Genomic DNA, 72,089 nt, shown 5'->3' on the forward strand with positions numbered 1-72,089 from the left:
TTAAAATACTAGAGGCCCAGTGCATGATTCGTGCACCAGTGGGGTCTCTCTACCTGGCCTGCGGAATCGGGCCCAAACCGGCTCTCCAACATTCCCCGAGGGGGACTGGGTTGTGAGAGAGCACAGGCCTGAGTAAGGGACCCCACCGGTGCACGATAGGGATGGAGAGGGATGGGGGAGGTTGGCCAGCCAAAAAGGGATTGTGGGAGGGCTCTAGGGCATGTCTGGCCCATCTTGCTCAGTCCCAATCAGCCAAACCCCAACAGCAAGCTAACCTACCAGTCAGAGCATCTGCCCCCTGGTAGTCAGTGCACATCAGAGCGAGGGGTTGAGCAGCTTTAGCATATCATTAGCATATTACGTTTTGATTGATTGAACAGCCAACTGGATGACTGGACACTTAGCATACTAGGCTTTTATTATAGAGGATAAGAAGAAAGCATTCTGGATAGTGTTATGTCCACATGTTTGAAACTTAAATGATAGGGATAAATTCCTAGAAAACAGTAACTTACCAAAACAGACTCAAGAAGAAATGGAAAATCTGAATGGTTGTATAATCATTATTATAATTGAAATAGCAATTAAAAGAGTTCTCAAATGCTAAACACCAGCTCAGAAAGTTCCATATGTGAATTCAATGGAACATTCAAGGAACATATTCTAATGTTAAACTTTTCCTAAGACTGGAAAAAGAGGGTAATATCCCAACTAATTGAATAAGTCCTATGGAACCTTGCTCATAGAATTAGGCAAAAGACAATATGAACAAAGAAAATTATAGGCCATTCTCACTATGGGAAAACCCCAAACAAAATATTAGCAGGCCAACTTGAATACTATATAAAAAAAATGCAAGAATTGTTGAACACTAGAAAAATCTATTAATATAATTTACCCCATTGTTGTACAATAACAATATATTTGGTCTTTGTCCCATATTCTTGGCACAGAGCTCATAAAATCCTTGGAATTTCCTGAGGGATAGGAATGTGTTTATTATTCACAGTGAGCCCCTTCCTACTCTACCTGCAGGATGGGAGCGGCCTCCAGAAAGACCACATAGGAGTGTGCTTCAAACTCTCAGCCCCCCTGCCACTCCTCTGAGCAGGAGAGGGATGGGGGAGGGAGGGGGACTGGAGATTGTTCAATCACCAATAGTCCATGAATTAATCAATCATGACTACGTAATAAAACTCTGATAAAACATTCTTGAACAGTGAGTTCAGGATGTTTCCAGTGGGTGAGCACATCAGTGTACTGGGGAGGCATTGGCAGGCCTGGCGAGTGCATGGGGGCTCCATGCTTGCTCTCTTCTGCCCCATTCCCTGGCCTTATGCACCTCTGCCATCTGGCTGTCCCTCAGTTGTGTCCTTTACAGTAAAAATGTGCTCGGTAGAGCTTTTTTGAGTTCTGTGTGTCATCCTATAGAATTATGGGACCTGGCGGGGGAAGAGGGAGGGGTGAACCAAGAAGAAGATGGCAGGAAGAGGGTCAGCAAGCCCTCCAATGTACCTGTTTGCAGTGCCCACACTGACATTTTTTTACCTCCATTGGTCCAAGTGGTTCAGAATTTAAGTGGAAAAGAAACATTTTTTTAATTGTTCTTTTAATACACCAACACATATGATTTCTAAAATGAGGAGTTCTTCTGAATCAAAATAAACAGATTAGCCAACATTGAAACCAGAACCCCGTGGCTTGCAAATTTCACACCTGCAAACGTATGGGTACATGGCCCCCCTCCTGCTCTGATTCTCTCTGAGCTGGCACTGAAAACCTCCTTGGAAACCCTTTCATTGACCCACTGGTCTCTAAGCCGGCCACATGCCTTCCTAGATTCCTGTCCAATGAGGACGCTGTGACCAGGTCACATGGGCCTGTTTTAGAGCAAAGATTTTTGCACTTTCCTCTCTGCTTCCGCTTCCCTCTTGCTCTATCAGTAGGAATCTTCCTTTCTTTTTCTTTTTTCTTCTTTTTTAAAATATATTTTATTGATTTTTTACAGAGAGGAGGAGAGAGGGATAGAGAGCTAGAAACGTCGATGAGAGAGAAACATCTACCAGCTGCCTCTTGCACACCCCCTACTGGGGATGTGCCCGCAACCAACATACATGCCCTTGACCGGAATCGAACCTGGGACTTTTCAGTCCGCAGACCGACGCTCTACCACTGAGCCAAACCGGTTTCGGCAGGAATCTTCCTTTCTTAGGGGACTTGAGAAACTGCCCCAGAACTGAAGCCATGCTTGGTGAGTTTCCAGCCTCCCTTTTTACTTGTACTCTTAAATTCTCCTTGGCCAAGAGCTCCTTCTAAACATCAACACGTCATGACTCTGATGTGGCGCATGTACCTTCCAGGTGACCTTCATGTGGAACAAACTCTGAGCACTGCAGGCTCCTTTCGGGAACGTGGCCCTGAGCAAGCTCTTCTCTTCCTACCCCCTTCAGCAGGTGCTCACTTGGCGGCCCGCCTCTGCCACGGGGTCTTCCATCTAAAGAAGAGAAGCTCCACTGATCATATTTCTGCCAAGGCTCTGTCCCGGCATGCTTTTCCACCCCGCAAACCTCTAGCGTGCACACACACACACACACACACACACACACGCGCGCACACACACACTTTATACCACGACTAGCACCCACTGTCATCACCTCTCTCCACACTCACAGAAACAAGATGCTTTTATGCTAAGGGATGGTTAACATTTTCTTTTGTCACAAAACCATTATCCCTATAGGCTGGCCCTTCGGCATTAGAGCCAGCTAGTTTTCAGTAAGAATCTCGCATCAGGCATTGCACACAGACAAGGAGGCAGAGGGCTTGCTCAGAAACAGTTCTTGTTGGATCAGCCTTTATGCGATCCTCCCCAGGAGCTGATATTTCAGGAACAAAATATTACTGGTACAGAGAAGCATGTGAAGTTCTTCCAAACGCAAGAGCGTGTGTCACCAACGGCAGGGTCAAGTTTCAAGGCCGTCCAGTAAAGCAGCTGTTCAGTGATTTACGAGAAAATGTCTCCAGAGCATAACAGAGGCTTCTGACTACAAAGGAAGTTTCCCTCCCGGTCCCTGGCATTCCAGTTCCGTGTGTTAGGCCCTCAGAGCACCTCTCCAGCAGAAGGTGGGGTTTGCAGCTTCACCTCCATCTCAGGGTCTTGCCTCTCGTCTCAGGGGTGAGATTCACGATGTGTGTTCAGAGGCCAGTCCATTGGTGCAGTTTCAGTGTCAACATCACAGGCCAGGGCCCCGCTTCCCACACCCACAAGTGACTCACTGCGCAAATCAGACAAGCTCTCGCTTTCATTAGAGGAATTATCTTAACGCTGCCAGCAGGCACCGTGTGATTTGCAAGGCGGCCAGGACCATCTCAAAGCAATGCGCGCAGGGGCAGGGCTGGGCACATGTCAGAGAGGGAGAGCAGATGGACAGTTTCCCATCCTTTCTCCCTGGGTGACCACACACAGAGGCTTTCTCGGGGGTCCTAGCTCCTGAGCTTCCCGCCAAGTCCTGGTGGAGGCCAGTGAAGGCCACAAGAGAGGGAAGGTGCCCCCAAGGCGGGCGGTGCCTAGTCCTGCCCCCGCTCCGCAGCCCAGAGTGGCCTGTGGGGTCCCCCATGCAACCCATCGGGTCAAAGAGCTCTAAATACTTCTCCCAACAGCGCCTCCCCATTCAGTCTCATCCAGACTGCTGGCCCACCAGCCCACGTAGGAGGCGTGTCAGAAACGTCCCGGGCCCTTTGCAGTGGGGTATTTACATGCAAAACAGCTCTGGCTCCATCCTCAGGGAGGCCTGGCCTGCACAAAGGGCACCGCAGCCTTGTGAGGGGCAGTGACTCGGGGGATTGCCGGATCTGCACGGGAGAAGCACGGGGGGCTGTGGAGAAAGGGCCCGGCTGAAGCCAAAGCAAGGAGGACTGAGCAGAGAGAAAACAGAAAGACTCACGGACACGGACAACAGCATGGCAGTTGCCAGCAGGGAGGGGGGTAAAGGGAGATGGATGAGGGTCCAGGCGGGGATACCTGGTGATGGAAGGGGACTTGCCTTGGGGTGGTGAGCACACAATACAGCATACAGATGAAGCATGGAGTGCACCTGAAACCTGTATAATGTTATGAACCAATGTCACCCCACAGATTCAATAAAAAAAATAAATAAATAAATAAAAGCACAGGAGGTGTTCCCTGCACCTGCTTCCTCACTATTGTGAGCATGCACCTAATTCCCCACCGTCTGCCCCTCCTGCCTGCGGCGTGGGCGGCCTCCGGAGGGGGAGTCTCAGCGATGCGCTCCCTCCGGGGCCTGACTGGTGGTCAGGAGGCGGCTCTTAGCTTTGGGTGTTCGGAGAGGACACTTGGCTCCCAGCTGCACATCTACTCATGGAGCCTCCAGGCTAAACGCCTGCTTCTCTAAAGGAAAGGAAATTGTGCCCGGGCAATGAGAACAGGGAGACAGGAGTGGGTGGCCCAATGATCAGGATATGCCAGTCGCATGCCCGCTGTGTGATGGGCCACAGCAGGAGGACCGAGCCATGGGAGAGGGGCTCGGGCTGGGGCTCTGGAGGTCGCACAGCAGCGAAGGTGGGTGTCCCCGTGTCGGTGACTCGGCCCTGCTCTGCCCGGGAGAGATTAGGGGTACCCCGTGCTCTGGGTGACGTGGTTTGCTTTGGGGGAAATGTAAACAGATTCCAGGGCCTGTGACAGGTCCCTATCTGAGAAGGTGCCTGGCTGGCCCAGGAGGACGACCTCTCCCTTCTTTAAGAAAATATCACCTTCAAGGCTGTCTAGAACTGTTTACCACATGGAGCCTCTGGGTGGCACTGATAAGGAGGCCATCCACTTCCCATGATGCTCTGCTCAGTCTCGGCAAAGTCCTCCCCACCGGTGAGCTGCCACCCCACCCGGGCAGGAGCAGCCGCGCAGTCTGGCGCCAGCAATGACCATCCAGGGCTGAGCGCTCCCTGTGAGGCACTGCCATGGGGCTTCTTCCAGAGCTCCGGTCTCAGATGTGCGTCAGCTTCCCGCCCGCACTCTGTGGGTGTGTGTCCCCGGGAGGGCCGCCCCTTGGTGCCCGCTCTCTCCCTTTGGCTCCTGGACCCCTGGCCTGGCTCAGGGAGCAGGCGGCCCTGGGCACAGAGCAGGGAGGCTCAGGCCCAGGGGTGAGTCAGGGCTGGCTGTTCCCCTGGGCCAGGGATTGGGTAGGGATCGACCCCAAAAAGAAACACTGCGCAGGGGCTTTGGGAAAAGGCTTTCCTCCCTGAGAAAAGGCACCTTGACATGACTGAGCCGCTGAACGCATCCGCCCAGCCTCCCTCTTCTGGACTTGCTGCTCGGGAAGAGGACACATGCCTCCTGTTTAAGCCCCACTGAGTACGGGGGCAATTGCAACTAAAAGCGCCCCCCTGGGTCCTCTGTGGAAAGAGCCTGAGCGTACTCTCAGTTTCTGACTGGGTGGCACAGGCTCTGCGCGCCCCTAGAAGCAGAGGAAAGCAGCACGCACGGGTGGTTGTGTGCCGCGAGGTGACGGCGGGTGAATCTGTGGACCGGGCAGAGCAGCTGTGACAGCTTCAGGAGGTGGTGATCATTACGTTGTTGGTACCGATGAAGCTCAAAACAGCACACAAAGACCCCATGTCAGTGTCCAACGTGAGGATGGAGAGGAGGCAAAACACATGGACCACTCTGGGCTGAATCAGGGCCACCCACCGGCTAGGCACCAAGAGGCAGGCACTGGCAACGAGGAGGATGATGGCCAAGACTGGTAGCGGCGAGCAGACAAGCCACAGTTTAACCGTGTCGTCAGCACCCCGCACCCTCCACGGGTGCACTTGGGTGGCTCGCCTGGGACAGCAGCTCCCAGCCCCTAGTCTCCCAGGTGGGTTCGGTTTCCCTGACACGGTGGGAGTGGCAATAACCCCTCCCCCCGCACACACCAACGATGCCCATTGCGAGCCCCTGGCACTTGTGACCACACCACCTTACGTGGCAAAAGGGACTTTGCTGCTGAGATGGAGATAGGCGTCTGGAGTGGGGGAGCTTGTCCTGGGCCACCCGGGAGGCCGATGTCCTTCTGAGAGGATAGGAGGGGCCCTGAGCCCGGGGTGGGAGGTGCACCGATGAAGGCAGGAGGGGTCATCGCCCAGGGAATGCAGGCGTCTGCAGAAGCTGAGAAAGGCGAGGACCCGGAGTCTCTCTCTCCCAGACCTGCAGAGGGCCCCGCCCCGCCGGCAGCCTGCCTGTGGGCTCCGGGCCTCCAGCCTGTGAGAGCATGCACGTGTGCTGTTTGAAGCCAGTGTCTGCAGGAGTCAGTCGCACCTGCAATGAGAAATGAATATGTGGGGCCGATCAGGTGAGGTATGCCCCCCGCCTCCCTGTGCGTGTTTAGATGTTCCTGCTGCGAGTGACAGAGCTTCGACTCCAAGTGGCTTGAACAGTTCAGAAATCTACGATCTTACATGGACAGTCACAGAGTCAACATGATGTGGGCTGGTTATTCCAACAGCTCCGAGACAGACTCAGAAAGGCAGGCTTCGCCCCCGAATCCCGGCTCCGGCATTCTCAGCAGGAAGGTTTGGTTCCCTCACGCTCAAACTCAGCTGTTGTGGTTCTAATCAGGACATCTTTACACACTTGTGTCCGAAGGTTGGGAGCTACAAGCACTCCTTCATGTGTCACTTTCAAGTTCCAGACAGATTTCCCCAGAAAACCACAGTGGCCTTTGCCTGTGGTGCCATCAGCAAGAACCGGATGACTCACTATGTTTCATCCAGTCTGAGGGGGGAGGGGAGCCTGATGGACCTCCTGGGATATGGGAGGGATGGTCCTGCCAGAGGACTGGCGGCCTGCTCCCCAGGCTGTGTCAGCAGGAAGAAGAGGCATGGTCGACGGGGTGTCTAGCAAACACATATTCCTACACTCCCTCCACCCAGGCCTTGAACAGGCAATGACATCAGGAGACCCTTCCCCAGCAGAGGGGGTCTGCCTTCCGGTGACGTGTGCCAATGTCTGCACCCCTCACTCTTTTTGCTCAAAATCTTCTGCCCTAGAAGTACATTCATTCATTTAATATTGTCCTTTGCTTAGAATAACCCCTACGTAAATACTTATCAAATCAAGGGTCAGTGATTGTTTTTTGTGTGCCTCCAATGGTTTTATTGTTTGATTCTCAACAGCTGGGAAGATACTTAGAATCTATTGGAGATTTTGTTAGCATAGATATTTACAGTATATTGAATACAAATACTAACTCTTAATAGCATTTTCTCTGGGCCTGCCATTATACTGAGGGCCTTATGTAATTCTTTTAACCTTAACTATATGAAGAGCTGCTGCTTTTAATGCCCATTTTATACATAAACCAGTGCTAATCCATAAACTCCTCCTTGGAAAAGGTTAAGCAAATGGCAAGGAGTGGCTCTCTAATGATATTTGAAAAGAAGGTAAAAACAGTTTAGGGAAAATGGCCTAATACCTGATATAAACTACTAGTGGCCCGGTGCACAAAATTCATGCACCGGGGAGGAGCACGGGGGAGTGTCCCTCAGCCTGGCCTGCACACTCTCCAATCTGGGACTCCTTGGGGGATGTCTGACTGATCGGACCTAAACCGGCAGTCAGACATCCCTCTTGCAATTTGGGACTGCTGGCTCCTAACTACTCACTTGCCTGCCTGCCGGCCAACTGCCTCCCCCCACCCCCCCAAGCCTGTTTGCTCCCAACAGCCCCTTCTCCCCCCGCTGGCCTGATCACCTCTAACTGCCCTCCCCTCCCCTGATTGCCCCTAACCACCTCTGCCTCAGCCCCGCCACCATGGCTTTGTCCAGAAGGACGTCCGGAAGGCCTCCGGGAAGGTCTCCTAGTCTAATTAGCATATTACCTTTTTATTAGTATATATAGGAGAATTTTACACTATATTTCAAATAAATTCTTTTTGATGTAAAATTTAACAACTGAAGTAGCATTCTCACCTACACAGAGGGTGGGATGCAAATGAAAAGTTCCTCTTGGTGCCAATGGGAAAGGTACAAGAGAAAAATGACAAACCTAAGTTGTGGTCTAGCATTCATGACCATAGAAAAGCCATAGCTCTCAGAGAGTTAATTTGGAATGAAGATCTGTTCACTAGAGACCAATATCTTAAAGGCTTCTACACATTTGTAGATTTATTTTGACCTTTCTCTGAACTAGCATCTTCTTTTTAAAATGGGTATGGGGTATTGTGCTATAACCATTCCAGACAAAAAAAAAAAAGTCTATATTCTGTTTTAACCACTGGGCTTTGTATCCACTATTTATGTACCTTATTGTTATTGGGTTTAGATATAATAGAACCAAAGGACCTCATCAGTTCTTACTTACAGATAGAGACAGTGATAAACTGCATGTCAATTTCACTGTGGTTCCCGCCAGGAGAGAGAAAGATGCCTGTGCGTGCTGCCACGGTGATGCTCATGCTGGCTGGCACTGCCGTGGAGATTGAGGTGCTTTTTAAGTAATCGACAATAGGACTTTCTATACCCAGGGAACAAAAACTCCCTCGTTAGAACCCTGTTAGATCTGACAAAGGCTTCAATGAAGTTAGGTAGCTATTTCAAAATGGGACTGCAAGTGCATGCTCCGACTGCAAATGGCAATTTTCAAATTCCGGAAAATATACCAACTGTGCACAGGGCAGGAACAGCTGGCATGATCCTGGACATTCAGAAATAGGTTCTTTCTTTTAAAAATTATTCTCATTATTCAGAGGGGAAGGAAGAGGGAGAGAGAGCTAGAAACACCAATGATGAGAGAGAACCGTTGATCGGCTGCCTTCTGCAAGCCCTCCACCGGGGATCGAGCCCACAACCTGGGCATGTGCCCTGACCGGGAATTGAACCATGACCTCCTGGTTCATAAGTCGATGCTTAATCACTGAGCCACACCTGTCCGGCCAGTTTCTTTCCTTTTTGACATAAAACGTCTGCACGTTTCCACAGGACTTTCTGCCCGAAATTGCCCCCATCTGAAATGTGCATTTTCCATTTGTTTTGGACCCTGTAAGATTCCACAAATCTTTAACGTCTCAGGACAGAACATTTGTATTTGTTTGGCAGAGATGTCCTCGCTGTTTGCGTCCAATTATTAAGTTAGTTAGATTGAGAATAATGATATTATTCCTCTTTCATGCTTATCACTTGACATTTTCTTCCTTGACATTTTTTACAGATAGAAACTTGGTTCATGAGCTGAAATCCTGTTTAATACTATCCAATATCAAAGGCAGGATTTGGTACACCAGTTTCCTTGGAGGAAAGAACGTGGGTTGCTAATTCAATTACATATAGGACTGAATTGGATAGCCCCAGACTATTTGCCAATGATGTTTTTGTAGCCACAAATAACCTGGTGACTCAGCATTTTATTTTGGAGTCAGGTCAGAATAAGGTCTGCTTTGAGCCTTATTAGTCCTTCGTATGCGCATTTCTGCAGGTGCTCACCCTGTACACGTCCATTCAGAGCTGACCAACACCATGTCTAGTTGTCAATCATGAAGGTGCCCTTCAACCCCCCAAATCTTATAGCTGAGGCATCTAAATAAAGGAGGACAACACCATACCCTAACCAGTTTGGCTCAGTGGATAGAGCGTTGGCCTGCGGACTGAAAGGTCCCGGGTTAGATTCCGGTCAAGGGCATGTACCTTGGTTGCGGGCACATTCCCTGTGGGAGGTGTGCAGGAGGCAGCTGATTGATGTTTCTAATTCTCTATCCCTCTCCCTTTCTCTCTATAAAAAAAATCGGTAAAATATATTTTTTTTAAAAAAAGGAGGACAACCTCAGAAAAAAAATAATCTAAAGCTTTTTTTTTTTTTTTTTTTTTTAATCTATTGTTAGGATATTTGGTATTCAATTCTTTTTTGAAATCTTGCTTCTCAAATGTAATAAAAGGAGAAATAAAAAATGGCTGATAAACCATGAAAAGATGCTTGGCTTCAAAATGATAAATGAAATAGAAAAGAAAACAAAATATTATTTTTCTTCTATAAAATTGAGAACTAAGTGAAAATTGATAATATCCAATGTTGGCAAGGATGGAATAGCAGGCACTCTCAGGAACTGTTAGGCCTTAAAATACTAGTGCAATTTTTCCAGAAGGAAAAAAAGGAACCAATGTTTTGCACATTCTTTGACCTTGAAATTCTACTTTTAAGAAATTATCTTAAGAACATAACTATGAATGTACATAAAGATATGCCTTCAAAGATAATGGCTGCATTGTTTTCATAGCAAATAGTTTTAAAAATTGAGTGTTCAAAAATAGAGATTGGTTAAAAAAAAAAACACCATCCCCTCATGATAATATCATATGTAATCATTAAACATAGTGCTATAGTATTTTGTGGCAAGAATGTATTTATGGTACAATAAGCAACAGAGTCACTGCCGTGCTGGCAAGATTATTTCTAAAAATAGGGGTCTAAGCTGATTTAATTTTTTTGTTTCTTTGTTCTTTTTATGGTGACTGCATGTACCACTTTATTAAAAATTATAAAATAGGTAATAAAAATGTACAAAATATACTGTAACACTTCTTAAATTGTATAAACTTCAAAATGCTACTAAAGCAAACAGATATTAGCAATCACCTTATAATACCTGTGAGAGTAAATTTATTAAAATTGATATTTTGCTAGTTTTTTTTATCAGTTTGAAGTCCCAATAGTGCAGGCTCTGGTATTTGTGGAGGAACTGTAACCACAGGGCACTCTCCTGCCCCTGCTGGACACTTTAGGCAGTGCACGCGGTGGCTGTGCACCATCTCCCTGGACAGCTGGGATCTGCCCGTGGGAAGCACGTGGAATGACAAGGAGACGGGACAGATGCGGGTCAAATGCACAGTCCCAGGGGGAGAGAGCCAGCACTCATTGGTACCGGAGTGACCTCCTGCCTCCGCCCCTTATTGGCTGTGTAGCATTGGCCAGCTCACTTAACGCCATCAAAACAAGAACAACGCCACATCTGCCCCTTCCACGAGGGAGGAGATGTAGGCGAGAAAGGCAGAACTCGCATTATCTGGAGTAATGTAAACCTTGCTGTAATACCATCACTCCCACCAGTGGCTCCATCCTGTGGCTGCTACATCGGAAGCTCCTGCTCAGTTCTTTGCGGCCAAACCTGAGGAGGGACATCCAAGACCAAGGTCATCCCCCACTCCCCACATGCCTCAATGCTCCCCAGGAGATGGACAGTGCAATCCAAGGGGAGGGACTGAACTTGGAAATGCCCTTGCATTCCTTGTGCGTGTGCATGTGTGTGCAAGTGCGTGCGTGTGTGTGTGTGTGTGTGTGTGTGTGTGTGTGTGTGTGTGTGTTTGCCTTCATGGAATCCTTTGGGGCACAGCTCCCCATTCAGACAGCAGGCCCTGGGGAGAGATCAGTTCCATGCTTGTGCCTAGAGCCCGCAGGGCTGTGCCTCTGGGATCCTGTTTGAACTGCATGATCCCTTTTTCCTCCTTAAACTTGTTTCAATGCCACCCAGTGTTGCAGTCCCAGGTAGATGGTAAATGTTGCTGAAGCCCAGATGCGTGCCCACACCCAGAGCAGGGCCTGCCGTCCCGGGAACGGTCGGTGAGCACCTGTGTGGGCAATCATTCACCTCGGGAAGGATGGTCGCTCAGGAAACATGAGGGGACGTGCACTTCACCAGGAGGGCCTGGCCTCGGTGGGGAGCCAGCCTCCCACACTGGCTTCAGGGTCCTGAGCAGCACGGGAAGCCAGTGTGCTTCCCCAGAACACACACAAGCCCCTTTCCTCCGATCCCAGAAGGAGATAGAATTAGGAAAGGGATCATCACTGAGGACAGAACCGAAGGCAAACCTGTTGGTGGACATCACCCAGAAGCTGCACGGGCCCCGCTCAGGGACGCGAATCGGCAGGGAGCTCTGGGCAGGGCCGGTGAAGGTGAAAGGACCACGCCGGTGCCTGCTCTCTCCACCCCCGACCAACGGCAGAGAGAGGCCCTGCTTTTGGCAGAGTTGCCATCACATTGCAAATGGCCGCTCTGAGCACGTGTCCAGGCCGGTGCCAGCATCGCGTGCAGCTGCAGGTCCAAACCCACCAGGACTCCGTGTCCCGGCGGGCGGGCCGCTGAGCACACGGGGACGTGGGCCAGGAGCACGCTAGGGACGAGGGCGCAGGCGAGAGCCAGAGGAACCTGCTGGGCTCTCACGGAGCGTCCCAGGAAGGAAAGCCACTTTGGCCCCTGGTGAGCTCCTCGGCAGTCAGTGGTTTGTCTGGAAATGACAGTGGGAACAGGACGTGAGACGGAGTAGCGTGGTTGGGGGCAGGGCGGTAGCTCCTCAAAGGTTGGGCATCAAGTTATATGACTCAGCGAGGCCGTGGTAGGTGCACAGGCTGTCCCCAGAAATGTGTGCACACTTTAACACTGATAGCCCAATTTTTAAAATGAAATGTATTTGAATAAACACTACCTTTAGAATGATTCAATGTGTGTGCATACATTTTGAGGGGGACACCCTATACATCCAAGAGAAATAAGAACATACATCTGACACAAAAACTTGCCCATAGCGGCGTTATTGTTAATGATTAAAGAGTATCAACTGGTTTATCACAAAGGTTCATGAACTGATGACTGGGTAAACATACAATGGAGTACAAGCAATGAAAAGGAATGCTGTACAATTGGTGTGTCCTGCAACTTGGATGAATCTTGGAGACATTGCGCTAAGTGAAAGAAGCCAGTAGCAAAATACTGCTTATTTTATGACTTCACTTGTATGAAATGTGCAGAATAGGCAAAGCCAGAGAGACCCAAAGTAGCTGAGTGGTTGCCTAGGGCTGAGAAAAGTGGGTGGAAATAGGGTGTGACTACTAACAGGCACAGGGTTTCATTGTGGGGAGTGGAAATGTGTTGGAATTAATTAGTGGCGATGGTTGCACAATTACATGACTATCCTAAAAACCATTGAGTCGCACACTTTAAATGGATGAATGGTATGGCATATCAGTGATAGCTCAATAAAAAAAATGTTATTTAAAAAGAGGACTCTTGGCACATATTAGAACATGCCCAGACTTTGGCTCATTGTTCATAGGCTAAAAGGTACCAATAACGAACCCACCGTATTTCTGGCCGCCTGGATCCCCTGGGGGCAAAGCACACGTGGGTGTCCAATTTATCCCTGTGTGTTTGAGGTGCTCTTGTAGCCACAAGAGAGACTCACTGACGTTTCTAACCAGGTTTCAGATAGTTGACTAATACGTGCTTGCCTTTTTGAAGATAAGATTGTGGACGAGGCTTCCTGAATAAACTACAGAATTATTTTTGAGAGAAATTAATCTAACACATAGGCTTTTACTCTAAGCTCAAAGTAAACGTAAGCTTTTCCCATCCAAGGACTGCAATAAGATTTATTTACATTTGAAGCTCAGACATTTCAAAATGTTGACAAAACTCTAGCTAAATCACAGTGAGGTTGCTTCCATTTCTAACCTTCCCAAGAATAAAGGTAGTCTGACCGGTTTGGGTTTGATTTACTTGGCATTTGTTTGTTTGTTTAATTTTTCACAAGCCTTTTGAGAGTTTACAAATGATACCACACATGCAGTCAACACACACGGGGGTGGGGTAGGGGAGTCAAAAGGTTGTGGAAGAACACGAGGGATTATAAATATTTCTGTGGTTGTTTTTCAGAAAATACAGTCTGTCACTAGGATAACTTTTAAAGCTTAACTTAGTCATTTTCACTTTTGTTCTTGTTAATCCTCACTCGAGGATATTTTTTTCATTGATTTTTAAATTTTTTTTAGAGAAAGTGGATAGGAGAAGGAGGAGGAAGGGGAGGAGGAGGAGGAGGGGGAGGAGGAGGAGGAGGAGGAGGAGGAGAAGAAGAGAGAGAGAGAGAGAGAGAGAGAGAGAGAGAGAGAGAGAGAGAGAGAGAGAAAGAAAGACACATTGATTGGTTGCCTCCAGCTTGCCGGGCCAACCCGATACACGCCCTTGACTGGGAATTGAACCTGAGACTCTTTGGTCCCCAGGACTATGCTCTTCCCACTGAGCACACCAGCGAGGCATTTTCACTTTTGCATGAATGTATGCCAGATCCTTTCTGAGAAGAGATTCTTCTAAGAGAGTGAGAACCTGAGCACAAAGCCTAAAGGAGTTGGGAAGGGGGCAGAGGTAAGAGAAGGAAATGGGTGCTCACAGTAAAGCTCACCGATGGGCTTTACCTCCCACCCGCCTGCAGTGCTACCCACGAACATGCAAGTGCCTTACCCCCAACACCGTTTTAATTGCTCCTCTTTATTGATATGAGTAGTGGGTATTCTATTAAAAAACATTCTGAATTTCTTCCATTTTTCATCCAGTCACTTCTCTCTTACCTTCCTCTCCCAAAACATGGCTTCAAGGCAAGTTAACATGTTTCTAACATCAAAACCTGAACTGTGGAAGACATAGCAGTGCATGGTTCCATCTCACTGGCCTACTCAAAGCTAGTCACCTCACTCCATCAGCTATGCAGTGACAACACCTCAATTTAAAAAAAAAAAATGTTTTTATTGATTTTAGAGGCAGGAAGGGAGAAGGAGAGAGAGAGAAAAAACAGCAATGAGAGAGAGAATCATCCACCAGCTGCCTCCTGCACGCCTCAGATTGGGTACTGCCCCTACAACCTGGGCATGTGCCCTAATGGGAATTGAACTGGTGACCTCCTGGTTCATGGCTGACGCTCACCCCACTGAGACACACTGACTGGGCAACAGCACCTCAGCTTGTATGTCGTGGCTGGCCACACCTTTGAGCTCCAAAACCACATAATAAAAAACCAGCACCACCGTCAACACAGCCAAAGCCAAACTCAACTTCCACTCAGAAGTGCTCCTCCTTTGCGTTCCCCGTGGTGCTAAGTAGACAGTCCTCTAACGGTGCTCAAGAGAGAGCTGCAGATCCATCCTGCTCCCTCCCAGTTTTTACCCTCAGGCCTCGCTTGCGCCTGTCCACTGCTGTCAGCTTCCTCAGCCACCACCATCTCATGACAGGCCCTCCAAAACAATCCTTCAGGGTGGACCCCTTTTCAATGTACCCTCCCCACTGTGTCCAATGGCTTTTCTGAAACACAAACCAGGATTCGATGGGCCTCTGTTGTGGTACCCCATGACCTGGAAGGAAAAACCAAGCTGGTTAGCAAGGCCCCAGCCCACCTTTCCAGCCTCGGGGCTCAGCTCCCTCCAAGATGCTCTGCTTCTCCGAAGGAGCCAGGCACCTCCTGCCTTGAGCTGATTCTGCCGGGAGGAGGCCTTCCTGCGGAGGCCGAGTTCTCAGACACGGTGGGTAAGGACCTGGCAGCCTCATGCATGCCAGCTTCTCCTCACATACAGCACGAGGGCATGAGTCCAGGTCCCTGTTCAGTACCTCTTTGCAGAGCACAAATGGCCGAGCAGGAAACACCAGCGACCGTTCCCCTTCCTCTTTCTCCTTGGCCAACTCTGCATCTGAGATGCTGTGACCACTGAGAGTAAGACGATTCTGTCCTCACCGTCGGAGCCTTTTTGATACTTTATTTTAGTTTTCAATCCAACATCTATGTTAACATTTTCTTCAAACTTTTTTTTTTAATGCTGTAGCTCCCAATCACTCTCTGCTGGTTTTTAATTCAATTCTGGAAAATGTAATTCAACTCTGGTGGGATGGAAAAGGCAGAGAAGGCGATGGAAGCCAGGTGAGCTGGCGTGCAGGTCCCGGGTTGCTGGGATGAGGGGTGTGGAAGAAGTCCTGCATCTCTTGGAGACTCCGTTTCCTCACCTACAAGATGAAGCTAACCTTTGACTCGCAGGGTCCTGGTGAGGATTAGATGGAATAGCCCAAATAAAAGAATCAAGTATAATCCCTAACCCATAATGGGCCTTTAGCAAACTTTATTCTCCCCCCTTTCATTTATATCTTCTATATCTCTCAATATAGGCACACCCACAGGCAATATTTTTTATACAGACACACACACACCCATCTATAAGCACGCACTGTCAAGACCTTCCAAAATGAAACGGAAACATAGACAACATGTTGTGGGACTGCTGTGCGTGTTTGTTTGGGCCCCTGGAGCAGAGCCAACGTAATTAAATCTCATACAAATGTCGTTCTAGAAAAGACCCCAGCCATGGGCCATTGCAATCCTTCTATTTCTGCAAGGAGAGGAGACAGGTTTATTTGCAGGATCTCATGCTTAATCACTGGTATTAAATGAGTTAGGACCAGAACTAATCAAAGAAGCAAATAGCTGATTACCGCTGTTTTGTAAAAGAAAGGGGTAATTGATGTTCACACAGGTTAAAGCAGCCAAAAAGGCCTCTAACTAAAGGGCCCCACTCCTCTCTCTCTCCCTTTATAATTTGTTTTCAATGGTCCTCAGTCTGTGATGGCTCACAATTCATTTCTTTCAGAAGCCTTTTTGTGCAACTCCCAATTAAAAAGCCAATCACGTTGTTCATAAATTGGGCTAAACAGCCCCTTTCGGAGGAAGAAACAAATAAATCACAGTGTGTTTCAGCTATAGGATCTGACTTTGTATGAGTATATAGGCAGTTAATTCGATTATAATTCTGGGAAGTTCATGAAGCCACATGGATTTAGTCATGATGGTTGATTTTCAGGGGAAGGAAGGGCTAGGACATGCCTTAGATAACATGGAGCAACGGTTGTTCTATTTGTTCACAATGATAGCTTATGATTTTCTTCACATACACTTTGTCCTCATGTGCTCACTTCACTCTATTCGGCAGAGCTAGAGTGACTGTGGACTTAAAGCCCTGCCTGCAACTGACCTAGTTGCATTTTACCATCTGGCTAGAAATATTGGTATAATTAGCATATATCTTTCTTTTGGCCTTTCAAAGGGGTAGTCCAATCACTAAATTTAAATTCCAGTGGTGAACCACAGAGGGTTGAATCCTTTGACTAATTATAAAATCCTTTTATTTATTTATTTTTTTTGTTTACTCTGAAAGTTGGACGATCACAGCATCGGTTTGGCATCGGACCCAAACGTAAGAGACTATTGGTATGATTCTGACCACACTGTGCCACCCACCCCATTAGAGGCTCTTGAACAGTTTTCTCAGTAATGATATATAATTTAAAGGAAAGTACTTAATTTCTATTCATCAGAGATCCATGTTTCCTATAAGTAAAACTTTTACTTTTCTGTAAAGTAGGAAGACAGAATCTCTTTCTCTCTCTTCCACTCCCCCCCCCCCCCCCACACACACACACCCCTCTCTCTCTGTAGTGAGGAAGCCATATATATGGAAAATGTTGGAACTTTTCTATTCTTATGGGAACATTTTGTTAAGGAAGGTGTCAGAAGATATGGAAAGGGTAGAAAGATGCCCCAATGACTGGTGAGACATTCCTGGGTGAGTCTGGAAGAGATTAGCATTTATGCTGGTAGACCACGTAAAGAAGATCAACCTTATGAACGCTGGTGGGCACCACCAATTCGTTGAGGACCATGAAACAAAAAGGCAGAAGGAGGGGAAATTTGCTCTCTTAGCTTGAACTGGGACTTCCATCTTCTCCTACCCTCAAGATGAGGATGTGGTGACAGTGCAGTCTGCTGGTTCTGGCGCCCACAGCCTGGTCAGGCTTCAAGATCCCCACAGAAAGCCACACCCATGATGTTTGATCAAGGAAACATCTTCAAGACAGTGATGGCCCATGAGCATCAGAGTGTGTTGTATCCGAATCAGATGGTGATGTCTAATAAAGGTCTGAAGCCTACAGTGCTACAAAGAGGACTCCTGACCCTTTATTTGGATCAAGAACAAGGAGTCTGCTCGTCCCGGTCCCTTTTCAAGTACAGGAGCTGGTCCTCACAGGATAATTCACCTACATTCCTGGGGAAGACGTTGAAAGCCGACTACAATGCAAGTCTCTGAAAGTCAGTCTCCCATTGCTAGAGACACTGCAGGGTGGCTAACCCACTAACCATAGCCAACCCCCTTCTCCGTGAGAATCAGGTATATGAATCCCAGTGTTGTTTTTCTAGTAAGAACATTCTGTTCATGAGGATGTTGTCCAAAGTAAATATATATGATCTAATAAGGCCCATATGAGAAACTCATCTCAGACTCAATGCTATCCTTTCCCTCTAATGCCATGCTCATTCCAGAGGCAATGTTTACCCCACATAACAATTTTGGTTCTACTTTAGTCCTAGAAGCCACAGTCTTGGCATTGAACTATTATCTACAAGGTCCAGCAATTCTCCACATATGCATACTGGGGAAGTGAACAAAGTTCTCATTCTAAGGCGTGAAAGATCTCTTTCTCCTTGTTACCTTCTGAGACTTTCCACTCTTTCCAAACTCTCTGTTTCTCAATAGGTTTAAGTATTTGCAAATTAAGGCCCCAGTGGAATTTTTTTAAAATTCTGTTGAGTGCTACTCTGCTTCCCCTGATGCAAAGAAGCAGTCTCCTGCTCTAAAAGGGGAAAAATACAGGCAGAAATTGTAAATTAGTACTTCAAAATTTATTTGGCCACACACTTTACAAAAGAAGCTCTTCAATCCCAAATGGAGATGTTTGGTAGTTAATATCCGTTTCTCCTGATAGATGGTCAAATAAGCTACACTTATTTGACCAACACTATTCAAGGATTCTTCTGTTCCTCACTTTTTGCCAAATTTTCATTCTTCAAGGCACACCCACCTCCACTCCCATTATTCTCAGCAGATGACTACATGAAATCTCTCGTCTGTCAGGAAAAGATATTTTTACTTATTCTAGTCAAGGCTGACCCCTCCAATTGTGCTTGTGATCTCATCACTTTCTCTGGCGTTTCTAACCATTAATCATTTTGCACACTTGTGCATTTCAATTGCTGCTGTCATGTGGACTCCTACTAAAACATTTTTTTTAAAACTCCACAAATTTTTGTTCTCCTCTCCCTTTCCCCCTCCCCATAGATTTCTTCTAAGAGGGGAATATATATATATATATATATATATATATATATATATATATACACACACACACATATATATATATATATATATATATATATATATATATATATAGTCTGTGGCCTCTACTTTCTCACTATTTTCTCAGCTACTTACAAACTCGTGATTACAGAGAAATCGCTGTATCCAACAACTATCTCTCAGCCCTCTCTCTCTTGAAAGTCTGCTTGTTTAATGAGACTCACTCATTACCCTGTCTCTTCCTGGCTTCCCCTCCCATCTCAGTCATGCTAGAACTAGGAGAACCAGTTAGAGTATCATCCTGATGATCTCGATCAGAGTCAGGAAACAAAATGCAGCCCATTGCCTGTTTTTATAAAGTTTTATTGGAACACCCATTCATTTGCATATTGTCTATGGCTGTTTTCATAAAAAGAGCCATACATAAACAATACAACGATTGAAGTTTCTTTTGAGAACCAAATTTTTTAAACTTGAACTATATAGGTAGGTACATTGTTATTAATTTAGAGTACTCCTAAGCTGGCCTTTGCTAATAACTCAAGGGGCCAAAGAGCCCCATGTGGCTCATGAGCTGCAGTTTGCAGACCACTGTATTAGGAGCTATCACTGATGAAAATTAATGACTAATTGGAAGAGGTGCAGTAGGAAACACAATTTTGAGAATGACACCTAAATTCCACTTGTGGTGTATTAACTGAGGGAGGGAACATGAAGCCAGGAAGTTTGGGTGAGGAGGTGATACAGAAAGGGAGAATACGATCATGATTTTACTTAGAGCCATTTTACATTTGAGGGTACTCCATTATTTCCCAAAAGAAGAGAACATATAGCACTTCAATGCCCAAGAGAAAAATTGGGGCTGAAGAGAAAATTTGGGAATGTTTATATTCCAGAAAAAGAAAAGATACGGAACAGAAAATGTTCACAATTAGGAAGTTCCAAGGCATCCATTTCTCCTCAATTGTGAGGTTCTGCACAACATTTTTCTCATTAAACTTCTTACTTCTTGCATGATTTAGCATATACAATTGACTCTCCTTATTCACAGATTCCTTATTTGCAAATTCACCTACTTGCTAAAATGTATTTGTAATCCCAAAATCAACATGCATTGTGCTTCCAGTCATTTGCTAACATGTTCACATGTGGGAAATTTTGAGTTGCCTGATCCACTTGTTCCCAGCTGAGGTTGAACAAGGTGACTCTGCCTTCTTAGTTCTCGTACCGAAAGACAAATGTCCTTTTAGTGGCTCAATTCATGTTGTGTTTTCTGCATTTTTGTTGGTGACTTTACTGTTTAAAACACTTCATAGTTCAGCGGGACCGGTTTGGCTCAGTGGATAGAGCATCGGCCTGCGGACTGAAAGGTCCCGGGTTCGATTCCGGTCAAGGGCATGTACCTTGGTTGCGGGCACATCCCCAGTAGGGGGTGTGCAGGAGGCAGCTGATCGATGATTCTCTCTCATCGATGTTTCTAACTCTCTGTCCCTCTCAATTCCTCTCTGTGTAAAATCAATAAAATATATTAAAAAAAAAAAAAAGTTAAGTCTTAAAAATAAATAAATAAAAAAATAAAACACTTCATAGTTCAGAAGGGTTATGCATTTAGTTCCTATGCACAAGGCTATAACATGCCTTATGGGAAAAATACATGTATCAGATACGCTTCATTCAGGCTGTTAGCCATGGTTCAATGTTAATGATCAACTACATGTTAAGTAAGGTCTCCTTAAACAGAAACGCACATAAAACAAGGTTATATATTGCTCAGTGAACGAAAATGTTGTGAAGGGCTTTCAGGAACCTAAGCCTGTATTTCTCCTAGAAGCAGTGCTCCAAGATTCACTGTTTATAGGGAATTTGTAGAATATAACTATCGTAAATAATGGGAACTGACAACCAGGTTATAAACTTCTTGAAAACTCCTTTATTCATTTTTTTTTTAATTCATTTAAGCTGAAAAGAAATCATAACAGTTCAACCATTTGTGGTGAATCAAAATTCCTTATTCATCTTCATAGTAATATAGTACTCTGCCATTCACGGACATTTCCTTAAAGTATCTATTATTACTAAGGAATAGACCTTATTCACAAATGTGACTTTTCCAAAAGACAAGATCTAATAAACACGTTTGGGTTGAAAAAGAAGTTCAAAGATGATGTGGGTCAAAGGCTAGAGCCTCCAGGCAAGGTCTGCTTCTATGAATAATACATTTAGAAATACTTTAGAACAAAAGACAACCACAAATGTAAACAAAAGTGCCTAATAATTTTTAACCAAAAGGATCATTAAGCTGATGTAACAAGTTTTGTTACTGAACGTTTCATAACAATGTCATTCAATATGCCTCAAGCAACATGAATATTTAATGAAAGCTAAGTGGGAGGGCAGTTGTAATTGGTATGAAATTTACAATTAAAGTTTTTTAACTTTCATAAAAGTATAAATTGGTAATTTCCCAAACTGGAAGCTGAATAACTTAATTTTAATACAATTTGAAATTAAAGAACAATTGTTTACACGACATCAAATAAGGATGTTCCCAAGTCAGATATCAAACTGCAAATTCAAAATAAACAGAGGAAATGTAAAGTTATAAAATACCAACATTTAAGAAAAATAAAATGCCAACATTTATTAATGTTGCTTAGAGCAAGGCTATTCATAGTATGGCCCGGGAACTGTTTTGCAACCAATCCAAAAGGAAAGATGAAGCTCGTGCTAAAAGAAAACCAGTTCTAGCTGTGGTTGCCAACCCGTGGTCCGGGCCACTGGTGGTCGGTGAGGTCCGAAAGGTTGGCAACTGCTGAATTCTAGCTCTAACCAGCTGCCTTACAGCAAGGATTCCTTGATGAAGGAAGCTCGGTGTTTAGACTCTGGCACAGGCACCTTCTCTCATCACAACCGACATCAGGTCCTGCTGGGTTTCTTTAAGTGCCATTACAATTTTACTCCTCAGAGTTAGGTTAATTTTGTGGGGGGTGAGGGGGAGTTAAATGGCAATTGTAACTGTCACCTATTCTACTATCTTTAATCTCCTCTCTCTAGGGATCGAATCCAAGAGGAAAATTAAATTCTATAGATTCATCACAGTTTCACACTCTCTTCAGACATTAGTTCACCTCACAGGGGCTCTTTAGATTTCTGCTTCAGTCAGATACATCATCTGCTTTTGACAGACATTTGTTTTCCATCTTGGGAGGGGGAAAAAAATAAGAATTGAGTCATTTGTTAATAACTTCTCTCTAAAGATTGCTTTACTTTATTTTTCATTTCAATCAGTGAAAATATTTAAATTCACCCTTATGAAAAAAATTGAATACTGTTTATGTGCAACCACTGGTTGCTTTTACTTATTTATTTTTTTTACAATAGAAATTGTTAGGAAAAAAAGTCTGGAAATTTACAACTCTGTGTATTCTATAAACTAAGAGGAAGTATATAAAGTATTTTAATATTCCTAAGAGTAAAAGAAAACTAGTATAAAATATATTTTAAGAACTGGCTTAAAATTCAAAATTCTAACATTTCTTGATTTTTTTTTTTTTTTTTTTTTTTTAGTATGGCACAATTTCTCTAGAAATTTAAATATATAATATGGTCTTTTATAAAAGTAATCATTTTCTCTTTTTCCAATGGCTTACTAAGCTTTACCTGCATTACCTTAATACTGAAGGCAAATAAATGGACAATCAATAATTTAAAAAAAACTCACCAGTTTTCCATATGTTAAGAGCCCAGTTCAGCTTTCACAATGACTAGTTTATTGACCCAACAAACTGCTCCTTAAAGAATTTATATGTATATTCATATGTCATAAGACAAGAGCTCCTTTGGCACCTGAGTTAAGCACAACAGAGTGAAGAATGCCTAGACAAAGTTATCTAAAGACTATATTTTATCTTTTTATACATATATACATATACCTGTACATATATACACACACAAATAGAAATAACTTTCCTTCAAGAAATGCTGGGAATATAAAGACTAAAATGACCTTAACATGACAGTATAATAGACTTTTGAATCGTCACCCAAGATTGCCCAGGAGTGAGCTTGCCCGCTGGGACTGCACAGTCCCCATCCCTGAGCACACGTCCTGCTGTCCCCAGGGACTTCCTGGCACTGGTCCCACCAGCAGACCGCGAGGACCCCTCTGCAGGGGGCCTTCTATGAGCCGCGGCGACACAAGGCACTGACACAGGAACTTCAGAAGCGCTAACGGCATCGGGTTTGATGACCACACCTACCGTGCTGACTCCGGCATTGTGTTCAGAGTCCTACTGGTGCTGTGACTTTTTAAACGCACAGTTAGAACTCTGAATGCCTGGCTTGTATCTCAAGACTGAGAAGGCATCTAGAGTTCTGTAAGTCACCTAAGTCTGTCAGCATTTTCTTCTGAATTAATTAACAAAGGTGTCTGGCCGACTAAAAATGGAGCGCACTCAGTTTTCCCTATGTATCTTCTTCTCTAGAAATTCTGGAAGATGAAAATCCTCTACCCTTGTAAACCGTATTTTCCATTTGTCGGATCCGATCACATTTGAAGACAGAGAGTTAAATGCCATGCTCCTCTTCCCTCTGCTCTGACTTGTATATAACATCCCTGTTCTGGTTTGTAACCCCCCCTGCTCTGGGTAAAGGACCTATCTCAGAGCAGACTACGTATAATGGGAATCATATGTAATTTCAAAACAGCAATCAAAAACATCTTCAAATATAAAATAGCTCTTCATTTTTTTCAGTTTACATCAACCATAATATAACTCAAATCACTCTTTTTTTCCTGATATATAAAACATTTTGATAAATCCATTTGAACTTAAATTATTCCAATGCACACTTTTATTTTTGGTTATATATTTAAGTCTTTTCTTCTCTGCATAGTGGTATTTCAGGATAGGAAATGAAATTATGCTAGTAATGCCATTTTAAAACAATTTCCTAAATTCTCCTATGCAAAAGTGCATCTACAATATAAACAGGCCACATATAAAGCTTCAAACTAGTCACACACTGGCGTGGATTTCAAATTCCAAGTTCTGTCCACATGAGTCAGAGAAGAGTGCTAGCAGAGCACATCTGGAACCAGTTCGTGGGGGCTGGGCAACGAGTCGTCAAAGCGGAATCTTTTGGAAACCACACTGCTGTCCTCGGGGATGTTCTCTTTGTCTTCTCGATCCTCACAGGTGCCATTGCAGGAGGATTTCAAAGTCTTGTCTTCAGGGGACCTGGTCGTGTGATCCTGACCTTGAGGGGGACTGGACATTTCTTCGGGGAGGAGCAAGTTTCCGAAGTCCCATTGCTGTAGCCAAGAATGAGTGAGGCAGATCTCTGCTGTTGGTCTTTTCCTTTGAGAGAAAACACCAACGAAAAACTGAGAACTAAATAGCAGTTTGGAAATGTCTGCAGTTCAGTGTATCATCAAGTTACATGTTATAAATATGAAAATAGCACGTACTCATAGTACAGAAGAGAGTAAGAATTGGAAACCTGAGTACCTAGCAATTTCTTTAATTCTGACATGTGCCAAAAATTCAATTTATCATGGAGCTTACAGATAAAACTATCTAGTCAAAAGCTTGAGAATGGATGTTCTCCTCACAAATAAAATTTAGTAAAATTTTAAAGTCTCGGGTTTATAGACCCTTTGAAGGAAAATATGATTTATAGTATCTATTGTTATTTTGTTATTAAAAGCAGTCACTGCTAAGTCTTAAAAACAAAAGCTACTCTTCAATGATGCTTACATAACATTTTGAGTTTTTAAACGTTGCTTTCTATTATAAAAGTAATGTAAGTCAAATATCACAATCTTTCAAAAGTAAGAAAAATACCTATCCATCCCAGAACTCCAACCTTCACACAATCACATTACCATTAAAACCTGTTTCCTTAGTCTTTGTCTTCATGTTTTTTCCTAACTATAAAAAAATTAATGTGCTCACTATAGAAATTTTAGAATCTAGGATAAAAAAAACATTGAAGCAAATAAAAACTGTCTATAAACAGAAACAAACAGTAGTGTACTATTTCAACTGTCACGTCCAAAATACAGCCAGTGAGAACTTGTTTGGGCCAATAAAATAATTAACAAACCTAGGAGGGTTTTTTCTTAAACAGACAGGAGACTGAGTCCTCCTGAGATGAAATAATTACCAGAGATAAACGTCCTGACAGGTAATACCACCAGGATCGCAGCCCAGGGCACTAGACCACAGCCTCTGCAGTAAGGACAGCCAGGCCCTTTTAAAGTAAACACTGCTGGTCCTGGCAAACAAAAGGGAGGGCGCCTTTCTTTTCCTGCCTTGAAGCTGCCAATGAGTGAGGACAGAGTCCTGAGCCATAGTTTCAAATCCCTTCTTCGGTAGGCGGTCAAAGAGCATCGATGATCCTTCAAGATCTGACCATTAGGCATTTACACTTGTTACATAACTGTGATCATTTCACTACAAATCAATCAGTCATGTGTATTGTAAACCTTCTATTATATTTCTAATTATTTTAGGGAATTTCAAGAATTAATGGCAGATTGAGAGAAAAAGAGCCCAAATCTTCCTTTCACTCCAAAATTTCCTGTTTTGTATTTCATATTTTCCATGTTTGAAATTATGAATTTGTTATTTAATGATCTCTCATACCACCCCTTTCCCCATTTTACCCGAGAGCATACTTGTAATAGTGTTATACTATTTTAGAATGTATGCTTCTTAATAAACACAAATTATTTATTTTATAAATATAGTAAAAGATTAATGTTCTTACTTACTCTGGATTTTTTACTAAAAGACTCTGGATAAAGTCTGTGGCCAGCTGTGAAACTGATGAGAAAGTTTCCTCTGAATAATCTACATTAACTTGAGATATATTGAGGTATGTTTCTTGATTATCTTCTCCCACAAATGGGGATGTATGAGTTATTAACATATAGGCTATTATGCCAATATTCCTGAAAAACAAAAAAGGGAGAAGAGGAATTTTAAATATGTTAATCTTAAAACATTTATATAAAATAAAATTGATACTCAACATATATATATATTCCTGTTTTCAACTTTACAGTTAAACTACAGACTTAAGTTGTTTTTCTAAGTTCCTATATTATTAAAACTAAAATAATAATCTCAAAATCTGCCTTACAGAAAAAGAATACGGGGGAAGTGCACGTGTCATGTATTTATAAATATATTAAATATGTATCATTATTCCTCCAGTCTTCCTTCACACAAACACATGCTACCAAGTACCGAAGCCACTCCAGACAGCATTTTCCCAATGGTGTCCAAGGACACAGTAACGATCCGTGAGGCATAAGCAGGGCTTTTGTGCAAACAGAGTCTGCAGGTTTGGCAAAGCATGAGGTTGGGCGGGTCGATTAATAAGTTAATGGCAAGTCTTGTGCTCAGGAGCCACAAAAAGAGAATATAGACAGTCTGCTTCACCTCTCTTTCAGCCACGGGACCCTTTTCCTCGGCAAACCCATCACAGCTCCACGAACCCAAATCTCCCCTGAACTCTTCCACGTGGCCTCAGTCAGAGCCACAGGGTGTGGCACAGCACTGTGGCTGGTCTGTTCCTTCACTGCATCTAGTCTTCCTCCAGGAAAGGGTTTTCCTGTTTATTTCTGTACCGCTGGTTCAGAGCTGAAGTGCTACTTAAAAGAACGGATAAACACTTTCCTGTAGCATAATAATGACACTTGAGTAAAACCTTTTAAATAAAGCCTTATTGTTTACCTTTAGAATAAAAAAACCCTAGAATATACACTACCCAACTTTTAATAAAGGCACTTAGGTAACTAACAAAATCTTACCACATATCTGTAGCTGTGGTAATAGGATCATAATTCAGGATTTCTGGAGCTGAAAGGAAAAATACAATTTAAAATTCAATACTGACAAATTTAAAATCATGAAAATTACTTTACATTAAGTTAAACTGGGTTTAATTTTAAAAAGCTATTAATAAGATCAATAGAAATTTAACATCACATTAATTATCCAACTTATCTAATGTTAAGCAAATTATGTAACAACATGATTCAAAAGCCCCCAATAACATTCTTTGGTATAACTGGTAGCTACACACACACACACACACACACACACACACACACACATATATATATAAAATCATTTAGATTAATCCCAGAAAAAAATAATTATGAAGCATATAGTGTTAGAAGCTAGAATCTTCTTAAAATCTTATTCTACTCGTGGGAATCAGTCTGGGTTTTCACTAGACTGATTTAAGTTTCCTGCTCAGGGCAACAGCATCCATGCATCGTACAACGACATGAGGAGCAAACTGCTTCCTGGACGCACTCTAGGTTTCCAAATCGGTGAAATATCCCCAATTTCCTACGCAATTAATTCCCCACTGTCTCTTCCCTGCCCATGCTTTTTAAAATGCAAAATAGATTATCTATGCTTTCTAAACATTACCATAAATTTCAAATGAGTAGAGTACAAACTCAGACTTATGCTTGAATAGTAATTGTTTGGTTTCAGCGTGGTTTCCTAAGTTCTCCAAGAAAGATGGTTTCCAAAGCCCAGCAGTTTTGGTGATAAAGCCTCTGAGATCTGCCTATCGTCAGCTGTCACTGCAGCACCTACAACCACTTCCTATGCTTTGGTAGCTGTGTTACTTAGAATTACAATAACGCCCTCTGGGCACTAGCCTCTGTTAACATCCAGAAGTTAGTCACCTAGGGAACCCAGCTGCCTGCTGAGAGCAACTCCTGCTCTGCATAGTGCAATGCCTGCATGGGATAGCGATACACGCGGAAATGGAAGAGTATAGAAAGATTACTACTATAAACTTAAAATTTTACATTACATGCTGCCTCATATAAACTTAAAAATCTTCATAGTCTAATCTGTTGATCTAGCACAGCGTTTTTCAACCGCTGTTCCGCGGCACATGTTGCCTGGTGTGCCGTAGGTGCAGACAAGACAAGAATTTTATAATTTTTCACTATTTTGTTTACTTAATATTTCATAATAAAGTAATTATAAAATACTTTCTTTGTGTTTATTTGATTCCTATTCAAGAGAATTACTTTATATATAGTCAATGTAGGCACAGAGTTAAATTTTTTAACATTTTCTAATGGTGGTGTGCCTCGTGATTTTTTTCATGAAACAAGTGTGCCTTTGCCCAAAAAAGGTTGAAAAACACTGATCTAGCACATTATTAGATTATTTAATCATATTTTTTTTTTGTCACACTTCTTTAAAATCCTTTTACAAACTGAAGCAAAATCAACAAACAACGAGGAGTCCTGCTACTGATTCCTGGAACTGAAGATCTCTGTATTGTCAACAGCATCAGAGCTGGGACAGGACAGAAGGAGAAGTAAGGGCTATCCAACTGCCGGCCTGAAGGGCAGTGACGGCCCACTTGATCTGTTTTCCTTTTTCCCTGCTCCCTAACTTTCCTTTTACCCAAACATTAAGCTTTTGAATTTATCTGCCTAATATGCTGTGGATTGTTGTGAATGTTTCAATAATCTAACATTCATTAAATTCATTCAAGTGTGTCACACCGAATTTCACTGTACTAAAATACCTGAGCCAAATATACCCTGAAGTTACATGCTCTAAAATAGGGGTGTCGAAGTCAATCAGAGAAGGGGCCAAAATCTAAAATCCAGCCTAAATCGCGGGCCGAATGGTTTACTGAACAGTCATAAACTGACAATGTCATAAACTGACAGCGGAGTGCAGTGATGACAGCGCAGTGCGGGCCACATTGCAAGGCCTGGCGGGCTGGATTTGGCCCGCGGGCCTTGTGTTTGACACATGTGCTCTAAAATATATTATATAGAGGCGTCATTGAGTTAATAAATTTCAAAATGGTGTAGAAAATAATAGAAAATTCTTACCTAAGTATTCAGGTGTCCCCATGATTTCCCGGAGTTCACACGCATTTCCTAGTTTTCGAGACATTCCAAAATCTACAATTTTTATGTCCCCAAGAGGGTATATGCTGCTCAATAATATATTCTGTGGCTAACAAAGCACAACAAAAATATGATCAGTGATATACAGCAATAAAACACGACTAGTCTCCGATCAGAGGTCAATTAAGTGGGACGTACTGCTTATATATTTCACTGAGTCATTCATGAAACATTTACTAAACTACTATTTAGAAGGAGCTATAGATTCAATGATAAATAAAGTAAAAAATACACTCAGGATTCTTGGTTTGGGGAAAAAGATAGATGCATAGACTAATTAACTGATTATGATATAGAATACACAGTAATAAAGACTACTTAATTCTGCCCATAATAAAGCCCAGGAAGACTCTGCAGTAGAAATGATGCTTAAGCTGAATCCTAAAGAACACACAGGACATGCCAGTTAGAAATGTGCCCTGGGGAATCGGATGAACGAAGGCTTGAGGGAATAACATGCATACATTTCCAGAAATAGAAAATGGTTGCGTACAGTATTATGGTCCTGAGTCTGACTATAGGTGAGACAATAAGCTGGATAGGAAAGTCTACGGAAGGGAAATTACATAGAAAGAACACAATGTCAAAAAATAAGATGCTGATGATTCTGATGTTGAGGTCCTCCAGTAGCTGTGGTGGAAGGATAAGGAGAAAGGCTAGTACCATGAGAGGCTGAAGTGGTGTCAGGGGCCTGAATGATCTGAGGGGAAGGAGGAGCAGAGGAGCAAAAGACTGAAAGCCTCAAGAGAAAGGCAAGTGTGAGGGACAAAGGAGTGAGGGTGAGGAGGAAGCTGCCTTCAGGGATGGGTCAGAAGTGAGGGTTTTAGAGGGAGGTGGTTCACAAGACAGGAAGATCAGGATGTCAGAGGAAGGTGGCGTGGGGTGACTTATGGGTGAGACCACGGAGAACGGCTGGTTTAAGAGCCCAGTGACCACTGTGAGCTGCTCACACATGCAGGCCTCTCCTCTGCCAACACAAGCTTAAGCGCACGCAGAACAAGGGAAATGGGAGCACACCAGTGCTGCCCGGACCGCAGATCTGACTGCTGCTTCCTGCCAGCCCAGCCTGCTACCGTGTAAACCCAGAGCAGAGAAGGAACAAGGAACGAGGGTAGTGGTGCTTACAATTACATCTTACGTTACCTTTAAATCAAGGTGCACAATGTTATTCTGATGCAGATAACAAACTCCTTCAAGTATTTGTTTGATGAGTCTGATAATGTCACTTTCTGAGACCATTTCTGCCAGCTCAGGTAAACACAAGTTGAAAATTTCTCCACCTGCAGCACTGATATAAAATTCAAATAATAGAAACTTGAAAAATTATTGTTCTAAATATGACTCTCTTAAATACTATATCCCTGTAAAGTAAAAGGCACACAGCCATCTACATTTTAGTCTCTATATATACACATTTAGAGTAGAAGAGCGTGGGAGGGATCTTTAAGAAATAAAGTAGATGACTAGAGTATTTCAAATTATGGATACTAATATTTGAATATTTAACAAATTAAATTGCATTAGAACTCAAGAATAACTGCCTTCACTGAAATAAAAATAATAGCTGACACTAGGAGCTCAGTTCTGCTGCCCCTCCATTTTACTCATTTTTATTTAACTACAAATATCACCTATTTTGATCTTTATGACAACCTTGTGAGGTAGGTGGCTATTATTTCCATTTTACAGATGAAGAGACAAGTACAACGAGGATAAAGCATCCTGTACGTGGTCACACAGTAAATTGAGGGACCAGAATCTCAATCTGTATAAAATGGGTGAGAATCAATATTCTTCACCAACATCCTGCTTGGCAGCTTCACAAAGAATACTTAAAGCCAGAACCCAATTCTTTTATTTATATTTATTTGTTTGTTTATTTATTTTTAAAGAATTGAACAGCCAAAGAATGTTGACAAAGGAATAGTGAAAAATCCCCACATCTGGAAATCACATAATTAAAATCCTAAATCTGTTATTTACAGCAATATAATTTAGGGCCAGTCACTTATTTGAGCTCCCCATCAGTAAAACAGAGATATCACTTAACACAACAGATTTTATTTTTTTGAGGACTACCTCTAAATACTAAGATAAAAAGGTCTCAGTCAGAACATCATGCAAAAAAAAAATCTAGATGGTCAGTCATCAAATTTAAAAGGTATGTTTGGGAATATCTCAAGTAATGCATATCCTATCTAATAAAGATGGAATATGCAAATTGACGTGACAAAGATGGAGGTGGCCATGCCGGGCCACTTGTATCATCGCCATGGCGACGACGCAGGTGTTCCACCCCACCCCGGCCACTCTGGGCCTCTGGACAGCGCGTGAAGGCAGAAGGCAGTAGCCAGAGAGAAGGCCCGGGTTCCAGGTGCCAGCATCCAGGGGAAGGAAAGCCTATTCTTGCACGAATCTTCATGCACCTCTAGTTCAGGGGTCCTCAAACTTTTTAAAGTGGGGGCCAGATCACGGTTCCTCAGAGAGCTGGAGGGCCGGACTATATGAACTACTAATTCCTACTGAAACACCTCGGCTGCGCTCACTGCCCAAAAAACCTGGCAGGCAGGATCAGACTCCTCTGCGGGCCGCATGTGGCCCTCGGGCCGTAGTTTGAAGACCCCTGCTCTAGTTCTATGTAATAAAGCAGGAACTCACTCACTCTAGGAACCACTATTATTTTTATTTCTTTGCCTCACTGCTATATCCAGAGCACTGAGAAGTGTCTGACATGTAGAAATGTTTGTTGAATGAATGAATGCATGGATGGATGGATGGAGGATGGGTGGATGAATGGATGGATGGATGGATGGAGGGTGAGTGGATGGGTAGGTGGATGAAGGGTGAGTGGATGGGTGGGTAGGTGGATGAAGGGTGAGTGGATGGGTTAGTGGGTGGATGGATGGACGATGGAATAGGCAGTCATGCTTCAGAGCAGCTGAAACTGAAATTCAGACATCTCAGTGACTGCCAAGAAGAATAGCTTGTCAATGTATTAGGAGCCATAAGAAAAAAATCAATGCTTGTCACAAATTTGAGTCTCACATTGAAAGTCAGAGGATTGACCCTTAATGCTGCTGATGTAACTCACAATCGAGCCTTCTACACTGAGTGTGCCAGCAGCCAGGTGCCCGCGGGCAGAGGCCGCAGGGCTGCGCTGCTTTGCATTTTGTTGGAGAGTCCAAAGAACCCCGTGGGGCAGCTGGTAAGGAGCACATGTGAAGCTCGGATCATGTATACCCCATACATACCTCAATCCCCACCCCTCTGCATCTCTCAGAATGTTGATGAGAAATTAATATCTATCTTAGCTTTACATTGGTAAAGACAATCTGATTATGAAACATTTAGTTTGTTTTAAAATGTATAGTAGTGAACTCTACCCTATGTATTCCTGCAAAGACTGCACATAATACTAATGTGATGGTTAGCACATATGCCCGTTTTTCATACTGTAACATGACTGAAAATTATCGATCCGATTTCAGTGGGTTGCTGCAAGTATTAAGTTAGATAAGTTGTAAACTACTGAATATAACAAGGATCAAAACAGATTATCAGTGTCTGACACATGATAAATATGTGTCAGAATATTAAATAAATATTAAATATGTGAAGAATATTAAATAAATATTCTTCATTATTCTAATGAGTAACAAATACCAGTTCCACATCTAGCCAACATCCAGCCTTTCTAGATGTGAGGCTTCTTGTTGACTATGAAGGCAATTTTCAAAAGTCTTTGCTAAATTAAAATTCAGTTTTAGAAACACTATATCATACATATGAAAGTATATATAATATATTCTTAAGTGAACAAAGAAGGTTACAATGTAGTATGCCCAATCGATTACAATTTGTTTCTAAAGGTAAATACGCATAGACTGAAAATTAAGAATAATTTTTAAATATAGGAATATGCCATAAAAGTAAACATAGTTTACATGATATCCATTTTCTATATCTTCTAAATTTAACACAGTAGGTTATTACTTTTATAACCAGGGAAACTATCCTTCCATTTTTTTGTTTGCTTATTTCAGTAACAAGATCAAACAAATATTATGATGTCAGCCTATCAGACTGTCTCTTCCTTTCAGTTTGGCAAGCTGACCAATGTCTGTGGTAGGACTACCATTTTCCCCACAAAAGAGATACACAGGTGGAGCCACAGAAATAGAAAGTGAGCCAGAGTTAAGGAGAAAGAAAAAAAACAGATAACTTAAGAAGATTACAGAAGTTAGCAGAAACTGGATGAATACTTTGACATGTAAAGGACTATCAATACACCCACAAATTTTAAATGGTTCGGTTAATGTGGCAAGATGTCAACAATTGGTGAATCAAGCTGAAGAGTAGTGTTAATTCTTTCAACTTCTTTGTAGATTTGAAGTTTAAGTCCTAATATGTCAAAACTTTTGATGCATTTTATTGTTGCTATTTAGATTAGCAGTCGCCAACTGGTGGTCTGTGAAGTCCCAAAGGTTGGCTATGCTGATTTAGATGATTGAAAAAAGAAGATTTTACGAAAGCTAATGATGTTCCTTTGTGTATTCATCCTCCAAGCCTGAAATTCCATAACTGTTTTTGAAAAAATGTCAGCTACTTTTCACATAGTCAAACATGCAGATGCAATGTAAGTAGATAACTTTTTAAAGGTCAGCTGAAGAATCTGACATACGGATGTAATCACAAAGATGCATGAACAATGAAATCATACTGCTAGTATCCTAGGCTCTTCTGCTATTTAATTAGTTTTAGTGTCTGTGGGGCTGTTCCTTTAGCCTTGTGAAAGTAGATGAATATAAACTATCTATGTTCCTGTAATAGCTTATCAGCAGGAATGCTAACAAGATCTTGTCATATCTTTATCATTCTTGTCTTGATACTTCAAGTCACCCTATCCCACCAATGAAGGAGGTACTATAAATTTACTTAAATTTACTAGAGTATATACTTACTATTCCAATACCAAAATGATTTCACTTGTGTTTTCATAGACTTCATGGAGATTGATCACGTGGGGACAGGACCTGGCCAATTCAAGCACGGCAATCTCGTGCAGAATCTCTGCGCGGCAATCCTGGCCTCTCCTGCGCTTCTTTAGGAACTTTGCAGCATACTCCTGGCCGGTTGATTTTGATATACACTGTCTAACCACAGCGAACTTTCCCCTGGGGAGGAAAGGACAAGCAATTTTAACCTTTCTATGAAGAACAATATTAGTACAGCACAAACACTGCTATACCTCCAACTCGGAATCAGCCTTTTCAAAAAATCATGCCATGAAATTTATCTTTTTTCTCTTAAAGGGCTGCATGTACTTTATAAAATGTCTAGCATTACCACATAAAAAGAAAAAGGACAAAAGTCGCAGTAGGATGACAGAATTACACTTGTTCTTCCCTGGTCAAACATGGTCATTGTATACCACTCCACGCCACACTCGCCACATAAATTACGTTTAATACACACAACCCTATAGTGACTGCTGCTCTGCTTTGCAGGCTCCAGAGAGGCTATGTATCTTAATCTATTCCCAAAAACCAGGCCCTTCATAGCTTTAACTCTAATCAAAAAGGCTTTCCCTCAAATACAATCAAGACGAACACAAAAATTGGTACTTGACATTTAATTTTACTAGTGCAATCACTTTGCCTTTCAACACCACTTTTAACAAGCTTTGAAGCTTCCTATCACAATTTGTCAGTTGTATTACCAGTAAATCTCTTAGTATTGCTCAGTAGTCTATGAAGCCTGTAACAGGTATCAAAGGTATATATGTCCTTTGGAGAGAACTAAAGGCAGTTCCCTTTCTACTAAGAAATTAATGGTTATCAACAGCTATGTACAAATACACCCCTTACTGTCATGTGTGTCATTTTAGGAATAAGTATGCGTTTAGCTCTCTCCAATACAAGTGCTCAGCATCTCAGCCAAAATTTAAAGACAGAGGCAAATTGTATATTCTTAGCCTATAGTTGCTAAAAATCTAGTTACCCAAAGACCTGATGCTATTTTGAGTAATACTACTTTAGGTGACTAATAAAAACTACTAACTGCTTATCCAGAAAAACGTACATGTGCCCTTAAATAGAAAGTTTTCATATAATTTCAGAGGGGTTTCAGAGTTCAAAGCCCATTCATACAACCTCTAAACCTGAGGACAAGAAATCCAAAATTAAGTAGCTCGCCGAAACCGGTTTGGCTCAGTGGTAGAGCGTCAGTCTGCGGACTGAAAGGTCCCAGGTTCGATTCCGGTAAAGGGCATGTACATTGGTTGTGGGCACATTCCCGGTAGGGGGTGTGCAAGAAGCAGCTGGTCGGTGTTTCTCTCTCATTGACGTTTCTAGCTCTCTATCTCTCTCCCTTTCTCTCTGTAAAAAAATCAATAAAATATATTTTTTTTAAAAATTAAGGAGCTCTATCCTACAATTAAAATTATTCTCTAGAACTAACAAGTCAAGTATAAATAAAGGTCCTGCAGAGAGTAACCTGTGACTCACCACTCCTCTTGTCCCAATTCCCCTTACATATACTTGTAACACAGAATGCACGTGCTTCTCAAGGAAGGCTCTGTAATTCATCTGGCCTTTGGGTTTGGGGTGGGGCCAAAATATATTATTTGATTTTCTTTTATGTACTGTTCTCAAGGACCAGGATGACAAAGATTCCTCCTCTTTATTTCCCAAACTTCCTCCAAATTGATGCCAATGAAATACACTGGAAATCACACTGAAAAACTTTGGCTACTATTGCCAAAAAAAGTAACTAAGCTAAATTTGCCTCTTCTACATTTTTCAAGATATGTCAACTCAATAAATCTGCATGGACAAACCTGATTCTTTGAGAGAACTTTTTCATTTATTCTTTGAGGATGCTTAATTTTAACTACAATATATTTTCTTGTCGGAGAATGAAGATGGAGGCATAGGTAAACACCTATACTTGCTGCCTCTTATAACCACATCAAAATTACAACTAAAAGGCAGAACCACCCTAGCCGGCTTGGCTCAGTGGATAGTGTTGACCTGCAGACTGGGTCCCTGGTTTGATTCCAGTCAAGAGCATGTACCTGGGTTGAGGGCTCAGTCCCCAAGGGGAAACGTGTGGGAGGCGGCCAATCAATGATTCTCTCTCATCATTGATGTTTCTATCTCTCCTCCTCCCTTCCTCTCTGAAATCAATAAAGAATTTTTTTTTTTTTTTAATTAAAAAAGGCAGAACCACGGGAAAGCCAAGAGGAAGTTCCACAACTAGTGAGGTGAGAAAGTGCAATGAGACTGGTAAGAGGTTGGAGGTGTGGGAAGTGCTGGAACCTGGATGTGCTGCTCTTTTCGTCGGGAGGGAGATACAAGCTCCCGCTTGCTCTGAATTCCAATTCTGGGCGAGATTCTGGGGAACCCAGACACATACGGGGAGAAACTGAACTGTCTGGCATCGGGACAGGAACATGGGGGAGGCTTTCTCTCAGAGGTGCTCGCAGTGATCATTGTTCCGTGGTATGCAGAGACCCGGGGACCTCTCCAGTACAGGGCTGACCTCTCCGGTGCAGGGCTGACTGGCAGCCATTGCTGTTTGCTCCACCCTGATGATTCCCAGAGACCCCACCCGACCCAATTTAAAACCTCACCCCAGCTGTGTGCAGCGGCTTTTGCATATGAATGGCCTGTCCTTTCTCCACCTACAACCTGTCAAACTTCAGCTGAGTCAGAGAGCCCCAGAGCTTCCAAAAGAAGGCCCAAGGCCCGGCAGCAGCAGCCTGCTTGGCTTCCCAGCTGGGCCTCATTGGGGCACTTCCAAACCTCAAACAAAGAGGAGGAATCTGCAGATGTCTCTGTAACTCCCACTGGGTGGCTTCAGGCAGTGGCTGACCCTGTACCTCCTTGAAAATCCAAGAGCCAGTGTACCCAATGGTCAGTGTGAGACCATACCAGATTACATCCATAAGAAACACACTCAAAGGGCAGACTCAGTGAGCACCAAAGCTCCACTGAAGCAAGTCTTGCCCCATAAGGGTGTCTCCTACAAAACAGATCTTCCAGTGTAGACACAGCTGGTCATCACAGCCAATTGGCATGGAGATCAATTCCTCCCAGTGGCACTAACAGCAATCAAGGCTTAACTACAAGAAGACTGTGCACACAGTCCACAAAGGGATGTACCAAGAGCGTCCACCTCAGGTGAATGGGGAGGCTGAGCCACTGGGCCCTATAGGACACCTAGCACACACGGCCACTCGATCAACTCAAGGAGACTTAGCAGCTACTCAGTACATAGAAACAAACACAGGGAAGCAGCCAAAATGTGGAGACAAAGAAACAAGTCACAAATGAAAGAAATGGAAGAAAGCAAAATACTGGATATAGAGTTCAAAACCACGGTTATAAGGTTACTCAAGAATCTTCTAGAAACCTCCAAGAAATTTAGTGAGACCTTCAAGGATATGGAAAAGGACCAATCCAAAATTAAGCATACAATGACTGAAATAAAGAATAATATACAGAGATTCAACAGCAGACTAGAGGATCCCAAGAATCAAGTCAAAGATTTGAAATACGAAGAAGCAAAAAATACCCGACCGGAAAAGCAAAAGAAAAAAGAATCCAAAAATATGAAGATAGAGTAAGGAGCCTCCGGGACAATTTCAAGTGTACCAACATCCGAATTATGGGGGTGCCAGAAGAAGAGAGAGAGCTAGATACTGAAAACCTATTTGAAGAAATAATTACAGAAAACTTCCCCTACCTAGTGAAACAAATAGACTTACAAGTCCAGGAAGAGCAGAGAACCCCAAACAAGAGGAATACACCTAGACACATCATAATTAAAATGCCAAGGGCAAAAGAGAAAGACAGAATCTTAAAAGCAGCAAGAGAAAAACAGTTAGTTACCTACAAGGGAGCACCCATATGACTGTCAGCTGATTTCCCAACAGAACCTATGCAGGCCAGAAGGCAGTGGCAAGAAATATTCAAAGTGATGAATAGCAAAAACCTACAACCAAGATTACTCTACCCAGCAAAGCTATCATTTAGAATTGAAGGTCAGATAAAGAGCTTCACAGATAAGAAAAAGCTAAAGGAGTTCATTACTGCCAAACCAGTATTATATGAAATGCTGAAGGGTATTCTTTAAGAAGAGGAAGAAGAAGAAAAAGGTAAAGATAAAAATTATGAACAACAAATACATATCTATCAACAAGTGAATCTAAAAATCAAATGAATAAAAAACCTGATGAACAGAACAAATTGATGAATGTAATAGAATCAGGGGCATGGAAACGGAGCAGACTGACAATTCTCAGTGGGAAGGGGCTGGGGGAGAGTGTGGGAAGAGATTGAACAAAGAGCTTATACCTATGGATGAGGTCAGTGTTGGGGGGTGAGGAGAAGGGTTGGAGTGGGATGGGAACTGGGTGGAGGGCAGCTATGAGGAAAATAGAGGAACATCTGTAATAATCTGAACAATACTTAAAAAAGATATTTTCTTACTATATGTAAGAAAATACAAATTGATGCATTTCAATGAACACAAAAAGTTAATAATTTCCTTAACTTTCTTTCAAACCACTTGTATTTTATAGATTTTATACCAAATAAACTGAGTCAGACAAATATTAAATGACTCATGAAAGGTCATACATGGGATCGGAGTGCCAAGAATTACACTGTGGAATGTGAATCCCTGGCTTTCTGTTCTAACCACTACAAAACAATTCCTCCTTTTAAGACAGCTGTTTTTTTAATAAGTGCAACTCACACACTTCTGCCAATTCTTTCTTAGGTTTAGAAACAAAATTTATCTAAAACAGAATGGAAATTTTAAGTTTTATGAAGAAATCCATTTAGGAAACAGAAATAGTAGGCCAAGCAAATTGTCCACATATTTTATAGCCATAATTCAGTTCAACTATAATTTTATGAATGTATCTATAAGCCAAGATTTTCTCAAAAACAAATAACAAAATTAAATAGTTTTTATCAAATTGTTTCAGGCATTCTAAATAGCTTTTTAAAGCAAGTTTAGTTGTCAGCAAAGGTGACAGAATGATATTGATAATTATTTATTTGCCAGTGTTCACTACTAAGGAAAAGCCCAGTGAAGGCAGAGACCCTATCTGTCCTAGTTACTACAGAATTATAAAATCTCCATCAGCTAACTAACACATAATAGAAACTAAAATATTTGTTGAATAAATGCAAAAGTTAAGCCACTACTATATACGAAAGAGTGTGCTATTTCGGATCCTGTGCTTAAAGCATTTACATTTTTTAAAGCTTATTTTAGATTCCAATAAAATTTTACTTATAGTCACTACATTATTTACATATCATTAAAGAAGGTTAGTATTTTTATCATAAGACTTAGAAAAAAAAAAGTATTTGATTTCTATTCTAAAATGTTAATTGTGGTTTAGAACTATTAAAATAAACTTCTATACATAATATTCCTCCATCAAATACAACAAAAACTAAGAAAATGTAAAACCCACATCAAGTATATGTAATTAATTCATACCCTAAAAAGGCAAATCTGACTAGATTTCCCAGCAACGACAAGGTCTAGTAGCTCCCCTCTGCATTCTAGAATAGACAATAAAATGTGAGAGGAGGGGGAGGGCGACCACAGAGGAAGCTGACGTTTAGTTTATTTCGGCATTGGCCTCACCCTCTGACCACAGAGGCCTGTGAAACTTGCCTCAGTTGGGGGGAGGGTAGAAAAAACTTACCCAATGTGTTAAAAAACAGGAACAACACAAAGAGCTTTGAGAATAGTCAAAATTGAACTATTAACATTTGCATGTTATTTTAGTTTGCTAAAGAAGTAAGATTATTATGCTAATTTCTATTAATTAGGATTATATTCCTAATTAAAATTGGTAATGATATTAAAAGAACTTAGTCCTGGCCTGTGTGGTCATGGTTCAATTTCCAGCCAAGGACACATACCTAGGTTGCAGGTTCTACCCCCAGGCCTCCTAGAGGTACCTGAAGAAGGCAACCAATCTAGGTGTCTCTCTCACATCTCTCTCTCCCTCCCTTTCTAACCCTCCTCCTTCATCCCTTCCAGTCTCTCTTAAAAAATATTCACAATCGATGGAAAAAAATATCCTCGGGTAAGAATTAACAACAACAAAATTAAAACAAGTTCTTGGCAGAGGAAATGTCATGATTTCCAACTTATCAAGGTTTAAAAGATATATCAATATTTACCATATCAATCTTAAAAAAATGCTATGTTTCTTTCATAAAGATATTAGAAGGTGAAATATTAGAAACCTGAATTTGTTTTAATTAGATTCTTTCAAGAGTTTTTGCTCTAAAATGTTAAAGAGTAGATCTGATTCAAGTTCATGCTTTTTTTGATGGCATCTTATTTGTAAAACAATTGAGAATTAATAATACTGTCCTCTACAAAGTTTAATTTTTCATCAAAGAAATAAATTATATAGACTTTCTAGCTCCTAAGTCCCCTATTTTGTGAATTTAATTTAATAAATGTATGTACATTTACTCATTAAAATAGTAACTCAGAAAAACAGAAAAGAATGCCCTTTATTGTATGTACTGTTCAAAGCAGAGTTACCTGCTCAAAGAAGTTTCCAAAGATTTTTGCAACAGAAGGAAGATTGGAGACATCTAGTCCACCCTCTCATCTTCAAGAAAAGGAAATCATACAACTAAGTAGATCACACAACTTTAGACAACTTTAGGTTCAGAGTAAAAATAGGTCAACTGACTTCCAGTTTCATCTGTTTTTACAAAATATACTGAAGGATGCCATATGACATATATTTTATATGGCTGCTAAAAAAAAAAAAAAGAAAGAAAACTCCTAACGGAATCTTAGGCCTCCTCAAGTAAAGTTGTTTTCTATTGTAGATGGTAAGATACTGACAATACTATGTGCAGCCCAAGTCTCCTTATTATCAGACGAACAATGAAAAAAACAAGTAGTTCAGAATCAGGCTATCTGGAGCTGAGGTCTAAGATGAGCCTCTAAGGAAACCGGCAGTGCTTGGCCAGAGTCATATCTCTGGAGGCTTTTCACAGGGACATGATAAGCAGCTGCAAAGGGAACCGTGCCTCCTGTAGATGCGGACAGAGAAAGCAGAACCAGTGTGCCCAGGAAGTGCTCACAAAAAGGAACAGGTCTTCTGAGGTTCTGAGTTCCCCATCACTGAAGCAGTCACATTGAAGCTGTGTAAACAGCTTGTCAAGAAAATCATAGAAAAGCCTGCTGTGCTGCATAAAAAATTACATTAGGAGATTAACTGACCACCAAGGTCCTTCCCATGCAAGGGTTCTATGACTCTGTCATATGAGATATAAGTCACCACAAGAAAACGTGTGCTTCCCTGCGACAATGCAGAGAAATCATTATAGCTTCAGAGCAAAACCATTTTTTAAAACATTCTGAAAGGTTTTAAAAACTATATCTTTTAATACACCACTGAAGGACTCATATAGTTTAACATATAATTAAGTAAATATGCCAGAAGTATGAAATGTGAAACATGTAGTTCTTAGTCTGCTGACGGAGATAGCATCCTCACTTTGCAAAACAAAGACGGCACCCGATGTCCATCTGGAACATGATTCCATCAATTTTTGTTTTCATATTGAAATTAAGTAAAAACCAATTGCACTATTTTATTGTAAATTTATCAATGCAAATACAGACTAGTAAACCATTTTAACAGAAGCCAAAACACTGCCGCCAGAGCTAAAATCACACTGAGGACAGAACCATTTTCTCACCCTTTGCTAAGTGCTTTAAAGCTCAACAGATGCTGAATATATAACTTAAATACCTTGGTATGTCTTTTATAATTTGGATAAATGTTAAAATAATACACTAATGGTCTTATAATCTCAGATCATTAAGGAATTTACACCTTGGTTAAGTCAAAACAGATTAGTATTAGTGTAAGTACAGGTTTTACTGATAGAACATACATTCTTTTTTATACAGAATTCTAATATCAAATATGAGTTAATTTTTTTTGTGTGTTTAATTTAGAAGGGGAGAATCTAAACATCATTTTTAAAGCCCAAACACAATATCCTAGGAATTTTCTTTTTTTTTTTTTTTTTACAAAAACTTATCTAGCACTACTAAGTGTTTTATAAATATTAACTAACGTAGTCCTCACGACCACCATATAAGATTTACAGTTATCTTCACCCCATTTCTCAGATGATCTACAGCACCAAGAGGGACAGTCATTTCACTGAGGTCAAGAGGCTGAGCTGCTGCTGCCATGGTCCCCTCAGCTGACAACCTAAGTTGGGGGACACAGCAGACATCACTGCTCACTAACCCTGCCACCAGTAAACCGGGACCTGTATGGTAACACAGAGATGATGTCTTTTCCTTCTAATCCCTGATAAATAATGACTGAGTTTTATGTAACCAGACACACACAAATCCAAACTGTGAATTTAAACGGCATACATATCACACAATTTTCTTACCTTCCTAGCTCTTTAGATGTCAGTGTATAAAAATTATTAAAGTTTTCCATTTTCATTGGTGTTTGAGGAGTTGTAGTTAGCAAGCCTGAAACACTTCGGCAATCAAATCTTCTCCTCGACATGTTGGATGGCGTCCAGATATGCTTTTTCAGTCACTTCTTCTTACCTATTTTTTTTAAAAAAAGAGAAGAGACAGGATATAACTTCAGTGTAGCTCAGGGGAAAAAATGATATCTCAGACAGGATGTGCATTACATTATCAGCTCCAAATATAGCTATAAGCAACCAAAAAGATTTAAAGAGCACATTCTTCCCACCAAGAAAAAAATGCACACACAGAAACTGGTATGGAACTTGAACTATGTTACTGACTTCATTCAGAATAAAACTACTGTAAAACAAAACAAAACAAAAAAACAACCTGTAGCCCTAGCTGGTTTGGCTCAGTGGATAGAGCGTTAGCCTGCAGACTGAAGGGTCCTGGGTTCAATTCTGGTTGTGGGCTCAGTTCCCAGTAGTGGGCGTGCAGCTGATCTATGATTCTCTCTCATCACTGATGTTTCTGTCTTTCTCCCTCTTCCTTCCTTTCTGAAATCAATTATTTTTAAAAATTTATTAATTTAATACAAGCAATCACTCAATTTCATTTTGAAACTCTCATTTTTTTTAAGTTATCTTCATAAAACAAGGTAATTTATCATAGCTAAGTAAGTATTATTGTTTTTAAATTTAATTTCACATGGCCAAACAAACTTGGTGGTGAATTCACCTTTTGTGCGTTTATTACTGACATCTGAATGACTATAAGAAGCAGAATTTGTTTCATAGACTCTACAATTCAATACTAAATTCAGAAACTTTCATAGGTCGTTTAAGAGTGTCTTTTCTTGGCAGCATCAGGCACAGAGCTTGCATGTAAGAAGAGCTCTATAATTTTGTTGGATGAGTGGCTGACCATACTGGAGTTCTCATCTACATCTGAAGTTCAGATTTACCTAGAATTTTGTGGTATTTACATGTATTCAGTTTTAACATCACAGCTACTATTTCATAGTAATGGATCTCACACAACAGCAGACTATATATTTTAAGATACTTCTCACTTTCTGCTATGCCTATCTAATAAAAGCAGTATTATTCTCCTAACACCCTCTATAATAACCTCCTAGGCTTTTGTCCTTTCTCTGCCACATTTTTCCTCTCCTTATTTCTTATTTGACATGTACTGTTTCTTTACCTTCCTAGATGCAAATGCCAGCTACATTCAGCTTTAGCAAAGAAGCAGTGTGATTGAGGTGTTTTCAACTTCTATATTTTCTCAGTTTTATTCTTAAGTCAGACATTTTTTCTCTCATTCTCTTGGTCTTTGGGAAAACAAACATTAGCTGGTTTGGGGGTACACCACTAGTAGTCTAAGGGCAGCAGCATAGCATTCTGAAATAACATTTGGACTTAATCACATCTGAGTTTGAATCCCATTTATCCCTCACACCAGCAATGAGATCTTAGCTTGATTATTTAACTTTGTTATTACTGTTATGGGCTGAATTATGCTCCCCTCAAAATTCAGATGTTGAGCTCCTAACCCCCAGGACCTCAGAAAGTACTGTGCTTGGAGTCGGGCCTTTGACAAGGAGGCTAAGCTAACATGAGATCATTAGGGGGGCCCCACCCAGTGGGACACAGAGGAGTCAGGACACAGATGCACAGAGGGAAGAACCTGTGAGCACACAGGGAGGCGCCATGGGAAACCAAACAGAAAGGCCTCAGAAGACAGAGCCCTGTCCACACTGAGCTCAAGCCTCTTCTCTCCAGAACTGTGGAGACAATACATTCATGTTGCTTAAATCACTCAACCTGCCAAACTTTATCATGGCAGCCTGGTAAACTGTGTTAATACAACTTCTTTTAAAAATAAGAAATAAGTATTTCCAATAAACATCACAACACTTGCTCTTCAACATTATTATTTTGCCATATTGTGTTTAAATTGATAAATGAGACATCACAGACCCAGCTGAAGAAATCCCTTCTTTGCATACCTCATTTGCATTCCCACTGCCACTGGGTGGGAGGGCTTACCATTTCTTTGCCAACATTTGCCCTATTTGAAGTTTCAGTTGTGGCGATTCTGGTATAATGAAGGTGAAAAGGAACTTGGTAATTTATTTTGTATTTCTGATTACTAGTGAGGAATGTTTCAATCCTGCTGCTTCTAAAGTACGGACAGTAACAGAATTTATCTTACATAGCTCTAAAGATTAAAAATTAAAATATGATGAACTCATGTAGAATGACATCGGTACAGTGCCAGTCCTGAGACTGTATCATGATTGTCCAATACATATATATTGTTAATATTCTAGCCAAAGATAGTCTCTATACAGTCTCTGCCATTGTTGAGTATCGTTTCCTATACAAAACTCTCACCCCAAGTTAGCTTAAACTTGATTCTTAGAATTCTGTCTTTTTAAATTCTGTTTTAATAAACTATTTGTGTTGTTTTTTTAGTTCTGATAACACTGAATTTCACAGATACATATTCCTTTCTTAAAAAGTCGATAATTATCAATTCCTATGCTCAACCTATTTAAGTCACCATATTTTTACAAATTTTTTTCTAAATTTAAAAGTCTATGTGGGTCCTAGCCAGTCTGGCTCAGTGGCTAGAGCATCGACCCGTGGACTGAAGGGTGCCAGGTTCAAGCGCACATGCCCAGGTTACATGCTTGAACCCCAGTTGGGGACATGCAGGAGGCAGTCAAACAGTGCTTTTCTCTCATCATTGATGTCTCTATCTCTCTCTCCCTCTCCCTTCCTCTCTGAAATTAATAAAAAAAAATTTTTTTAAGTCTCTGTGAAATCTAAAGAACAAAAGAAACAAACAAAACTAAAACAGACTCAAAGGTATGAAGAACAGACTGCTGATTGCCATAGAGGAGCGGGGTTGGGGAACCATGTGAGAAAAGTGAAGAGATGAAGAAGTACTAAGTGGTAGTTACAAAACAGTCATGAGGAAGTCAAGTACAGCATAGAGAATAACAGTCAATAATATTGTAATAACTATGGATGGTACAGGTGGGTACTGGAAGTATTGGGGAAGTACTCTGTAAAGTATATGATTTTCTAACCACTATACTATACACCTAAAACATACAAAATAATACTGAATGTAAACTCTAGTTTAAAAATAAAATTTTAAAAATAATTTTTAAAAGTCCATGAGTATGCACACTTATGATCACATTTATGCCATACACACACACACACACACAGAGAAAAAAAACATGTACCTGTATCATGGATACAACTTAGCTACATTCCCCACAGTCAGGACTTGGGAAACAGGAGGACAAGAACATATCACATTCAATCACAGAGACAGAATACAGGGTCCTGAGTCTAGAATGTGCACCTGATCTAAATTCTAGAATCTAAGATGGCTATTTCATGCTGTAATATATCAACTTCAAAGTAATCTATTCATAAGGAATTTGGTTGAATTATTAAGATATACAAATAAGTATTTTCTGCTCTCAAGTTTAAAAAATATCAATATGGATCTTAGAGGTAGTAAAAAAATATATATTCAATGAAGCTTTATAATTGTGAGGGGAAAAAAGAAACAAGTGGAATGAATGAACTCCAAAGTCCAACAATAGGAAATGGTTAAATACACCTAAATAATAGGATATTATATACTCAAAAATTGTGCTTTTAAAGAATCTTTTATACTCAAATTATAAAGTGAAAAAAGGAAGACATAAAACTTTATAAACAATATGATAATTTTGTGGGAAAATACAAAAGCAAATAGCAGAAGACTGGAAAACAATGGCAAAATGTTAACAGTAGTTATCTTTGGGTGGTGGGATTATGGCACTATTTATACCTTCCGGTGTTTAAGTTATTTACACTAAGCAGATTCTACTTTAACAATTAATAAAAGATTAATAAATACCTTTGGGTAAAACAGATAGATGTGCTGGTATATATCTCTGACTGAATTCTATGTGCAGAAACACATTTGCAACAGCAAAACACAACTTTTTATACATGATTATGGGTTTACTTGGCTAGAAGTTCAAGAGCCATTCCTACTCCGGTTTTTTAAGACCTCAGTGTTTTCTGTGCATTTCTCAAACCTATTTCCAAAGATTTTTTTTTCATTATCCCCATTTTAATAATTACAATGCACATTCAGATATGGATCAGGGAGGGAAGGCACAGAAGGAAATGTTAGACTTCATCTGAGCCTTACCTTGCTTTAAAAGGAGAAAGCAAGTGTGATGTGATCAAAGTAAGACAATTCCTATAAGTCTCTAAATAGCTCTATTTTAAAAATATTCATCATAATATTCATTCCAAACTTATCAAACAAAAATGTTTCATAGAACTAGACTATTTCTACAATAAATGAGAACTCCTAGAGAACTAAATGGCCTGCTTTGATCTCTTCATTAGCTTCCCAGCACCTACAAGCGATCGAGTCCTGACACATGACACAGAGGCTGAGCAGGTGCACTAGCTTCATTTCCTGCCACACTCATGTCTCAGAGTGTGGCTCCACATCTCTGTTATACTTCCCTGCCTGAAACAGCCTTTTACCTTTCCTTAAATGGCTAACTTTCCTTATGCATCCTTCACATTTCAACATAAAATGTGACCTCCCCCCTCTCTGGGAAGCTTTGACATTGTTAAAACCCAAAAAAGTTGGATTAAGTGCCTCTCCTTTATGCTTCAAACAGGACCCTTAACATATCTCTACCTCAATACCTAACATGTTAGATTTCAATTATGTTTAGTGTCTAAAGGGCAATAACCACTTACTTTTGTGTTAAACTCGCAGCATGGTGTCTGGCACCTGGTAGGAATTTTCAAAATGTTTGATGAACTGAATTATAAGATTTATGAAAAAAAAAAGCATTTTTAGATACATCTCAAATCATCAAGAGTTGTGCAGAACTTGAGATATATCTTGAAATTAATAGTATTGGAGCTCTAAATGCAGCTAGTCTCTGCTTAATTTGGTATTTGGCTAAATAAAATAAGATGTTTTAAATTGCTACTAGAGAATTTCAATTCTAAACAAGATGGCCACAAAATATGGAAATTTAGATAAGATCATTTCATCAGATATTGTACTGTAATACCAACAGACCATTTATTTTGTATTTTCCTGCCTTTCCAGACTAGGTGGCCACCTGGTTTCATGTAAATATCTACTTCAGCTAAGATAACATTTTAAGAGCTACCTCAATCAGGAAATTAATTCAGACACTGCCCTGGTAAGGACTGCTCAATCTAGATTTTCCTGAAATAAATATGAATGGCAATGGAAAGCAAAGTGAGGCACAAGATTATGAGGAAACAACTCCTTTCTGCATGGGCTTTTACAGCTACAAAGTTTTCCTTAGGAATCAGAGAAACTGGAGATCTGTTTATCCAGCATCCGTCCAAATAAACACGGATCTTTCTGCTAGAGTGGCAGAGAGCTCCATTTTTAATTAGTCATTGATTAGAAGTAAATGTAATGCAGTAGACATAAGAATAAGGATGATTTCCAATTTCAAGACACTATATTCCTTATGTATTCTACTAACATATTTTGGGGGTTTTTTAATTGAATATAAAGAATAATTCAAGAATTTAATCATTTGAGAATCATAATAGCAAGCCAGTTAGCTGACTCTAGTTCAAGCAGTCTATTGTATACACTACCCAAGGGCTGAAGTCCCCAGTAAGGACCGCAGGCCTGATCCTGTGCCAGCACAGTAAGGCCTGGTGCCATCTCTTCAACTTTCAGAAGAATCAAACCTATAATTGTGAAATAGTATAGGAAGATTTTGCAAAACGGAAATGTAGTGGGCCAACACACACACACTGCTTGCCATTCATCAGATGAAAAATTAAGTTTCTGTTGTAAAAAAAAAATACTGCTTACTTATAGTATTCCTGAAGTAGTTTATTCCATAACTATTCCAATGCCAAATGGAATATGATCATTTGAGGATTAAAGATGACACTACCACCTATTAATATAAAATTTTTAAGTGATTAAAGTATTACTTCGCCCTCTTTTGGGGAAGAAGTTGCAAAAAGTCAGGGGTGCACCAAAATACCTATGCTGCATATAAATATTAAAAGAAACTGACCAGTTTAGATGTTAAAATTCAAGGGTAAATGTATTTGGGAGAAAAAAAGTGTAAATAAATGAAAGAAAAAAATTAACAAAATATATCTTGAAAATTGCATTTTTCACAACGTATTTAAATAAAAATGAGTAATTTAAATTTATAAGTAAATTTGTTAATTAAAATATTTAAAGAAATGTGCTTTAATTATAGTCTACATAAAATATATACCACTTAAAGTTACATCATTGAATTTTGTTATTCACACTGTGGAAAACTAAAATATTTAAAGTTTTCCCAAGTGAAAAGGAAGTACATAAATTACTGTTAATGTTTCCGACACAATCAATACCCTTAGGATGCAAAATAATTCTTTAAAAAATTAAGAATCAAGCAAAATCCTTTAAAAGCAGAAAATCTAAAAGCACTATTGACTGCACATTTTATACACAGGAAATATACTCTACAATACAATCTATTGCAATATCATGACAATTTTATGATTAAGTGAAAGTGTTAGCAATGGATTTCCTTGATTCCTGGGTTTTAAATTGGGCTCAAATATTAAAACAGGAAAATTTTGATAAGGAAATTCTCTCATAATTATCAAACAGCTGTTAAAATTCTTTTACTTAGTGGTAAAACACTGTTAGTACAAGCTTAAAAATAAATTCGTTTGATTAGAAGCAACCACAAATGCCTGTATCTTCTTCAGCCTTGTTATTAGTGTGCTGACAGTGATCAATTAGTCAAGCCTCAACTTTCCTTAAAAACTGATTCTATCTTAACCAAACTATAACTCATTATTCCACGAGCCCAAGAGAAATGGCAACCATACTGTGTGCACACAAAAAGGCCTTCAAGTTATCACACAAATCTTACTTTTAAAATTCAAGTATGCTGCCATGTAAGTATATTTCACTTCAATCCCATCATTTAAAAAATATACCTAAAATGTGTATGTATCTCAAAAATAACGCAGCTACTGATAAGAACTCCATTTCTTAAAATATCGGAAATTTTTTTTTTTAATGCAACATCGGCTCAGAAGAGAACGAAGGGGGGGGGGGGAGCACACTGTTCCCATGGCCGGCCTTTTAAAAACACACACACAGTGCTGTGGCTCCACAGTCACAAAACAAGCATCTGAGAGGCCGATGAGAACTGTTTCTGGGCCGTTCAGATGGAGCTGTAAAAGGCTGATCAATGGGAAGGTGTAGAATCGTGCCGCCGGTTCCGTGATTCCGCCTGCTGTCCGGGGCCGGTCCTCCGTCCGGCGGGCGCCGGGTCCCAGACCCAAGAATTTAAAGGGGCCGCACCCGCCGGGCCTCCCCGCGGACACCGCGTATCGCTGGTGCCCAGATGTCAACATCTGCGCCGGCAAAGCAGCCGGGGAAATGGGATCCACGGGCCTAATACTGACACTGGGTTTTCAAAGCTCTTCTTTTTCTCTTAATTTCCATATGCAACTCAAAGTCGGGATGCCTCTAATCTCATCACAACTCCATGCATTCCCCCCCACTCCCAAGAACTAATCAGCCAGCAGCCGTCTCCACAGCCCTCCTCCCTCCGGGGTGGAGGGGGGGATTCAAACCCAGGGCTGACTTCTTCCCACACCAAACCCCAGAGCGAGCCGGACAAATGTCAAAAGCGTGGCCATCACGCGGCCACACAGCGTGCGTCCGGGTCACGGGCGCCCGGCGGCTTACATGGCGCCGGAACAAAGTCAGATCCCAGGTCCCGGGAAGCCGCCCGGGCCGCGGCTGGAGAGATGCCCCCCCGCCGGAGGAGCACGGCCTTCTCCGGACGGACCGCGGCCGCTGGGGGCAGGGCGCGCCCCGCGTCCACATGTGAGCGCTCCCGAGCCCGAGCCCACGTCGCGGCCGCGAACCCGGCGGGGCCCGGAGGGACCACGTCGGCTCGGCGGGGCCGGGACTGGCCGGGGAGAGGGCGGCCCCGCGGGGCGCGGGTGGCCCGGGGGAGCCCGGCCGGCATGGGCACCGACACGGACGCGCGCGCACCAGCTCCCGGGCCAGGGGGTGCTGGGGGGACCCCCTACCCCACGCAGGACAGAGGGGGCCGGGGACGCAGGACGCCCCCCGAAGGCGGCGACTGGCCAGGGCAGAGAAGCCACCTGAGGAGCGGCGGTCAGGACCCTCCTCCGCCGGCCGGGGGTCGGGGGTCGGGGGTCCGGGTCGGGGTCGGGGTCGGGGTCGGGGCTCCGGGTCCGCCCACCGGCCCGCCCACGCGCCCCGGCCTCTCCTCGGGGCTCCTCCCCCTGTGGGGTCTCGGCCCCGGAGGCCGAGGGGGGCTGGCTCTGCGGAATGGGTCGCCGCCCCCAGGACACCCCGAACCCCGGCAGGACGCGGGCGCGCGGGGAGGGGACACTGACCTTTTGGGCCGCGGCGGGTCCTCTCGGGGCGGCCCCTCCGAGGGTCTCCCGTCCGCCCCGCGCCGGCGGCCACGGCAGGACGGTCTCAGCGCCACTCGGCGAGGCTCCGACAGCTCCGCGGGCAGGACCCGCCTGTGTTCTTCGCCCCACGGCCCCCGGCGGTGACCCGACCCCTTGTGAGGTGGCTCCGGGCGGCGGCGGCGGCGGCGGAGATGGGACCGGAGCCTACAGTTGAGGTTTGAAAACTGCAGCCGCGTTGCGGGGCAGTGCTGTCGGCTGAGACCCACCCCCTCCGCCCGGAGAACCAATCGGAGAGCGCGGAGAGGGCGGAGTCGTCACGTGACGGGAGGGGCGGGGTGTCAGCTGGCGGCGCGTGTTGGGGGCGTGGCCAGCGCGGGGGAGGGCGTGGTCAGCGCGGGGGAGGGCGTGGCGGGCCGCGGCGCAGGTGGAGCGCTGAGGTCATCGCTACCTGGGAGGGGTGCTGGGGCGCTGCCGGCCCGCGAGCCAGGCTGTGGATCTCTACCTGACTGCACCCCTCCTGCCCACGCGGTGCGAGTGTCTGCAGGTGGGAGAGGGAAGAAGCCCCAGGAGCTGCCCTGCTCCCCACTCATCAAACTCCTGAACCGACCGGGGGACCATGCTCCGACCAGAGCCCACCCGGATGTGCAGAGCGCCTTTGCCAGGACCTGAGGAGCACCCCCACTGCTCCAGCGCCCTCCTCCCCCAGGCCTGGCCCAGGCGGTGTAAGCAAAGTCCCCGCGGGGTGCATTGCGGGTTTGACTTGCAGGGTGCCACCCGGAACAACGAAAGCCCACGTTGAGGGACCCAGGCTCTGTTACCTCCAGAAGAGAATGAAAAGGTGGAAAGTTCTGGGCCAGACACAGTTGCGCTTTTGTCTTGTTCTTTATTCTGTAGGATCGGTTGCAGATATTTAGAATAATCATAGAAGACTATTGGGAAAACATATGGGGGGGGGGGATATATGGGCGCACTCTCTTTCTAAAGACTTTGACACTCCACAAGGAAGAGGAGGTTTCTGCTGTCCTTGCTCTACGCCAGGAAGCCAAGCAAATTCCCAGGATCCGTGTGCTCCTCCTCACTGCATTTTCCCCAAGACAAGTGAATAAAATGCCTGTGTGTCATTCAGGGAAGTCTGCTTATTTTCACTTACTGACTCATTCTAGGTTAATGTGTCTGGTCCCTAAGCCTTGTCACCTGAGAATATTGCTTCTGTTCATGCAGTTTATGGTTGCTGACTATTAGAGGGACAAGAGAAGCCTAAAGTTAGGATGAAACAAACAAACAAAAAAAAGTGGCACGCTGACTTGGACTTTTCAGTTGCCTTTATCTTAAAGTCCCCACACTGGTGAGACTGTTCCCATGTTATAAACACGGGGGTGGAATCCCGGAGGTCTCAGCACCAGCATCGGAGAGACTTTTGTTTTGCGTATGGTTTATCTATGAGCCTCCTCAAGTCCAGCATCTGATGTGTCGCCAGCTCTTAGTCTCTTCTCCGTCGGCCCAGTCACTCCACATCTTTCCATCCCTGTGGCAAACCAGACACCCCTTCCTGTGGCCACTAGCCCCCACTCCAGCCGGTCAGCCACCCGAGAGGCTTTTCAGGTCTTGCATGTTCCCTCCTCCACCTTAGCTCCAGCTCTTCACCCTCCTCATCATCAGTTTCCAACTTTAAAGAAGGTTTTGCTCTCCAGAAATCAGAAATCTGTGCTGCTGGTCACCTCTGACTCCTAACCTGACCACCTGTTTGCCCTGTGTTCATAGGTGCAGGCCCCACCCTCGTGCCGATCCATTCATGCCCCTAAGTAGGTTGTTAACCCTGGTACCTGGTATCAGATATGCCTGCTAGGCTTCTGCACACTACCCCGAGGCCACTCGCCTTCACCTGCCTGGGCTCAGGCACTGGGGTTAGTTAAGGAACAGGGAATCCCTGGTGCTGAGGAGCAGACTGTACCATCTGTGGCCTTGAGTAAGATTCAGGACTCAACATGTCCCTCCAAACTATCTCCATTTACCTAAAATGATGCCTAGCTGTGCCAAAGACTCATGCATAGTCACCTTAAAGAAGCAAATGCAGATTGATTAAATTAATTTTGATATATTTGATTCAAGCCAGTGTATCCAAAATATTGTCCTTTCAATATGTAATCAAGATGAAAGTTATTAATAAGATACTTTTCATCCTTTTTTTTTAATATTGTCCTAAGTATGGGGCACTTTACATTTGCAGCACATCCCAATTTAGATGCTAAATTTTCATAAAAAACACTCGATCTGTATGTAGATTGCACAAAATTTACCACTGAAAAGACTCATATCTCTACATTGTTTCAAAAATGAGTGTTTCCAGTTAATGAATACAGTATCGGTCTCTTAATTTAATTACAGTGGAAAGAAGTTATGAATCAGTCACCACAGCCACATTTCAAGTGCCCCATCGCCACCTGTGATTGGTAGGTACTGCACTGGACAGACAGACCCAAAGGGCCACAAACGTGCCTCCTAACTGCCCCTAAACTTTAAAATTGCTTATTGCAGAACTAGGCACAATGCAGGGTCTCAATAAACCACATTCCTGGAGCAGATTGGGACTTCAAAAGTCCTCAGGGGTCAGTAGTCCAACTCCCTTGTTTTAGAAAAGAGAAAATGTAGAATGGGATCAGAAAAGGGACTTGCAAAAGATCACATAACTGAACTAGTGGGTGCATATCTGAACAAGAATTCAGGTCTTTTGATTCTTAACCCTAAGGACATTCTACTTCATTATGTCAGACATACTTCAAGGGGAGGAAGATTTTTAATTTATTTGAATAGTCACTTGAATGATAGGGGCAAAGAAATCCATTTTTATGTCCCAATTGCATTTGCATAACCCGATGCAGACAGTGTGTCCTGGGATGTGTAAGGCCTCCCACCGTGGTCTGGGGTCTGGGTGATCTAATCTGTCAGTCGCTGTCACCTTGGCCCATCACCGCTTCCTCTCCTTGGAGCCACCTCACTGCACACCCGGCCCAGCCAACCCCAGCGCTTCCGGCCACATTTCTCTGTCTCAGCTGTCCTCACCCAGCTGTCTACAACAATTTGGCTAAGGTTGTGCTTCAGAGAATTCTATTTGCAAACCAGAGTATTCAGTAGAAGCTACAGAACTGATATCTTCCATCCACAAACACGCCAGCTGTGGGGTGAGAGTTATGTATGAGAGAGAGAGAGAGAGAGAGAAAGAGAGAGAGAGAGAGAGAGAGAGAGAGAGAGAGAGAGAGAGAGAGAGAGAGAATATATGCATGTGTGGATAAGTGTGTGGCATTCAGCAGGCCTGCATTCACGGCCCAGCTCTGCCCATTTGTAGTTGTATGGCTTTGGGCAATCCTCAGTTTCTTCATCTGAGGAAAAAAAAAAAAAGAAAAAGAAGAGTCATCGCAGCTACTTCTGTGAGACTAAACTGCGGTAATACACACAGAGCACAGTGCCTTGCAGGTACAGGCCCCGAGTCCGTGGCCTGCAGGCTTCCTGAGGAGGACTGCCTCTCCCTGGCTTCCTGCTGCACCTTGTGACAAGCAAAACGCTTGCGACGGAGTGAGGTCCTGCATGCATATTTTTCCAATGACTTTAGAAGATGCTTAAGATTCCCTCAGCTCATATGATTGATCGATGCTAGGAGAGGTGACTGGGGGGGAAAATAAAGCTGACATGCTGGTCAGGAAAGGAGGGAAGCAGCTGGCTGCTTTCCCTTTCAGAATCCACCCGGCGGAGGCACCCAGGGTCACGCTGGAAGAGCCACAGATGCTGACGCCTAGGCCTGGGCTCGTGTTTAAAGGGAAGTAGATTACCAAGTGGAACAAGGACATAAATATAGGGTGTAAAACTGTCATTTATTTTACTTTAGTAGATAAACGTCTATGAGTGCTCCCCACAAACCTCCTCCCTTTTCACTTTCCCCAGGTACTTCCTGCACCAACATCACACTCCATGAATCGTGACCCGGGGTCCCACTCCCCAGAGCTCACAGCAGGTAAAGCGTTCAGGAATCCCGAATGATGTGAGTCTTCTTGCATCAGGCAGCCAGAGGCACAGAGAAGGCAGGACTGACCTTTAACCCCTACCATTTCCTTGTTGGGAGTGCTCTTGGCCTCCACTGGCTTAAGGTGACAGCAGGAGCATTGAGAAGGCCGGTCTCCCCTAGATGAGTCCTTCTGGGGCATTGACGCACTGATCATTTGAGAATGGCCCCTATTAATGAGCAGCACAATATTCCTGACCTTGAGAACATTCCAAGTGTCTCCCAGTCTTCTTTTCAGTAGTTAACCTTCCCTTTAGATTTATAGAGTAGCATTTCATAGCTTCGTTTTTATAAAAAGATATAGAGCTGCTCAGAAACCCTTTTAAGGGCACATATTATGGGGGAAGGGGGGGGGGGGGTGTCTGAAAATTACTACCTGTGAGACCTTGAACAGGTTATAATACACCCATGCCTGCTGTTTCATCTGAAAAACTGAAATAATAATAGATTTATCCCATAGGGTGCAAAGTACCATTAGCTCCTAACAAATCGCGAGCCTGGCACAGTTCTAAGTGTGCTGTTTGTGTTAACTCGTTTAACCCTCCCCCTCCTATGAGTAAAGTGCTGTAGTTTCCTCTATTATAGATAAGAAAGCTAAGAGACATGGATGTATATACTTCCCCACAGAAGCCTAAGTTCCAGTGAAGCAGAAACCAGTGAAGCCAAGATGCAAGCTCACTCCGCTACATGGCCTTTCCCTCGGGACATTGAGCAACTGTAGCCACTAACAGAGCACAGGTTCTTGAGTGTTCAGTTTGCCTTAGTCTCTGGTGCCCCTGCGCTTTTTATCCTTTTTGTTTTTTCTCACACCTCCCATTCCAAAATGTCTTCATTGTTGAAGTAACTCTACAAATATATAACAAATGCAAGGGGAGGGGGTGGCCATGGATTAGAATTAGAGACACTGGTGTGACCTAATGCTTAGCTTACTATAGATATGGTTGGGAGAGGGCGTAACGTTTACGTATAGAACTATTTATAGACAGATGTGTGCGCCTGGGTAAACAGTCACCAATATATCCTTGCTCTGTCAGCAGAGAGCACATAGGAGCCATGACACCCTAGGAGCAATAAGCACGCCGATCACACGGGTCCTAGTTTCTAAGACCATTCATTCTCCGTTAAAAGGAACCAAAGCTCCATGGGGAAAGCGATGCTTCCAGAGCTGGGACAGGAAACCTACAGAAAGGCCTGGAACATTGTGCAATGCCAGAAAGAAGGAAGTTCAAACAAGTCAACCAAATCTCTACCTAGTGATGGGAGTATGTCAAAGGGAATCAGGAGCCACTGAAGGAGATCCCAATGGCAGAGCGGGGACAATCTGAGCAACACAACACATAAACAAAATGCTATTGGATTACGACCCACAGTACAACATAAATATGCATGAGTACCTACTGATATAAGTACATGATTGAATAGGACCTGGGAAAGAATAGACAATCTCCCTGTAGAAGAATTATGAATAACTAGAGGCACAGTGCATGAAAATTCATGCATTGGAGGGGGGGAGGGGGTCCCTCAGCCCGGCCTGCCCCCTCTCACAGTCCAGGAGCCCTCAAGGGCAGAAGGTGACCCCACAATCAGGGGAAGGTGATGTCCCCATCACACCTCTGCTGCTGCCACTGCTGGCAGCACAAGCCTCGGCTGGCCCTGGTTACCTGATCCTCGAGCAGCCCTGGGGAGCTTGGGGGCTGAGGGGACTGGGGGACTCCAGAGGCAGGTATGTGAAGCTGAGGGTGCTGCCATCTTTGAGGGTGTGGCAGTCAATTAGCATATTCCCTCCTTATTGGCTGTGGGTTCTGCCATCTTTGAGGGTGGGGTAGTCAATTAGCACATTCCCTCCTTGTTGGCTGTGGATGCCACCATCTTTACGACAGCTTGAGGGTCAATTAGCATATCCCCTCTTTATTAGATAGTATTTATATAGATTCTCCACTCTCAAGTTGGAGGAGCATAACTCCCTACTCCTTAAGTGTGGGCTGGGCATAGTGACTTTTTTTCACCAAAGAGCACAGTATGGGGAGGGAGAAAAAAAAGAGTAACTTTGCAATGAAGTCATCTGACCAACTATCCCTCAAGCCAGGTGACCAAGGTTAACAGCACTACTCACAAGTCATTTTGATCGTGCACTTAATATGATGCAGTGAGGATGGCACTTTGCCTCTGTGATCTTCCTCCCATAAACCCATAACCCCAGTTCAACCATTAGAAAAACATCAGGAAAATAACCATTGAAGGACATACTACAAAATACCTGACTTGACCTCCTCAGAACCGGGAAGGTGATAAAACAAGGGAACTCTCACAGTCAAGTGGAGCCTAAGGCAATGTAATGACTAAATGCCATGTTGGATCCTGGATGGAATCCTGGAACAACAACAACAACAAAAAAGACATTAAACAAGAACTAAGAAAATCTGAATAAAGTATAAACGTTAGTCAATGAGTTACTATCAGTTCATCAATTATAACAAATGTGCCCTACTAATGTAAGATATGAACAAGGAAACTGGTTGTGGGTACTTTATGTATTATCTTTGCAATAATTCTATAAATCCAAAACTGTTGTAAAATGAAAGGTGGCTTAAAATATGAATGAATTTGTCATTGCTTTAAAAATTCAAATTCAGGGAACTCTAGGATCATAAATTAGAGCTGGAAATGATTTTTAAGATAAAAAGAAAGGATAGAATCCATAAAATAACTGAAATACCGTCCAGCTATTATGTTTGCAGTCTATTTAAATACCATTATATTAGTAATTTGATGCAGGCTCAGTTCTGTCAACCTCTGAGCAAAATGTCCACGCCTTGGCTAAAAATACATGTGATAGGAATGCAGAAAGTGATCCAAGGAATTGTGTGTGTCAATATAATATCTATCATTTAATTCCAATCACAAAGTAAATCTTTCATCTAGCAATCCCCCCACTGTGTTAGGGAGACCCCCACACCTTTTCAGAGAGCCCCCAAGATTGAATTATTTTTCATAAGAATATTATGGGGATATTTACTCTTTTCTCTCTTAATCTCCCACAAGTGTATGAATCAGTTTTCCAGAGACTGCAGAATGTGTCACATTACAGCAGATTAATGTTGAATCTGCTATGACAATCGAAATGCTTCCTATTAAGGCAGAAACCAGAGAGATCACAATAATGTAAAACAATACCACCCTTATTATTATTTGTTTGGGACAATCTAGCTATTTTTCATAAAATGTGTTATTGATGTTAACACACAATTTGTTGTCATTGTTAATGTGGAGGTGTTATTTTAAATAAATTAATATTCTAAAAATGTCCTCTTTTAAACTTGGCAGATATAACCTACATAAATAAACACCCTCTGAGGTCCTTCCTGGTTTTTGAGGGTAAAAATTGTGAGAGATTAAGAGCTAGTTTTCTAATCATAATGAGCAGTTTGCTCTTTTCCTTTTCGAGACATTTGTGGCTGTATGACCACCTAGGATGGGAATCCCTCCGGCATTTAGAGAAGCGCTCACCTTTTGAGTCTATGGAAGTGTAATTGACAAATGTGCGCGTTCCCAGCCTCCTTTGCAGCTAGGGCAGGAGCAGCCAGTCGTCACCTCAAGTTCTATCCGCCGTCTGTATGCACTTGAGCCATAGGATCTGGAACAGGTGGGCCTGGCGCCAGTAGAAACTCTATGACAGCAGCCAATGTGTCGGGGAGCTGTGACCCCAAGAGCAGTGGTTCTAATGACACCGCCTCCCTCCACTCTTATGCTGTCAGCCGTACTAACTGCGCTTAGAAACTTGCATTCTGGCAACAGTGGCTCCTTTGCCGGAATAAGGCATTGATGTGCCTTTGATCTCGTTCCTGGTTATCCTGTCCTGATCCTGGCTCTCCAGCCCGGGTCTCTACTCTGTGAGCTCATCAAACAATATCCTTTACATATATTCCTTTTGGGCTTCAGTCATCCAGAGGTGCTGCGTTACTTACAACTAATAACTCTCATCCTCTCCCAAATTGGTCTCTTGGTTCACTTCTGTAGTTATGTATCTCGCCTTTTTAACATCAGCTTTTCTGAAATTCCACAAATAAACCGTGGCTAATTAAATGGGGGGAAAAATAGCAAAAAATAAATCTGGCCTTTTCTTTACCTGCTATAAAAAAAATAAATAAATAAACATCTGCATAAATAAATTAAAGTGGTTAGCTTATTGAGAGAAGGAGGAAAATATGCTGGCCTTCTCCTCTAGCGATCAACTTTCACCTACATTTTGAAACCGTGATCTAACTTCCAACCAGCGGAGTGTGAGATTTTCATGTGTTACTTTCCGGTTATGCAATTTCCATAAAGCAGGCAAGAGGTTCTGGGGAGAATGACGGATGATGCCACGCCATATGCTTAGTTCATTACAAATCAGTTCAAGTAACTGCAGCCTTCCTGCGCCAATCAAAACAGAAATGTTCTAACACATTGGAGAGTATCTTGTTTTATGGAGTGCTTACCAGAGGCATTCAAAGCACACTCGGTTTCAAATGCACCATGTTATCCAGAGAGGGTCTTGGAACTGACTCTGACTTTTTTTGTGATTATTTAATGCGATCTATAAAATAGAATGTGTTTCTATTTGAGCTTATCGGGCCTGGAATGATTCTGCCTTCTATGATTTCGCAAACATACCTTACCATAGTTTTATTTTGGTCACTTCCTAGCCAGACTTCAAAGGTGAAAAATATGTGGGCTAGTTGGGCTCTTCAGATCTTCCCATTGCATGTTCACTCAGATTGTTAGGGACCTACATTCATTTTGACCAGAAAAAGCATGTTCTGGGATTGAAATACTACCTCAGATTAAGGATCCTTTGAAGCAGTGTCTTGAAATAATTTAAGGAAAAGATAAGAGGGAAGAGACCCATTGCTTTTTCCTCGCTTGCTCTCTGATGGACCAGGTCTGGGGGTAGGGGTTCTTGGAACTGGGTTCTGATATTTCCACAGCGAACCTCTCAGGAGAAAGGTTTGCTTATAGTTGAAGTCAACAGGGAAGCCTACCTCAGCACACCCCACCTGAAAAAAGTTGCAAAATCGAAAAACAGGTATATCCAATGAGCAAAGATAGCCTATTTCTCACAGGCCTAAATTGGGGGTGCTTCTTTTTAAATTTGAGGTTTTTGAACACTTTGCAGATGATTATCTTGGTGACTGGAGAGCATTTGCGTAAACAAAACAAAACAAAAAAAATCACTTGTCTCTCTGTCTTCCTGTCTCTCACCCTGGGCGTTTGTCTTTCTCTCGAAGTGCTAAGAACAGGAAGTGGCAGAAGGAAGATCTGATCAGTTTCCACTGCTGCAGTGAGCCTTGCTCAGTTGAACACTGGCCAACAGCGCATTTATATTTGCCTAAATAAATTATACAATTTATCAAAAATAGGCCCCTTTTGTGCAGTTTTAAATGATCTCTTAAGCGGCCAGGCCTTGAGTTCTCGCTATTAAGCCTACCTCTGGGGATCTCGGGGTTGTTCTTTCAAAGTAAAAATAGGCAGCACCTTTGAGACACTTTCCGTTATTCATTGACCTAAAAAATCCCCTTCTAATAGTTCGGTAATGAGCAGCTCTGAGAGGCTTCAGGCCAGCCGTGCATGCTGAACGCGGCGGCCCAGGATGTACCAATGTTAAGAGCCCCTGAAGTCTGTCTGGCATTTTGAGCTGACGTAGCAAGTGCTTTCAATGCGATATTTTATCTGAGCCTCAACAATCCGGAGGTTACTGGAAGGCTAGAACTGTTCATTTTACAAACGAGAAAGAGGCTCTGAGGATGACTGTCCAGACTGAGACCAGGGCTCCGTCTAGAACTGAAGATTGTAGACCCTTCTGGGCAACCTATGCTTAGGGGAGGGGACTACCAGGACTATTCAGACCTGCTCTCTCCTCGCCCATCCCCACCCCTTTATCTGAAAAACCGCAGGAGACGCTCTGATAGAGCAGCCCCGGACAATGGGGAAGAAGGAGGGCGTGATTTTCCAGGAGGACCCAAAGGCCCAGTGGCCAGCCAGGCCACGGCCCCTGGCTCCCTTACCTGCAGCCAAGTGCAGCTCCAGGAGCCCCAACACCATCCCAAACCTCAGTGCTCACGTCTCTCCAGCTGGCAGGACTGTGCTCACGCCCTGCTGGCGCCCTGAATTGCCTGAGGCAGTTTTGGGTGGGGAATTAGGAAAATCACGATTTACCACCTAAGGCACTAAGATTTGGCACAGAACTAAGCATTCCCAACCAACAGCCTGGGTGACTGGAAGGTATTTCAGAAAAAGGAGCACACCTATCTTTTCAAGTTGCCATGTGTACATCTTTCCCTTAATTCTTGAAAAGCCACCCTGAGGTAGTCATCCTTGTTCCCAGGGCTCAAATGAGGGGACTCAAGCTCAGAAAATTTGAATGACCTGCTTGAGGTCAAACAAGCAAAGGGTGGAGACGGAGTTTGAACTAAGACAATGAATCCCAGGTCCTTCTCGGGATACTGCCCTACATCCTCAGGAATAGGTTACCTGTTCCCATCTCTTAAAAGCCCCCCTGCATGACTCTCAGGCAAAGGAGCTTGTGTTATGGTGGCGGAAGCAGCCTCTCTGGCAGCGAAGGCCTAAGGAACAGGAAGTGTGCAGAAAGCTCCCCAGAGCAGCAGAGGTGTTACGACGAGTGCTCTATGTAAGGAGATCCTCTCTGGCCGTGATTACGTCTCCGTGTTTGCTCTGTAATTATTGGGGATGTTACGAGGCTTCAATGACAGGATGCTGCAGGAGCCTTCCCTCTGATCTCCCAGCTGCTGGCTACTCTCCCACCCTCGGTCCTCACCTTAAATGCTGCACCCTCTCTCTGAGGAGCTCCCCGTCGCTGCTCCCTGCGCTTCACAGCCCTTTTCATCACAGTTAATAATTAAGGATTTATTTGTTTACTGCCTGTCTTTCTCATGAGACTGTAAACTCCCCAAAGACAGCAACTATGGCTGCTTCCTTCAGCCTTTCCCCAGCACTTCCCATGGTGGCTGGCACAAAGTAGCAACTCAACATGTGTTGATCGGATGGATGGATGGATGGATGGGTAGATGGATGGGTGGGTGGATGGATGGGTGAGTGGATGGGTGGGTGGGTGAGTGGGGTGGGTGGGTGAGTGGTTGGTTGGATGGATGGGTGGATGGGTAGATGGATGGGTGGGTGGATGGATGGGTGAGTGGATGGGTGGGTGGGTGGGTGGGTGAGTGGATGGATGGATGGATGGGTGGATGGGTAGATGGATGGGTGGGTGGATGGATGGGTGAGTGGATGGGTGGGTGGGTGAGTGGGGTGGGTGGGTGAGTGGTTGGTTGGTTGGATGGATGGGTGGATGGGTAGATGGATGGGTGGGTGGATGGATGGGTGAGTGGATGGGTGGGTGGGTGGGTGGGTGGGTGAGTGGATGGATGGATGGATGGATGGATGGATGGATGGGTGGATGGGTAGATGGATGGGTGGGTGGATGGACAAACCAGTGAATCATTCCCAGAAGAGTTTCCAAAGGGGTCTGAGGAAATGATTTGATAATGTGATGTAGGGAGGGCTGCATTACTTCTGGTCTAGGGGAGGACAGTCTGCTTTCCCCTAAAAACAGGCTTAGAACTAGGGGCTTCCCAGAGACGATGTTCAGGAACTGTGGGGCCAGTATGGCTGGTCAAAAGGGGAAAGGGAAGTGAGGATACTAAGCAGTTACCAAATGCAGAGCAATGTGCTAGATGTACATGATCTCATTTCACAGCAAACACGCTGCTCCGCATGGGAAAGGAATGACCCTTTGAACCATGGGCCAAGTTCATAGCCTAAGATATTCAGCTGCCACACCAACCAACCTTTTTCCTCCTGGGTTGTGTAGGGGCTGAAATTCATCGCCACACGACAGACACCCCGGTGGGAAAGCTAGTGCTTCACACCTTTCCGTGCAAAAGGGGCGTTTTCATTTTTTCACCCAAGAATGGGCCTTAGGTTCTCACCAACACCCTGTGGATTTCTGTGGCGGGAATGTTACGTGAGCCTGTAGTGTGATAGTGTTGCATCGTTCACTCCAGTCCATCCCTGATTCAGATTTCCTTTGTCTTCACCAAGCGCCCTTTCCCTATTCCAGGTCCTACCCGAATACCAGGCCACGTGAGGTCATGGGGTTCCATTAGGCTCCCTTCTGGCTGCAGCTGTTTCCCTGCTTCTAAGACTTTGATTAGTTTTGATGACCTTGATAGCTTTGGTGAGGCCAGGTCAGGTATTTTGTAGATGTTTGTGTACTAGAATCTGATGTTTTTCTTAGAGCTGAACCAGGGTTACAGGTTTGGAGGGGGGGGGGAGGGAGAGAAGAAGGCCACAGGGATGTCTTTTCTGTGGCATCGTAGCAAGGGAACATACTATCCACGTGACTTGTCAATGTTGGCACTGACCTTGATCACCTGGCAGATGCAGTGTTTGCCAGGTTTCTTCCACGTGAAGTTACTCTTTCCCATCCCCGCCCCCTCGGCGCTGGGATCTGTGGGAGGAAGTCACTATAAGCACCTCCCATTGAAGTGTGGAGCATCTGCAGCGGCTATGTGGAATCCCCCTGCACATTGTCTCTCCTTCATTTGTTAATTATGCATTAACTCATTTTTTCACACGGGCTTATGAATATTCATTCTATATTTTGTCTTATAATCCAATGCTCCTTTATTCTTTTTGTTGCTACTATTGTTCCAGCTTTGGCCACTGGAGCTCTCTCAGTTGGTTGGCTCCCTTTGTTACATTTCCATTATTGGAGCTTTTTTTTTTTTCCTTCTTCTTCAAAAAAGTACTTTATTATTATCTAGTACTACAAGGTGTTTCAGGCTCATCTTGCATATTTTCTAGAATCAGTCATTTCTCCAAGGAGTAGGGCTAATTTTTGAAATATGATTTTATATCTTAACTAAGGACAGGTAAAAGTCAGCTGGGAAACGTTAATTTTCTACCGTGTACGTGTGCAATCACCGCCACACCCAAACCGTGTGACCGGTGAGAAAAGATCTGGCTCTCCACCCCAGCCACAGAGCTCTTGGCATTCCTGCTTGGTTCCAAGATTCAGAGAGCCTGTTATCTTCATTCCTCCCTAAACATTGTTATAACAGACAGGTTAATTACAGGTGGGAGGAAACAAACCCAAACATTTTCACTCCAAATTATCAGTAGTGTTGCAGGAGGAAGAGGCTCTGCTGCTACAGACAGTGCTTCTCAAACCAGCGAGTGCACACCCAGGCTACACCGCGTCTGGCCAAGTTACGGGCAAAAGGCAAAGTGGTGTCTTCCTGGGTCAGCAAACTTCTTTGCTATTTGAGGAAGTGAGGAACCAGCCATTATAATTAGAGCTAATAGGGAAAATCCTTATTTTCAAATTAAAACCAAGTTTGATGATATATGGAGAGTTTTGCTTAAACTAAATGAAGCCTGTAGGTAATTTTGTATTAGTAGGGTGCTTGCACTCTGCATTTCCCTACCTGGGGGTGCTCTATCACTAAGGGTGATTGAATGCAACCTTGAAGAAATGTTGACATGGTTTCCTAATTAAAAACGGAGTACTTGAGCAAATCGTCGTTAATGAGCAAATGGTTCTTTAGCCAACAGTTAAAATGGTTTTTGTTGTTTTGTTCTGGGAAATCAATCATTCAAGAATAGAATTGGCCCCGCAGGGAAATGCTCAGTTCCTGTCTCCACTCTCCCTGCCTCCCTCCCAAAACAAAAAGGCTGGTCTGGACTGGGCCATTCAGGAACCCAGACTTGAGTCTTGTCCTCTTTGGGAACTTCATCACTTGAGATTTCTCTTGCCTTTCCAGGCCACAAGGCTGGAAGGTCAGGGGAACTGCCCAACCTCAGTCAAGTCTGACCATGTAGGGTCGGGCTTATCCCTTTTCTCTGGGGCCCCATGAGTAGTATTGTTTCCATTTAGGGATTCCTCTGCTCTGAGAAGTCATAGAGTGGGCAACCTGGACCAGGTGGATACATTATATATCCAGATTCATGCATCAGCATATTCTCTTCCTTTTAACCATTGGTTTTCTCTTCTTGGAACTTGCCTTTCCCTCTAAGTAAAATGCAAAGGATCAAGCTGTGAGTGTGGGTTTATGGAGGACCTGTATAGGTATAGGCAGTCTCCTTACTTGGCCTGTCTCTTTAGAACTGACTCTACTCACCACAAAGGATGTCCTTCATATGGTTTAATCCTATTCAAAGGAGATTGCCTGGGACATGGGGGCAAAAGCCTCATAGTAATAGGAGGCAAGACATTACTTCATCTTGAGCTCAGGCATTTAATTTTGGGGTGGAGGCAGGGAGAGAGGTGTATTGGCAATGTCATGACAAGAATTTGGATTCGGGGCCCATTTTCCAATGCCAACTGAATACCAACTAGACATGAAATACTACCTTACCCAAGAGTTGTGTATGTATAGCAAGAGGTAGTATTTCATAACATTATCATCAATTGGCAAAGAAATATATATTGTTCCAATGATTTATACTTTGGAAAATTGCTTGCTTTTTCTTTCTAAATAAACCATTAGTGACTAAAAAAATTTTTTTTCAAGGACCTATAAAAATGGGGCAAATAAAATGTGTGAGATTTATTTCTATCCATGTAAACATCAGCTCTTTACCAGATTTCCTCATTTCAGTTCATTGTGGTGATTCCAAACTTTACTTTGGTTGACAAATGGAATACTAGACAACCCAGTATCAAGTTAGAAGGAAGTATATATTTAGAAAGAAAAAAAGCCATTAGTAAGTGAATATTTTTGATAAAGGAAAAGAAGCATGAGAAAAACATAGTATCCATTTCTTGATAAAATGGTTAAAAGCTTTCTGGTTAAAAGATGAAATAAAAAAAAACGCCAAGAAAGATTCTCTGGGGCCTGGCTAGTGTGGCTCAGTGGTTGAGCATCAACCTATGAACAAGGGGGTCATGGTTCGATTCCTAGTCAGGGCACATACCCAGATTGCACACTTGATCCCCAGCGTGGAGCGCATAAAAGGCAGCCAATCAATTATTCTCTCTCATCACTGATGTTTCTATCTCTCTCTCACTCTTTTTCCTCTCTGAAATCAATAAAAAAATATATATTTTTTAAAAGAAAATCTCCCTGGGGATGATTAGCTGGATGGTGGGAATTACACATTTTAAAACCTTCACTAATTAACTGGGTTTCAGATTTTATTAGAAGTATGTAATAATGGAGGCAGATACGTTTATCATACTGGAAGCACTTTGAGGTCAAAGGTTTTAGAGGAATGTTATGATACAAAAACCAGGAAGTCGGTGCTGTGGATGCAATCTCTTGCTCAACTCTTTCAATAAGGATGCAAAACTTTCCACAGTTATGCATGGTGAGTCTTTGCCTTTGACTGCTCTCCTGTGACCCGTGAAATTCATTTTACTCTAAAATACAGAACAGGCCATATCTGCTCCATGAAACCTTAACAAGGATTCTCTTAACTCACGTGAGTTAACAGTAGTTGGTTTTCAGAAAGATAATGGTCAGTACAGATCATTTATCAAGTACATCCTTCATAATTGTCTACCCTCATTGTATATATTTGCCCTTCCCCATCTCTTCATATGAACTGCCATGTGTTTTATTGATTTGGTCAATTATTTATACTACCAATCAAATATAAAAGATAATGTATTGATTAACTCAAGGGTTCCAAACTGATGGACCCACAAGGGAAATTTAGCCTATAGACATATTTTCTTTAATCCAACCAGTATTAAAAAGATCTAAAAAATAAATAAATAAATAAATCACAAAATTTTAGATTTCTCAGTTTCTCTTTCCACACGGGACTTGAATGTCATGTGACTAGAATCTGCTTGAGCAGATTGGAATTCCCCTTTAGGTAAGCCTCAGCACTCTCTGTTACTTACACTCAGCCGGTTTTAATTATTAAATATCTATTTGGATCCTCTATGTGTGCGACACCTGCAGTAGACTGGTGTTGGAGGCTGTGATGGTGTGCATACGTGTTTATGAAATAAACATTCAACCAAGATGGCTTAATAGTCTCAACCCATGTGAGAAATGAGATTATATTTATGTCAACTCATTCCTTCAGCATCCATTGGTAGCCTATTAAATAGCAAAATATCACTTTAAGAATAAAAAATAGATTCCTAATTATAAATATCATGAAAAGAAAACTTCCTATATCCACAAAGCTGCACACTAATCCCATGAGACCTTTATTCCTACTTTGTTTTCTTCCCTCGGGTTTTTTCTTCCCAAATGTATCACAGAAAAGTCATAATCTATTTTTTTTAAAAGAAGATTTATTTTGGATTAAGTGATTTCATGATGCAACATGGTTTTAAACAAAATAGAGATCAGTATGAAAATAAAATAAATTGTACACATTAAAATATCTTTCCTTCAAAGCATTTCAGATTTAAAAAAAATACAACACAAAAAGCCAGGGGTTCAGATGAGGATAAGATACAGACTTTGCAGAAAACAAACAAGGAGTCTACATGTCAGAGTTCCAGGCTCCACTTAATCCCACCCACAAATCATTTCTGAGATGTCAACAATCTGCATTGTTTGCTTTGAAAAAAAAAATAAAAATAAAAGATGAGCTTTAAATATAAGGTGCAACAAGAGCTGTACAATCTTAATGCCAATAGCAAATGCCTCCCATTATTACTCTCTATGAAAAGTCACATTGACTGGGTATGAATTTTAAATCAACTCAAACAGAAACATAGCTATTACCTGTGATGTGTGGTGTGGCAGACACAGTAGGTGGAGTTGGTGAGAGGAAATGGCAAGGCTTTAAAAAAATACACCACCTGGGCTCTACTGAAATCTTAGAAATAAATATGTTTGTTTGTTTTGCAGAGCCTTAATATTAAAAAGTAAGCATTATTATAAAATTAGATTAATACTTTCAGTAAGAGGCAAGAGAGATGCGTGTATTTTCATTTACTTTGGAATGCCTGCATCCCTATTGTAAAAACATGTAATCTCATGTACGTTCCAAATATTAACAGCCTCAAATTTTACCTATGATAGCATATAAAGAAACAAGTATGTTGTAATAACATCTTTGAGAGCATTAAGGTCCTATAAGAACATTCGGTTCTCTGTGTGTTTCTTAGTTAAGCCTTCCAAGGTATTTCTTGAATGTTATTCACCCCCCCCCCCCCGCTTTTTTTTCCCCAGAAGGTGATACTACCGTGTTTCCCCGAAAATAAGACATCCTCCGAAAATAAGACCTAGCACATGGAAAGATAAGACATCCCCTGAAAATAAGACCTAGCACAACTTTGGGAGAAAAAATTAATATAAGACACTGTCTTATTTTCGGGGAAACAGAAGCTTACTGATGATTCCTCATTGGCACCAGTAACAGCTGATTCAGGTTGAATCACACAACACACCAATTAACATGCCCCAGGGTTGTAGTATCTTCAAAGAAAAATTGGATAGAAAGCCCTCACCTGCCCAAGGCCACTGAAAGTAAAAACCACACACATACATGTAGGGTTCCTGTGTTCCCCGGGGAACGGGGCCTGCCCATGCTGCTGACCTGTCCATCATGGAAGACAACTACTCTGCACCGTAAGCCTAAGCAAATGTCTTTTCAGTCTTGATTGACTTCCAGAAAAGTTGGAAACACTGGCCGGGTCTCCATTTGAGATCCAGGAACCCAGCTTTTAGGTTTTCGCCTTCTAGACCAGCAGAGAACATTGAAGCCACCACTAGAATCCATGAGAATGTCTCAAAGGCTATTCGAACGTCAAAGAACGTCTCCTGAAAACCAAATTCAGTGGAACAAGCCAAGCAACACCCTTTCCTCTATTTCATGCGCATGAGTTCAATAGTAGTAACAATGCTTCTTAAGTTTAAAAATATCCACAATGGAATTTAATACTAAATTACCGACACCCCTGATGGAAGCTCTGGCTAGCTCTAATAGTGGGGGCTACACCCTGTTTCCCAATACCTAAATGTCACCAATCTGCCAAACTTAGAAAAATGGGCTACTCCCAAGAGGGGGTTAGGGAGCAGCGCCCTCATTAGGCAACATGGCAGGCTTTTCCTCCAAAGTCAGAAACCAGATTGAAGTGCTTGCTCCCACCCCACAGGCAAGCCCTAACACGATCCTCCCATCCCTGTTTCAGCACCCTCCTCCCACCGTGAAGGTCCTCCCTGAACTACTGCTAGTCCCACACACTCCTGGAATGCAGCTACCACTCCTCATTCTGGGCTGTTGTCAGTAATTAGCACTGCCTTCCTGGCGGGCAGGGCACGTCTTTTTTGCTTTTTCATTTTTTACCTCCCAGCGGGGAGCAGTCAGTTGGTGTTCAGCCACCATTTAGAAATGAGAAACCTGACTGTCTCTGGGATCCCTTTTCTTCTATGTTACACGAACACATCTATCAGGAAAGCACGATCGAACCACAAAGTTAATAGACTTAGCAAAAATTGGACTCTAATTGAAAGTGACAATCTCGATTTAAACTCAGGTTGTACGGGAGGAAGGTATCTAAGATCTAGTGCTTGCACTAAATCAGAAAGCAGGTCAGAGGGAACCAAGGGCCCGAGACCAGTTTGGAGATGAGTCTTCACTTGCATGCTTTCACTGTGCAGACTTCAGATCTCTTAATGATCGGTCACATTAGCATCATTTCACCTGCCTGGGGAATTTCCTGAATGGGCTTCAAACTGGGAAGATTGTTAGACTCTTCATTGTAAGATGTTTGTCTTAGTTAGAAGTGGTCACGTTCTAACTACAATTTGTGTAGAGAGAAAGAAAGAAAAAATTGGATGACTGTGAGGACAGAGAGGAAAAAACTCAACCCTGCAGTAGTTTCTTCATCCACATCACTGCCTCTCCGCTACCAGGGCTTTCTAGATCCAACCCTCCTAAAAACAAAAATGAAAAAGTAAAAGAAGGCTTCTTTTTTTCCCCCATGATGTTGCTTCCAAATAGTATTTGAGGGAACTAAACGGCTATACTATATAAATCCACCCAAAGCAATCAAATGGGGCCCTCTTTTTTTCGTTTCTTATAACAAACAGTAAAAGGCAACCGTTAAGCAAATGGGGAGTTTTTCCAGGAATGGACTGTTCTCATTTCTTCATAGGCTTTTCTGAAGGCGTCACCTCTTAGAGTGTTCGAGAAAGCGAGCCTTTGGTAGATGAATCATCTTGCGAAATTCACTGAAAGCGAAACATGCTGGTAGGAACATCAGTTCTCCATCTCTGGTGATGAAACCTAGAATGGTAACTATCAAGTACTGAGACATCTCACCAGCCAGCCACGGACACCAGCCTCAAACCAGAGGGGACGTGATACCTTCGACCCCACGAGGTTTGTGAGGATGAAGAGATGATGCGCCCGCAAGTTCTCTGACCTTCTGACGTGTGATACAAACAGGTGCTACCATTGCAATCAACCACCCAAAGGCCGTTTTCCCATCAGGATTCTTATGCAGGTGACACAGATTTTCCCTCATTTGCTACAGAATTCCTACGGGGTCATCCTAAACACAGCAGGTGCTAGAAAGGGATGGCCACGCTTCTCTGACCAAGATCCAATCGCTTTGTACACAAGAAAAATGTTTGACCCCAGAAGTGGGCTGGGCTCAAGGACTGGCATTTCTCACAGTGAAAACGGAAGGTACACTGGAGTGCAGATGGAAGGAACCGGAAAGGACCAGATTTCACGTGGGCATCTCTTGGATAATCGGGAGATCCCCCAGTTGTGCCTTTAGGTTCTGCTCCCCACATGCACACTTCACACCCTCGTGTATCGAGGCATCATGGGCTCCAACACTTGACCAATAGCAACACACTGTGACATGCCTGTGGTCCCCAACAGAAAGGGCACTGAGGTGACCTTCCTCCCTCCCTCCCTTGGCTATAAGCACCCATGTATGAAGCCTTCAATGACTTCCCAGATGGAACAAGCCATTCTCTTCTCACTCCTTAATTGTACAACAAACTAGATTTATTAAAAATACTTTTTTGAACCTCCGTGCCTACTCCTCTAGACCATTGGTCGGCAAATAGCAGTTCGTGAGCCACCTGCGGCTCTTTGGCGCCTTGAGCGTGGCTCTTCCACAAAATACCACGGCCTGGGCGAGTCTTTGTTGAAGAAGTGATGTTAGAAGAAGTCTAAGTTTAAAAATGTTGACTCTCAAAAGAAATTTCAGTGGTTGTCCTGTTGATATTTGGCTCTGTTGACTAATGAGTTTGCCGACCACTGCTCTAGACCATGATCATCTGAAGGGCGGATTTTAAATTTGCAGCTCCATGATCAGACACAGTGGCTGACACGGGGCTAATGCCAATACTGGGCCACTCCTCTCATCTCAGAGACTATCTGCGTCCGTACACGATACACTGTGACTGTCTTTGATGCTGTAAGACGGGGCAATATGAGTATCACTTAAGAGTTTCTTAAAGGAACAAGGCCATGCAGCAATTACCCAGTTCACGGTCCAGAAGAAAGAATATATGGATATTTCTATTTGTAGAGTGTGTTCAAGTCTCCATTATTCTGTGGACGTGATATTTAACATTCTAGACAGTGATCACTGGACTTTTTGCTTTCCTAGTGAAGAAAAATAGGCCAGGGACCACAGTATTTTGATAGGCTAAGGACAACTTTGAGAATCCCCAGTTCTGAGAACAGTAGCAGCTGGATGCTTATCCTGTTATATGAGAAGTTGGATGCCCCTGACGAATAAGTATATTTGTTAGAAATAATTAGAGATACACTTTACTTCCAATTTCTTTTACCTGATATTGTGGAGTAGGGTAACAGTGTCACAGACCAAAATGAAAGCTCACATGGTCTGTGAATGTATTTTTCGAAAGAAATGCAACCTTCGGTTTCAGCTGTTCAGAGAATGCCAGCTCTGAAACATCACATTACCATAAAAAAAAAGTCGTCTTTTAAATAAAGTATATTATATTATTTCCCTTATAATGAAAACATATAAAGAAGTAAAAATAATTTGCAAAATTAAAAATGCTTACATTCATGATCAATAAGTACACACTAACAGCT

General features: G+C 42.8%; 2 protein-coding genes across 3 annotated transcripts in view; both read right to left on the bottom strand.

The window, feature by feature from the left end:
* Positions 1–20,886: 20,886 nt before the first annotated feature.
* STK17B (serine/threonine kinase 17b) lies at positions 20,887–51,253 on the bottom strand. The gene is made up of 8 exons (XM_084892141.1): positions 50,960–51,253; positions 42,434–42,599; positions 33,914–34,126; positions 30,096–30,240; positions 28,875–29,001; positions 26,802–26,850; positions 25,758–25,937; positions 20,887–24,339 (listed from the first exon to the last, which is right to left on the bottom strand). The coding sequence occupies exons 2-8, from the start codon at positions 42,553–42,555 to the stop codon at positions 24,057–24,059; spliced, it is 1,119 nt and encodes a 372-aa protein (XP_084748267.1). The 5' UTR covers positions 42,556–42,599; positions 50,960–51,253; the 3' UTR covers positions 20,887–24,056.
* A 16,077-nt stretch (positions 51,254–67,330) lies between these two features.
* Positions 67,331–72,089, bottom strand: part of HECW2 (HECT, C2 and WW domain containing E3 ubiquitin protein ligase 2) — a 226,022-nt gene continuing 221,263 nt past the window's right edge. The window contains exon 30 of one of the 2 annotated variants that reach the window (XR_014795809.1): positions 67,331–69,801. The gene's annotated coding sequence lies outside the window, so the exon portion shown is untranslated. The other variant, XR_014795810.1, reaches the window with a different exon arrangement.

Source organism: Pipistrellus hanaki (assembly GCF_964339955.1).
Source record: "Pipistrellus hanaki genome assembly, chromosome: 8".
Lineage (NCBI taxonomy): Eukaryota > Metazoa > Chordata > Mammalia > Chiroptera > Vespertilionidae > Pipistrellus > Pipistrellus hanaki.

Bases quoted from the DNA above. Each gene is read 5' to 3' on its own strand.
- STK17B (XM_084892141.1), bottom strand. From the start codon at position 42,555: ATGTCGAGGAGAAGATTTGATTGCCGAAGTGTTTCAGGCTTGCTAACT. The intron at 34,127-42,433 runs GTAAGAAAATTG...TTTCCTCCCCAG, and splicing joins ACATCTAAAGAGCTAGGAAG to GGGAAAGTTCGCTGTGGTTA. The intron at 26,851-28,874 runs GTAAGAATTTTC...TTTTCCTTTCAG, and splicing joins GGGGACACCTGAATACTTAG to CTCCAGAAATCCTGAATTAT.